This window comes from Nycticebus coucang, chromosome 4 (genome assembly GCF_027406575.1).
Source record: "Nycticebus coucang isolate mNycCou1 chromosome 4, mNycCou1.pri, whole genome shotgun sequence".
NCBI lineage: Eukaryota > Metazoa > Chordata > Mammalia > Primates > Lorisidae > Nycticebus > Nycticebus coucang.
The window spans coordinates 109,066,700-109,138,788 of record NC_069783.1 but is presented as its reverse complement, the minus strand read 5'-3'; positions in this window follow the sequence as shown (position 1 = coordinate 109,138,788).

Genomic DNA, 72,089 nt, shown 5'->3' with positions numbered 1-72,089 from the left:
GTTGTAACATGTATTTTTCATTTGACAAATTATCCATTTAAAAATATACCTAAATCTATTACAATTAGTATCTAAAGGCTATGCTTTGCTAAATTATCATAATGCACAGTACTTCTAATGTGCTGCCCCAGCACTTATGACAAATATTCCAAGAAATCAGATACATGTGAAGGAAACCACTAGATAGAAATCTATTTTTGTCTTCACAGCTATGATATCGAATCCAACCTCATCATTTTCTTGCCTGAAGATTTCAGCACATAACTGGGCTTATTTCTCAAAACTGACCTTTATCTTGTTAGAAAACAAAACCAAAGAAATCTCTTGGATGTTTCCTTTATTTATAGAAAAGCTCAATCTTTCTTATTCTCCATCAATTCTCTCAATGTATTGGGAAAACTAGGGTTTTTTAAATTTGTTTTCCATTTTTACAACAAATACAAATTGCAACATAATCTGTCATCCTTTTCCTTATTCACTTTCCTGAATAATATTTATAAGCTTATAAACCTTGCAAGAACTTGAAGGTTTCATTTTGAAGAGTCAGTCCAGGAAACAGTATTTGGCCATTTCACAGGCCGTGGAGAGTGTTAACTTCGCTGTTCCAACAGGTGATTCTGTCCGATCCAGTGCTGTCAATGGCACCCTCCTCTCTGAGACATGCTGCCGTCTAGGAAGTAGGTCTAAGGGATGGAGGACCAAGGCAGCTGATTTATGACATCCCTCTGTGGCCAAGTATGGATAAATGATGACAAAATGGTATGGATGCCAGGGTGGACAGTATTTCTGCCAGCTTATGAGAAAGGAAACGTAAGAATATTTATGGTTATGTGGGAGTAGGGAGCTGATTGCAGCTCAGCACAAGCCCACTTCCTCACACAAGCCTTCCCTGACCCCCTATCTGCAATCGTTCAGCCCACCCCAACCCAGCCCTCTCTCTACTTCATACCCAATCTTTCCTTCATGACGTCTGTCTCCCTCTTTATCAAACTTGCCACATTGATCTTTCTGCCAGATTACCTGTCTCCTCCTCCTCTTCAGCTCTGTGAGGATCATCTCCCTCTGGCTCACCATCATGTCCCCAGTACTTAGAGGAGGGTCTGACACTCAGCAGACACACTGCAAAGATTGGTTAAATGTACCTATTCAGGAACTAATGTGATGGTTGAATAAGTGTTCAGTAAGTGGTAATAGTTGTTATACATAATAGTATTACTTTAATTTTCCCCAGAGGTTTTAGCCGTGGTATCACATACAAGGACCCATTCGGGTGGAACGGTTCCCACTTACCTGCAGCGTCCCTGCAGGAATGGGCGGCTTTGGCCCATACTTGAGGAGTTAGCATTACGCCCACTAAGCTAAGCTCCATCTTGGAATTGAGCCACCTGAACAGCTTTTCCTGAGATCAGCCTGTGTGTGCCAGAGGCACTTGGGGGCTTGGGCCTTCTGCATCCTGTAGCCTCAGGACACAGACAGTCCCACAAGTCTCATGACCCCTTTGCCCTGCAGCTGACAACTGCCTTTACCAAGGTTCCCTTAGACTAGCTCCATCCTGGGCACAGAGCAAGTGCCCGCGTCCACCCTGCAGAGGGCCTGTGCAGACCTCCCAAGTGCATCACCGGACTCTGATGAGGGCCGCACTCTCTAACCAGCTCCCTGTGCTTAGGGTGGTTAATTTCAAAGCCAGGAATGCTGCTAGCTTCCTTATTTAAAAACAAACAAAACCCCTCAAAACAGATCCAAGCTTTTGGCTTTGGGCATCATTTTTCATTTTGAGTCCTGAGAAACTGAAACAGTGACCAGCCTTTGTCCTGACAGGACTGAACTATTAGGATTTGGAAACATGTAATATTCACGGCATGAGTAGATGTTATTCTCCCGTGGTTGAATGAACCTACCAAGGCATTCTTGTTCCCACTCATGTAAACTTGCACTGCTGTAAAGGAGCCTGCCTTCTTTCTCAAGCTGTCAGTCCTCACTCCTGCGTCCCCCTATCTTGCTCCATATTAGGACATGCAAGCCAACAGGAAAGCCTGTGCTGTCTGTGTCTCTGTGCTGGCAGGGAATTTGAATCAGGTATTTCTAGCCACACAAGGGAGCCCTCCCCTGACCACCCTACCACCCAAGCAGGTCCCTGTCCCTGCTCACTCAGGACATCCCATGCAGCTGCTTATGAGCCTGCCCTGATCTCCACAGAGCACCCTGTATGCGGTAAACCTTGTCGTTCCTTGTGTCTGTGTGTGTGTTAGGGGAGGGGTGTAACTAACATCGCTATCTTAATTCTAGGAAAGTGATAAGTCTCTCACTCTCATTCTGGTCAAAGGGCTATTATTTCTGTATTGAAAAGGGAGACTGGATAATGTTAGAGAGTTGTTAAAATCACAGGAGAATCAAAGTGATACTCTGTTCTTGACCTAATTTGAAAGGTTGAAAGAAAATTAAAATTTTAAAATTTAAATTTTAAATTAATATTAAAATTAAAATTTTTAAATTAAAATTTAATTTTTTTTTTCTCTGATTCACTCAGAGATCATACACTAGGTAAACTTACTATACCCTCTGGGGCAAGTCTTCTGTACCCCAGGGAAGCCTCAGCACTACCCTACCAGAACTACCCACCTCACCGGGTGCCATGGTCCTCCTCAACCTTCAGAGCCCCTCTGAGCCTGCAGACCTACTCGGACCTGACTCTAGGCTCTTGTGACATCCAGGACTCGCCCATGGAGCACCTGCTGCAGCTGTGATCACATGACCCTGTGTGTCCTTGGCTGCCTCGCTCAGCCTTCCCTGTGGGATGCGGGGAGGAGGCTTTGTGGCTCCTGCTCTCCACCGCATCCCTTGGGCCAGCCCTGGGACTGGAGTCTAATAGGTGCTCATTCAACATTTGTTAAAAGTTGGTGAGCAAATTACTGCTCTGGGCTACAGCGTGAAATATTTCATTTCCCACTGCAGAAATCTATCCTTAGTCCATAAAGAGCTATGCAAATTAGAAAATGGTGCCTCTTCCACTTCTCACAAAACTGTCACATACACCAATTGGGGTAGAGTGAGACAGTGTCTTGCCATCTTTTGTGCAGATGTCCTACTGAATTCCCAAATCTCTGATGTATAAGCCACGAGTGACACTGTCATAAACACGCCTGTGGGCAGAGCACAACCTGCACACCCTTGCCTTGCAGTCCTGAGTGTGTTCAGACACACCTAGGCTGGAAGGGAGCAGAGTCTGACTGGGTGCAGTGAGGCTGGACTGCGCTATGCCCCGCTCCTGACCCCAGGCACGAGTGCCCACCCATCCAGAGGCAATACCTGACTGCCTCTACCTACTGGTATGTCTGAAGTGCCAAAGCCATAAATGAAATTTCAAATGAAATTATGCAATGAAGCGACCACATCATCAGGATAAACCATCGCCCCCAAAGCAGACACAACTTATCTTACAGAGAAAAGCGAGCTAAGAAAATGGAGGGGCCCCTCCTGATGAGTGTGGGGCCCAGATGACCTTTGATTTTCTTTCAATGGGATTGTATCATATGATGACTCCCTGGGGATGCAGGACACTACTTGATCTAGCTCACAGCTCCAAATCATTCTGCCACCTTGAAGCAGTTGGAAAATAGAGCAAGGCTAAGGCAACTGCACTCTGCCCTGCCCTAGCATCAGACCACAGGGCACCTGCTCTCTGTCTCTGCGGAGGAAATGCCAGTCATTTGGGGTGACTGGTGAACCTCCAGGGACCCAGCAAACTACATTAGTTCGGAAGCACAGATACACACACTCACACACTCATACACATACACACACGCTCACACATATACACACACACTCACACTCACACACATACACACACACTCACACACATACACACACGCTCACACATATACACATGTGCACATTCGCACACATATACACACACTCACACACACGCTCACACATATACACACTCACACTCACACATACACACTCACATATACATATACACACACTGCACACACGCACACATATACACACACATACACACTCACACATTCACACTCACACACACACATACACACACTCACACACACTCACTGGCTGACGTTCTCCATCTGCATTTCACTAGGACTTCAGAGGCAGTTCCAAATACCTACATGTCATCAGCTAATGTGGTCATTATTTATTTTCTCATTTTTACCCGAACAGAATATTACACAGGTTATTTTATCAGACGAAGTTTTAAATGAGCTTGACTATTAATATATAATGCAAAGTGACAGAGGCTATTGCTGCAAGAAACTGAAAAGAAAATTGGAACGTTACTTCTTTTTCTATCAGAGGGACGTGGGGACCCACAGGGGAAAAGAAGGACTCATTTGTCCTCTTGACAGAGACAGCTTTTCTGTCATTTCAGGACATAAATCTTATGGTCACAATCTGAACCGTGGCTTTCCATTAAAAAAAGTCATATATAGACATGCAAGATTTGATTGTGATTTTTAATATGAATTTTAATGGAAGAAATGCTTCTACCATGCCATAAGCAACATTGTTACTAAATTTTTACACATAATATATTCTTGAATTTTATAAATGGCTTCAATGACATTATTTGTGAAATATGAAATCACTCAGATCATAAATAAGTATCATTCAGTCCTGCAGACCGGGCATTTAAAAGGAACCAATAGTAAATACAACAGAACCTCTGTCAGTTAACTACCCAGGAAACAGAAGGAGGTGTTTACCACAGGGAACTAAAGCCTACTGCATTGAAAGTATATGTGGGGCATGCCTGGTCTATGAAAATTAGGTGAACTTGAGGAGGTGGTCAGTGGAGGGAGGTGGTCACCTAGAGAGCCTCAGCTGCATTTTATTTAGTAAATATCTTGGCAGGCCATAGATTGTTGCATTGTTCAACTCTGCTGGTGTAGCTCAAAAGCAGCCTAGTCAATAGAAGAGCAAACAGGCATGGCTGCAGTCCATTAAACTTTATTTACAGAAACAGACAGTGGGGCCATATTTGACCCATGAGGCTTAGCTTGCTGACCTCAGCAATATGTGACTGTCTCTACACCCTGCCCACATCAAGTCTGCTGTAAGATTTCTGGTCTCAATTAATTGCAAGTCTGTCCCTTCTGTTTCTCAAAGCAGAACACCTTGGCCTCATCCCTGCTTTCTCATTCTTTCACACATCATATATTATCAGCAAATGTTCTCTGAGCTCCCTGTATATATCAAGAATCTAACTACATTTCACCAACTCCGCTTCTCGGCCCAAACCATTAGCAGCCTCAGTTACAGCAGGGCACTCCCATGTAGCCCTTCCTTGTTACATGTCAGCCTTTGCTGGCCGTGGCCATCAGAGCAACTCCATTAAAATAGATGCCAGACATTATTCTCCTCAAACCCCACCCCATAAAAAGACAAAGCCTTCCCGGAACTGGAGTCTACAGTTTGTTCTATGACACCTAACATAGTCTCTCCCTCGCCAAGACTCCCTGGCCTTATTTCCTCTTTTTCCTCTTGGCCTCCCTGCTCTTCTTACTGTTGAACACACCAGACACATTCCTACCCCAGGACCTCGGCCCCCGTAAGCCCTTGCCCTGAAATGCTCATTCTCCAGTTATTTGCAGGGCTCTTTTAATCATGTCTTGGGATTTTTTACATTCTCGGGGCAACTCTCCAGAAAACCATACATCCCCATGTCAAAATATTATGTCTTTCTTCCTTGCTTTATTCTTTTTTCTTAGCAATTTGTCTGCCTATTAGACTACACGCTTAATTCTTATGGACAAGAAGAGCTAAAATTTGCTTTTGAGGTGGCAACTACTTGCATATTTTTCATCTTTCATTTGTAAGAAAGGAGGGACACATGTTATCACTTCCTTCCAATGATACAATAAATAAGCATCTTCATGAAATTCTCCCCAACACACATGACACTTTCTGAAAAGGTAGGTAGTTGTAGAGACTTCAGTATGCAGCGTTACTAAGGAGCATTAGTCTCAATTAGTAACAGAGATTAAACTGAAAGATGCTTGGCAGCTGTTCCAACATGTTTTTTGTTATCACAACAAAATACTTTACTCACATACTTTATCTCCATAGTGATCAACAATATGTAACAACAGTTATCAAAGTTGGTGAGTCACTGTTTTACGGTGTGACATTCACATATGTAGTTGATATTAAATGTTTCATTTTTGGAAACATCTTTGGGCCTAATTATTCTTGTTGTCTAATGGGAAGTGTAAAGGAAATCTTGAGTAACAGTGATTTTAACCAGTCTTAATGCTTTATTTCTATTTTTTTTTTTTTTTTTTTTTTTGTAGAGACAGAGTCTCACTTCACTGCCCTTGGTAGAGTGCCGTGGTGTCACATGGCTCACAGCACCTCCAGCTCTTGGGCTTACATGATTCTCTTGCCTCAGCCTCCCGAGCAGCTGGGACTACAGGCGCCCGCCACAACGCCCGGCTATGCTTTATTTCTAATTAACGATGCAATCCAGAGAACATAAATTGGGACTTGCAGAGAAACTAGAAGTCTAGGGGGAATTAACAAAAAAAAAAAAAAAAAAAAAAAGGGGAAGCCACAGAAAGCGTGAGCCATCAAATCCTACTACAAATTCTATTCCAGACCTTGTTCGGTGCTAAAATAAATAGGCATGGGGAGGCCCCTAAAAATCCAGGGGAAGAAAGCAGCAAAAATTGCTGCATATTTCACACTTTGAGTCTCAGCAGGTGAACTTCTAACTAGAACAAAGTAAAGAAACAAAATCAACAATCCACAAAACATAACATATTCCAGAGTTGCTACATTTTGTTGCCTTCAAAGCTCAATTTTCAATGAAAAAGTAGGAAACATATAAAGAAACGGAAAAGCCATAATCCAGAAAAACATAGTGTCAAAAAAAGACTGTGATTAATTTCGGGGGCTAAAATTAACAGATCTGGATTCACAGAAGGAATTACATACAAAGAATTAAAGAAAAAATATATTCAAAGAACTAAAGAAAAATGTTATTGATGAGAGAAGGCAATTGTAACAGAGGAATAGATAGTACAAAAAAATAGAAATTTTAGGTTTAAAAACATAATAGCCACAATGAAAAATTTACTAGATTGACCAATGTATACGCCAAAAACTACAAATGCTGACAACACAAAATGGATATTTAAGAAACTCACTAGTTATAAGTAACATCAGAAAATGCAAATTATCCCTAAATTTATCTGTAGAATTAATACCATTCATATTAAAATCTCGGTAGAATTTTGTATAGATATAGCAATTTATCTTAAAATTTATAAAGAAAAGCTATGGAATTACCATAGTTAAAACAAGTTGAAAAAGAAAAATGAAATTAGAAGAACTGTATTATCTGATGTTAAATCTCTCTATATGGCTACAAAGGATTTCTTACCCTGGACATTTTTGGTATTTGGGACCAGATAACTACCTATTGTCAAGGGCTCTTTTGTACACCATAAATTTTTTTTATTTAATCTTTATTTTCTTTTAGCCTTTATTAACAATATCACAGGCCTCTCCCTAATAGATGCCAGTAGCAATATTCCCTACAAATTCACATCAACTAAAAATGTCTACCGATATCACCGTCACCCATGAGAATAAGAATAATTAAGACATAATAATACTAGCAGAGAGATGGACATGTAGGTCATTGGAGTAGAATTGCAGCACCAGAAATATAACCACACAAATGCAGACAAACGAACATTTTTACATAAGTACAAAGGCAATTTGATGGAGAAAAGATAGTCTTTTTCAACAAACGGTCTTGAATAAGTAAATATCCACAGGCAAAAATATATAAGTAGAATGAAATAAAAACCTCAACTGGACAATTTAAGTCTTGCACCTTGAATGAAATCTACACCAAAAAGGATCATAGATATATCACTAAAAAGGAAAACTATAAAAATTTTTAGAAGAAAATTTTTATGGCCTTGAACTATATGAAACATTCTAATTCTTTGCTATAATGCCAAATGCATGATTCCTGAAAGAAAAATTTGGTAAATTAGGTTTTATAAAAATTAGAACCTTTTGCTCTTCAAAATAAATAGTAAAGAAAATGCAGATATAAACTAGAGACTGGAATAATGTATTTGCAAATTGGACATCCAACTAAGGCCTTACATTAGCATATTTAAGCAACTCATAAGCACAATAAAAAGCTATCAGACAATATGATTAAAAAATAGGCAAAAGACTTGGATAATTTGCCAAAGAAAGCATTCACGGAGCATGTAGCAAATGAAAAGACGTTCAACATCATTAGCCATTAAGAAAATGCAAATTAAAACCTCACTGATACACCCCTATGTACCTATTAGAATTGCATATTGCGTAGAGCTAAGTGCTTGTGGCAACATGGAGCAACTGGATCCCGAATATTGTTCATGGGAATGCAAAGTGATACAGCTATTCTGGAAACCAGTGAACAATTTCTTACTCAGTTAAACAGACATTCATCATATGGCCTATTAATTTAGCCCGTAGAAGTTAACAAAAAAGTATGCCCACCAAAACGTGTATACCAATATTCATACTTACAACAGGCAAAAACTCTAAACAGCTTAAATGTCTTTCAGTGGGTGAAAGTTGAACAAACTGTGTGACATCCATGAAATGGAATGTTTTTGATAAACCAAACAACTTGGATGATCTCAATGGCCATTATGCTGAGTGGGGGAACATTTCAAAATCTTATTTCCCACATGTTTTCATTGCTAGAACATTCTCAAAATAACAAATAGAGTATGAAGAACAGGCAAGTGGTTGCTAGGCATTAGGGTTTGCTGGAAGAAGTGACCGTAAGTACCTCCACCCTGAATCTGTACCTGACTATGGCGATGGTTGTCTGAATCAAACCAAACCCAACAAAATAAAACAAAAGCATGTAGTGAAAAAAAAAAAAAAACTCATGACATTAGAGAACTTCTATAATGAATCAATGCCCATTTCCTGGGCTTGAAAATTATGCTGTGGTTATATGAGTTGGGCGTCATCAGGATAAACCAGGTAAAGGATACATGAGACCATCTATACTATTTTTCAACTGAAATAGGATTTAATTTATTTAAAAATAAACGTTAAAAATTAATGAACAGATAAAAATTTAAACACAATTCATTACATCATGCAGAAACTCCTAGCTGTCCACGTAAGAGAAAATGAAACCATGTCAACACAAATCCCTGCACACTGATACTTACAGCAGCTTTAATTACAGAAGCACAAGGTAGGAAAAGACTGCAAACGTCCATCAACTGATGGATTGATGAGCACGTATAACACATACGCATGCTGGCATTATTACATAGCAATGAGAATGCTATGGCACCAGTGAACTTTAAAATCATTACATTAGGTGAGAGAAACTAGAGTGCGAAAGATCACGTATTACAAGATTCCATTTATATGAAATATCCAAAAATGACAAGTCTGCAGAGACAGAAATTAGATTAGTGGTTTCCTGGAGCTAGGGGTTGAAATAAGCAGTGACTACAAACAGGCCTAAGGGATCTTCTGGGGATGATGGAAATATTCTAAATTTGGATTGTGATGATGTTTTCACAATTCTGTAAATTTGCTATCATTTCATTGTACATGCAAAGGGGTAAATTGTTAGATTAGTGGACTGGCATGTGCAATGTCTAACGTCACCCAGGTGTGTCCACCAGGTGGCACCTATTTTCCTTGGCATCTTCAAAGCCACTATAAATACCTCTGTGGAGAAAGGATTAGACTCTTCACCATAAAGTAGTGGACATAACTCAGCATCCGAAGTTCCCCTCCCCTGCCGAGAGGGTGGAAATTTATAACCATCACCTGCCAAAGGCGGACATTTTCCAGAGTCAAAGTTGGTTCTGGAGAAAAGGGGAAAGGTGGGAAATTCTGATCCAAGGTCCACAGTGACCCTTGTCTACTTTAAATGTCCTCACTCACTCTTTGCCTGTCTCAGAAAAGAACACTCCTCAAGCTGACTCTAAATAAATAAAGACACAGTTACTCCAGCCAAGGATGTCAGAGTTTAAGCTTTGTCTTTAATTGTTGGATAGAATCCTTCCTTCATTAAAGAAATTTCACCAGAAAAGTAGAGTTCTGTTTCTGGACACAAAATCCTTGCCAACAATATTAATGCCAAGTACTGAGCACCTCTTATCTCATGCTGGCTCCCAGCCCGGTGCCGGCACACGGACCCTCAATCAAGGTGTGAAAAGAGTCATTGGCAAACACTCCCTTAAATCTCAACAGTATTTCACAGTTTAATATAATGGGACGACTGGGGGCTAACCGCTGGTTCATCTCATTTTTCTCTTGATCACATTAAAATGAGAATTAAAGGGACAAAAATGTTCTGATTCTACAACAAATAGGGCAGTCAGCAGATAAAAAACATGAGTCATTTCTGAGGATGACTCAGATTGCACGCCAGGAACTGATGAGGCAAGCAAGAGAAGCTTAGCCCAGAACTGGGACAGGGGAGAAATAACGGAAGGCAGGAATTAGGATTCATAAGAGGTTTCCAATGTCACCAACTTTGGCCAAGTAAAAACAACAAAACTAATAAATGTGCACATAGGAGAAGTGGGAAGAAATCTCAGAGTGCCATTTCTTCCACTTCCAAAGAAGAAAGTTAATCTTACCGGCTGAAATTGTCTTGAAGTAAATACAAGTTATAGTGGTGGAGGTGGTAGCGGTAGCAATAGCAGCGTTCATCATGACAGTAATAATGTTACAATAGTAACCACTGTCTATATGTCAATATACTTTTATTCAAGATTTCCTTTCTCAATAGTACCAGGGTATTTTAAAAATCAAAGCATATTGTCAGTTGGTTTTGTCAACATATTTTTGTTTGGTTTTTGTTTCATAATTTTATTGAGGTATAATCAACAAATAAAAATTATTCATATTCAAAGCGCAAATGGTGATGTTTGGATACACATTTACATTGTGAAATGGTTAAAATAATCAAGCTCATTAATACATCTGTCATCTCATATGGTGCCTTTGTCCTTTCTTTTGTGGTAATACATAAGATCTACTCTCTTAGTACATTTCAAATGTACAACACATTATTATTAACTAGTCACCATGTTATACATTAGGTCTCTAGAACTTAATTCATCTTATAACTGTAAGTCCATACCCCTTGTCCAACATTTCCCTTCTCCCCCTACCCCCAGTGACGACTGTTTTACTCTGTTTCTGTGAATCCAAGTTTTAAGATTTTCACGTTATCAGTTATCATTTTTAGCTATCATAATGTGATCCAGGTTTATCCACGTTGTCTCAAATGGCAGATATTTCTATCTTTCTTTAAAGCTGAATAATATAAATTGGTATGTCATTCCAATTTACACATTGGAAACAATACCCATTATGAAAACAGTATGGATGTTCCTCTAAAAATTAAAAATGGAATTAGCATATTAGCATCAATACTACTTCTGGGCACCAGTAGTATGTCCATAGGAAATAAAATCATTATTTCAAAAAGATACCTGCATTCACATATCCGTGGCTGCTTTATTCACAATAGTGGCGATGTGAAACTGACCTAAGTGCCCACTTAAGGATAAATGGAGGAGGAAATGTGATATGCACACAAGCACACATGCAATAGAATATTGTGTTTTTTTATGAAACAAACCAACTCTTCTTTTGATTCTTTATCTTCTTTTAACCATAAATTTAAAAAATGAATTTAGCACTTTTACAAACACAATACAACTTAGAGTAGGATTTCATTGTTATAAAGTAATGACTGTTATCTACTTATCTGTCCGGTCATCCTGCAGTAATATTTGAAGTTCCTGGAATTAGGAAATTTTTCTTCCTATGTTTAAAAATTTTATAATGAGCATGTGTTATTTTAAATAAAAGTAACAACAGATAAACAACTACACGCCCACATGAAAGAAAAACAACAAGAGTCTTTGTTAAGATTTTGGCTGGAGGAGAGGACCCCTTTCTAGGCTGACAGGTGCCCAGTGTCAGATGTCCTGCCTAACAAGAGGTGAGACTGCAGGAGGGAGCTTTCATACACTCACATTCAGGGGGAAACCAAGAATCCCTGGAAATCTAAGGTGTGAAGAAGTAGGGAGTTAACTGGAGAGAGGAGAGGGCGAGGGGCAGGTGTTCAGGGAGCTTTCTGGGGGAAAGGAAGAGAAGGTAGGGCAGGTGTGACCGCAGCATGGTCTGACGGCGCCATCTAGTGGGCATACGGGGGACTGTCAACAGTGACTCCCCTCGGAAAAGAAGTTGAAGCCCCTCAAAAACTCCATCATGGCCGTTTGCAATATTAAAGCTGTAGGGAAAGGTTTGCTGGGCTCTGCAAGGAGCTATGCAAAAAAATTTGCAATGGAACCTTGCATTTCCGTACTGTTTGTGTCAGACGAGGCTAATGTACAGCGGGTGTGCCCTGGAATGGGGGAACACCTGGGAGGGGCTGTGATTGCCTGATCTGCTCCAGTGGCCAGCGATGTCATGCCTTCCGTTAAATAATTTCAGTTTCAGCACTGCCCTTGAGCATCTCCTTTTTAAGCACACTGAAATACCAATAAAAATGTCTCTGTCATTTATCGTATTATTTGCATTGTAACGTGCGTATTGTGTATCATTTCCTCACTTGACTCACAAAGTCACCTCATGAGGTTCTAGTAGGGACTCTGTGCCTCCCTTTGCAGAAGAGAGAAGCCACGCCTCCAGAAGGGTAAAGAACACGTCTAAGATCTTAAGGCTAAAGGGTCTGGAAAGGTAGGATTTAAACTAAGAGATCCTGGCCTCACTTAACTACACTTATTTTCACTTTTCTCTTGCTGTGGAGAAGAGACTGTTCCTTTATTGAACAGTGCAGAGGTGGGGAAATACTTTGTAGACAAGCATTCAAGTTTGGCATTTCTAAGCAGAGTCTCAGGTTTAAAGGAGACTGGGGTGGAATTGGGGAGTGACTGGAGTTCTTTCAAGGCTCATAAACATTTGCATATGTATAACTATTGTGATGAATAGTTTAGTTCATGGATGGACAGTAAAGGTGACTTTTTAAAGAAAATTATTGTTTCAGAACACAGCATCCTGATTATTTTGCCACCTTTAAGGAGGTATGAAATAGCAGCATAAAACCCTTTATGTAATTGTCCTCAATTTTGTCATTCAGGGCTAGTCACTCAATAAAGCAGAACAATTCCAGAGCACAAGTCTTTGATGGATGTGCCACATGACGGTCATTTTTGGGAGACAGGTCATAAATATTAATGGTATTGACGGAGCCTTAAAAATGCATCATGTCACTTTTCCGCCATAGAAACATTCAGAATTCTAGCACTTTGTTCCTCTGACTGACAACCACTCATTTCTTCCCTGAACTTGCTTACCTGGGTCTACTTTTCCCTTTCACAATCAGGAAATAAACACTGACTAAGGTTTTCCCAAATAGACTCAAGTCAACTGAACCAAACATCTTAATGGGCTTCCCCCCTTTTTATTTTCTATTTACCTGACATCAGCCTGTATCTAGGGATCAATCCTTCTATATTTCTATATTTTTTATTGTGCTCTAGGAAATGGCACAACATCTCACCCCTGTTATGTGAACAGTTTGGTAATAGGCTCACTGAGAGCTTTGTGGTGCGCACATGCAATTATTATCTGTGAGTAGTTGAGTTGCATGGGGCCTGCCACATGTGGTAATTGCATATGTCAGCATTTACAAAGTGCATGGGTTTAATATCACCCAACAAAGGTAGTTATTGCTAGTCATTTGCACAGCATATTCCCTCAATGACTTCCCATGAGGCAGAGAGGAAAAGAAATGAACTTGCTAAGTGCAAGAGGACTTTCCATGTGGTGGATGGAATGAATCAAGTCACTGACCCAGCAGCCTGGGCGTCTAAAACTAGTTTGTAGATTAAAATCTGTATGACAACAGATCAAATAAAACCGCACTGCCCCCACCCACATGCCATTCTCTGCTCTCGTACACCATACATTTGTGATTTCTTCTTTTTTGACCCTTCCTGAGCTTTCTTGGTTTTCTAGGGAAACCAGTCTTATGCTTGTGTGCACACTGCATTTCTGAGACACGTAGAGCCTCATCATTACTTAAGGAATGTATTTCTTTTGCTAAAGTATTGAATTATAGATTTATTTCAAATACCCACTGCTGGAAGCTGGCAAGTTTATGGTCCAGTGGTGCTGTGAGTCATGGAGCCACCACTGAGAAAATGGCTCTGGAGTGACTCTAAGTTATTTGAACTATGGAATAAAATGAGACCAATGGTGGCAGTCTTTTAAAATTTTTTTAATTTATTGTCTAAGTTTTTTTTCATTTTAATTTTTAACTGACAATGATTATATTATATTTATGGAGTACAATGTGATATTTTGATATGTATATACCTTGTAGAATAATTACATAAAGGTATTTAACATAATAACCATTACCCCAGATCTGTATAAGTTTTGGTAGTCACAAAACATTTAAAATCTATTATTTTAGAAACTTTGAAATCCTCCACAAAATAGATAAGGAACATTAGGCCAAGTGAAATAAGCCAGACACAGAAAGATACATTTCATATTATCTCAATTTTATGTGGAGTCTGAAAAAGTTGAACTTATTTGATTTTTAGTTAGATCTTTTGACTCTCTCGAAATCCCATAAACTGCTGGAAGACAGTCCTGGGAGAATACTATCTACTGATCTTAGAATAATGTAGATTCCTTATACCTATATTAACTTTTACGTTTAAACATCTTATTCTTAAATAAGTATAGAACCACAGGAAGTTGCAAAAGAATCTTGTGTAGGCCTTACTTAGCTTCCCCCAGGGTGACAGCCTACCTGGCTATAGTACAACGTCAAAACCAGACTATGGACATTGATAACATTACTGTTAACTGTCACCAGCCTACAGACCTTACTCAAAGAAAATTCAATCTATGTTAACTTGTGTGCATGAGTACTTCTGTGTAATTTAACCTCACAAATAGATTTACACAATCCACAAAAATTAGATACAGATCTTTTCCATCATTACAGGCAATCTCTCATTCTCATACCCATTTACCTCACGGCGTTCTGCCCATTTCTCCTGAAAGCCACTAATCTGTCTGCTATCTCTAAGGTTTTGTCATTCCAAGAATATTATAGAAATGGAATCCTACAGCACGTAACATTGTTAGACTGGTATTTTTTTTTACATAAGCACACTATCCTTCATGTCCACCCAGATCTCTGTCACTTGCCATTCTTTTGCCTTGCTGAATAATATTATTTTCTGTGGATGTATCAACTGTTCAACCATTACCTATTCAACGAAATTTGGGTTGTTACCAGTATTTTGCCATTATAAATGAAGATATTATAAAATGTATGCTTAGTTTTTTATGTGACCATAAATTTTAATTTCTCTTGGATAAATGTCAAAAGTATAATGATTATTGGTCTGTGTGGTAAATAAATATTTTATTATATAAAAAAACTACAAAACTTTCTTAGAGTAGCTATACCATTTTGCATTCCCTCCAGCAAGGTAAGAGAGATCCCTTTTCCCTGAATCCTCTCTAGTGCTGGGTGACAGCCCTGGGTGATAGACTATTTTTTATTTTAGCCATTCTGCTAGGTGTGACTAGTATTGTGTTTTTAATCTGCATTTCTATAATTCCTAATGATGTTGAATATTTTTTCATGTGTTTATCATTCACCTGTCTTCCTTGATGAGACATCTGTTAATGCCTTTCTTTCATTTTACAATTGAATTTTTTTGCTGTACTGTTACATTTTTTGAGTTCTTTATATATTCTAAAAATAAAACATTAGTCATATATGTAGTTTACAAATATTTTCTCACAGCTTGTTGATTATCTTTTTATTCCCTTAACAAGGTCATCTTCAAGGAAAATTTTTTAATTTTGATAAATTTTTCAGGTCCTTTTCTGCCAAGCTGTGGCCTTTCCCATCACTGCTGATGGGGACAACCTCCTTCAACTTTATCCCAGAACTAGATGACTCTGGTAGCTTGGATTAAAGCATTGTATTCATTAATTCAACAACTATTAACTGAGCCAGGCACCATTCTAGGTGCTGGGAACACAGATGTGGAAAAAAGATGATCAAGACATCGGTCTCATTGATTTCCTCTTCTAATGAAGAACACTGATAATTAATCCTAAATCTCAGTCGTAGCCATGTAAAAAACATGAAACCAGGCAATGGGATGGAGAGAGGGTGGTAGACGATGGGGTATACGTGTGCTATATTTCTGCCAAGGTGGCCATGGAAGATCCCTTTACCAGTTGAGTTGAGTCCTGAATGAAGAGGAAGAGCCAGACAGGAGGAGATGTAGGAAAAGTGAGTTTCAGACAAAGAGAAGAGCCAAGTATTGTACAAAGAACCAGGGATGCAGCGTCTACTGTAAGACAAGGAGATTCCACTTTCAAAGATGTTGATTCCAGTATGTACCTTGAGTGTTAGGTGATCAAAACTCCCCTAGCTTGCTCCAGTGCTCTCACACTTTAGTCTCAGAAGGGAAAATCAAAGGAGCGCAGAATATATATAGGCACTTCCTCAATTTGGCAGAGAGAGTTAGGCACATGTCCCTGCTGAGCACACACAAGACAAGACCAAGGCAGAGACCCGCTTCAGCCGGGGATGACACAGTGAAGAGCTCTGATGTTTAGAAAGGAAGAGCAGCCCGAGGTGCCATCCCTCAGTGGTCCTTGTCCTACACAAGAACAGGCTGACACTGAGACACTGAAGTCTGATGACTGCAGACATGCCCTTGCTGAGGAGCAGGATGCAGCCAGCAGCTGGGTGGGTTTGCATCCTGCAGCTCTATTCTGGGGGGCCTGGATGGAAATCTCATACCTTACCTGGACCAGGAATGGGGTAAGACACTCCAGCCTGGCCGCCTCTCAGAGTTACAGGGGGAAAGTGGGAGATGGACTCAGAGCAGCTCTTCTGGAGGACCACACGGTGATCTGCCAGGACTCAGGTACAGCCAGGAGGCCAAAGTGGCCCTATACCTCTATGAATATCCCCATGGATTTATTATTCCCGTGACCTTCCCCATAAAGAACCATCCTTTTTAGGTTCCAGGACACTGACCTTGTTGCTGTGGTTAGATATGGCCCCTAATTCTGGTTATGAATTGAGTCAGAATAAAGTGATATAACCCAGTCCCCTGCCAGCCAATGAGACTGAAGCACAGTCAGTTCTGTGACGTCTGGGACTCTATTCAGACAAAGCAGGTCAGAGTTCCACACAGCTTTTCATGTTAAATTTGCCAGTCCGCTACTACCTTGGCACCCTCAGGACAAAGCCACTGACCAGGGGCTGGTTACTTGGCAGACAGAGCCATCATCCCCACCATGTAACCCTGATACATTTCAACAAAACCATCTTCACTCAGCACAGTGCTTGGTCCTCACGTGTGTGCAGATGGAGAAAATAAAAGACAAGCACCGCCCCCCAAACTACTCAGCAACATCCATAAATTTAAAGGGCCTTATACAGTGGACCCTAAATGATTCCCGAGGACCCATCATGAAAAATGAGTAAGCAAAATGTAACTCCACTGTACTTTCTTTGTTCAAACACATTTTCCAGATGCTTGGAAAATAGTACATTAAAATGCTTAATGTTTCTTTGACTATTAAAAACATTCCAAAAAACTTTGTGACACTTTTTCTGAAGCCCACCAAGGTTGTCTGGCTGATGAAGATCTGAGAGACAACCAACTCAGGCCTGGAGCGCTCAGCCTCATACCTCCCTTGCCAAGTAATTCACCGGACCCTAGGAAGACCACTTTTACTGCAAGATTCAATAGAAAGAACCATTTTTTTCTGGAAAAAGAACACATGTTAAAGTTCAGTTTAAAATCTAGAATTCAGAGGGCAGAGACAAGATGGCTGACTGAAGCCAGCTTTCCACAGAGGCTCCCATCCAGAAGGAGAGTTAAAGGACAGAAATTTAGCAAGTAACTTGGTGGATTAGAGCTGCACCAAGAGAGAAGGTTGAAGAATGCACATCAACCATGCTGAGGCAAGCTGCGACCCCAAGGATACAAACAAAAGGTACAAAATCCATCACCAAGCAGATGGGAGTCCCCCCGCCCCCATGAGAACCCCATGAGGAGTGCCTCACAAACAAATGAGCAGAGTTCAAAGGTCCTCACACAGGAGAGACTGTCTAAAAACTGGACTTACCACCCCTACTAGGGTGCCACGGTGCTCTCCTGCCAGGCATAAAACGATATAAAACTGTATATATTCTCTATCAGCAACTCTGAGCTCCAGCACTCCCCTCGACTCTCACTCTGAGGTCTGGAGGCCTGTCTCCCACGAGTCCAGATTCTTGGGTGATTTCTCAAGGGGTGTGGACAGGGCCTAGACTACAGCTGGTCAGTGCTGACTCTGCAGCACAGGAGTGAGGAGAGGACAGTTGGCTGAGAGGGAACCACACCAGAGCAGCAGTGCCCAATGGCGCAGAGCAGCAGCTGTCTTTTGGCAACAATAGGGCTCACTCCTGGATATTCCGAACCACACTCCATGTCTCCCTGGGCAACCACAGGAGGCCGGGCATCTACTCAGGTGGCAACCACCACGGAACAGATCTGGGACGGAAATGCAGGCCCCATGAGTAAAGGGTTTTCCTGAGGCAGTACTGCCCTGGGTAGAGCATGGGGACTAGAAATGCACACGCAGAGCCAGGAAGTTCCCAGGGTGGGGCTGACCCAGAGGATCGCTTTACTGAGCCTAAGACACACCCGGCCATCAGGGGATCATCAGCCTATAGACAAAGGAAGATAGGAAACTAGAACTGACAGCTAACTGAATACAAACCTGCAGGAGCAAAGACAGCGCCTGAGGCACAGGCTCTGGGAACTCAAAATAGCTTCTCTTCTGCAGTAGAATTTAGCAGGGACAGAAACAAATTCCCACAAAGTTGTTCTGTTCTGTTCTGTCAGTAACATCAATCAGGGGCGGGGCTGGAACTGAGTGAACACCCTCCAGCCTCCATCAAGCACCCAAGGTTGTCAGGCCTCACCTCCCCGTGATAGACAGAGGCAGAGTGCAGGGGCCTAGCTAAGCAGAAATAGATTTCCTTGTGATTCAGGCAGGTGCAACCCACTGGAGTATCTCTTCACTACAGGCAACTGGATCACAGCCCTGCGGGGCTATCAGTGACTGGGTGTGACAGAGTTGCAAGGTGGGGAAGGAGGCATCAACCTTCCCAGACTGATCTATTTGCTGGGTGAGTCCTCCTGACTCCACGGAGCACCGGAGCAAGTCATATCTGAGTAGTCACCAGACCCCTGTGATCCAGTTGCCAGAGACCTTTTAAACTCTCCCACCTGAGACAGGTGTTAACTGAGACAATTGATTTGGACTTTTTGAACTCAGCCAATCACCCGAGGACTATTCAGGTGGTCCCCTGGGTGTGTGGTTGTAGGAAGGTTTGATTTTCCTTTTCCAATTGTTGCCTGTGGGGGGCGTGGTGACTTAATTGCTTGTATTTCTCCACAGCTGAGACTTCAACCCAGAGTAACTGTTTCACTAGGGTTGGACAGAGACCAGCTGAAAACAAGACAGAACCACTTAGCCCCACCACACCAAACAGGTCCCCAGTTTCTCAGGCCATAGCACTGTATGGGTACTTGACTAAGCTCCAGGGGAAAAAATCAAACAGTGCAAAACAATCATGGGGCAGAATCAGTGGAAAAACTCTGGGAACATGAATAACCAGAATAGATCAACCTCCCCCCACCCCCACAAGGAAAGATATGGCAGATGTAACTGAAGATCCCATTCATAAACAGCTGGCCGAGATGTCAGAAATAGAATTCAGAATTTGGACTGCAAACAAGATTAATAGAATGGAGGAAAATTTAGAATTAGAAATTTGAGGAGAAATTCAAAAGTCAGAATTAGAAATTTGAACAGAAATTCAAAACCTGTCTCAAGAATTTAACAAATTTAAAGACAAAACCACCAAAGATTTTTGGACACACCGAAGCAAGAATTTGCAGCACTCAAATATAAGAAAAATATAGTAGAATCCCTCAGTAACAGAGTGGAGCAAGCAGAAGAAAGGATTTCTGACATTGAAGACAAAGCCTTTGAACACTCCCAAACTCTCAAAGAGGAAGAGAAATGGAGAGCAAAAATGGATCATTCTCTCAGAGAGCTCTGGGATAATGTGAAGAAGGCTAATATCCCCCGTATTGGAATCCCTGAAAGTGATGAAGTAACCTCCAAGGCACAGAGGCCCTTCTCCATGAAATTATGAAAGAGAATTTTCCAGACAAGCCAAGAGATTCTGAAATTCAGACAGCGGACAGTTTCAGAACCCCAGCACAACTCAATGTGAATAAGACATCCCCCGGGCATATCATAATTAACTTCACTAAAGTTAATATGAAGGAGAAAATTCTGAAAGCAGCCAGACATAAGAAATCCATTACCTACAAAGGAAAGAATATTAGATCTCTCTGCTGAAAACTTTCAAGCCAGAAGAGGGTGGTCATTGACTTTTAATATCCTAAAGAAAAATAACTTTCAAACCCCAGATCCTGTATTCAGCTAAACTGAGTTTCATTAATGATGGAGAAATTAAATACTTTAATGACATTCACATGTTGAAGAAATTTGCATAACCAAACCAGCTCTTCAGGATATTTTCAGATCTATCCTCCATAATGACCAGCCAATCATCTACCATAAAAGTAAACTCACTTGGAAACTTTTGATCAAACTCCAACTTCCACAGTGGAGAAAGGATTAAAAATGTCCACTGGACTTTTGAAAAACTCGATACCCCAAATTTTACCAGATTTATCAATATTCTTCATTAATGTGAATGGCTTAAACTGTCCTCTAAAGAGGCACAGGTTAGCTGACTAGACCCAAAAACTCAGGCCAGATATTTGCTGCATACAAGAATCACATCTTACCTTAAAAGATAACTATAGACTCAGGGTGAAAGGATGGTCATCCATATTCCAAGCAAATGGTAATCAGAAACAAGCAGGTGTTGCAATTCTATTTGCAGATACAATAGGCTTTAAACCAACAAAAGTAAGTAAGGATAAGAATGATAACTTCATATTTTTTAAGGGTAATACTCAATATGATGAGATTTCAATTATTAATATCTATGCACCCAACCAGAATGCACCTCAATTTATAAGAGAAACTCTAACAGACATGAGCAACTCGATTTCCTCCAGCTCCGTTACAGTCAGAGATTTCAACACTCCTTTGGCAGTGTTGGATCAATCCTCCAAGAAGAAGCTGAGCAAAGAAATTTTAGATTTAAACCTAACCATCCAACATTTGGATTTAGCACACATCTACAGAACATTTCATCCCCCCAAAAATGAATACGCATACTTCTCATCAGCCCATGGAACATACTCCAAAATCGATCACATCTTAGGTCACAAGTCTAACCTCAGTAAATTTAAAGGAATAGAAATTATTCCTTGCATCTTCTCTGACCACCATAGAATAAAAGTTGAACTCAGTAACACCAGGAATCTGCGTACTCATACAAAAACATGGAAGTTAAATAACCTTAGCTGGGTCAGAGATGAGATTAAGAAGAAAATTGCCAAATTTTTAGAACAAAACAACAATGAAGACACAAATTATGAGAACCTCTGGGATACTGCAAAGGCAGTCCTAAGAGGGAAATTTATAGCACTGCAAGCCTTCCTCAAGAGAACAGAAAGAGAGGAAGTTAACAACTTAATGGGACATCTCAACCAACTGGAAAAGAAAGAACATTGCAACCCCAAACACAGTAGAAGAAAAGAAATAACCAAAATTAGAGCAGAATTAAATGAAATTGAAAACAAAAGAATTATACAACAGATCAATAAATCAAAAAGTTGGTTTTTTGAAAAGGTCAATAAAATAGATAAACCTTTGGCCAACCTATTCAGGAAAAATAGAGTAAAATCTCTAATCTCATCAATCAGAAACGACAAAGATGAAATAACAACAGACTCCTCAGAAATTCAAAAAATCCTTAATGAATATTACAAGAAACTTTATTCTCAGAAATATGAAAATCTGAAGGAAATTGACCGATACTTGGAAGCACACAACCTTCCACGACTTAGCCAGAATCAAGTGGAAATGTTGAACAGGCCCATATCAAGTTCTGAAATAGCATCAACCATACAAAATATCCATAAAAGAAAAGTCCATGACCAGATGGCTTCAAGTCAGAATTCTACCAAACCTTTAAAGAGGAATTAGTACCTATATTACTCAACCTATTCCAAAATGTACAAAAAGAAGGAAGACTACCCAACATGTTCTATGCAGCAAAGATCACCCTGACCCCAAAACCAGGAATAGATCCAACAAGGAAAGAAAATTATAGACCAATATCACTATAGAATATAGATGCAAAAACATTCAACAAGATCCTAACAAACAGAATCCAGCAACACATCAAGCAAATTATACATCATGACCAAGTCTATTTTATCCCAGAGTCTCAAGGCTGGTTCAATATATGTAAATCTATAAGTATAATTCAGCACATAAAAAAATTAAAAAACAAAGACCATATGATTCTCTCAATTCATGAAGAAAAAGCTTTTAATAATATCCAGCATCCCTTCATGATCAGAACACTTAATAAAATTGGTATAGAAGGGACATTTCATAAACTGATAGAGGCCATCTACAGCAAACCCACAGCCAATATCCTATTGAATGGAATTAAATTGAAATCATTTTCACTCAGATCAGGAACTAGACAAGGCTGCCCATTGTCTTCATTGCTCTTTAACTTTGTAATGGAAGCTTTAGCCACCACAATTAGGGAAGAAAAGGCTATCAAGGGTATCCACATAGGGTCAGAAGAGATCAAACTTTCACTCTTCACAGATGATATGATTTTATATCTGGAAAACACCAGGGATTCTACTACAAAACTCTTAGAAGTGATCAAGGAATACAGCAGTGTCTCAGGTTACAAAATCAACATTCATAAATCAGTAGCCTTTATATATACCAACAATAGTCAAGCTGAAAAAAAAAGTTAAGGACTCTATTCCATTCACAGTAGTGCCAAAGAAGATGAAATATTTGGGAGTTTACCTAACAAAAGATGGGAAAGATCTCTATAAAGAGAACTATGAAACTCTAAGAAAAGAAATAGCTGAAAATATTAACAAATGGAAAAACATACCATGCTCATGGCTGGGAAGAATCAACATTGTTAAAATGTCCATACTACCCAAAGCAATATACAATTTTGATGCAATCCCTACTAAAGCTCCACTGTCTTACTTTAAAGATCTTGAAAAAACAATACTTCGTCTTATATGGAATCAGAAAAACCTCAAATAGCCAAGGCATTACTCAGAAATAAAAACAAAGCAGGAAGAATCACACTACCAGACCTCAGACTATACTACAAATCGATAGTGACCAAAGCAGCATGGTACTGGCACAAAAACAGAGAAGTAGATGTCTGCAACAGAATAGAGAACCAAGACATGAATCCAGCTACTTACTGTTATTTAATCTTTGACAGGCCAATTAAAAACATTCAGTGGGGAAATGATCCCCTATTTAACAAATGGTGCTGGTTGAACTGGCTGGCAACCTGTAGAAGACTGAAACTGGACCCACACCTTTCACCATTAACTAAGATAGACTCTCACTGGATTAAAGATTTAAACTTAAGATGTGAAACTGTAAAAATACTAGAAGAGAGTGCAGGGAAAACCCTTGAAGAAATCAGTCTGGGCGAGTATTTTATGAGGAGGACCCCCCCGGGCAATTGAAGCAGCTTCAAAAACCTGATCAAACTAAAAAGCTTCTGCACAGCCAAAAACACAGTCATTAATGCAAACAAACAGCCCTCAGAATGGAAAAAGATATTTGCAGGTTATGTCTCCGACAAAGGTTTAATAACCAGAATCCACAGACAACTCAAATGTATAAGCAAGAAAAGAACAAGTGATCGCATTGCAGGCTGGGCAAGGGACTTGAACAGAAACTTCTCTGAGGAAGACAGGTGCACGGCCTACAGACATATGAAACAATGCTAATCATCTTTAATCATCAGAGAAATGCAAATCAAAACTACATTGAGATCTCATCTAACTCCAGTAAGATTAGCCCACATCACAAAATCCCAAGACCAGAGATGTTGATGTGGATGTGGAGAAAAGGGAACACTTCTACACGGCTGGTGGGAATGCAAATTAATACATTCCTTTTGGAAATATGTTTGGAGAAGACTTAGAGATCTAAAAATAGATCTGCCATTCAATCCTATAATTCCTCTACTAGGTATATACCCAGAAGACCAAAAATCACTTTATAACAAAGATGTTTGTACCAGAATGTTTATTGCAGCCCTATTCATAATTGCTAAGTCATGGAAAAAGCCCAAGTGCCACGAATGGATTAATAAATTGTGGTATATGTACACCATGGAATATTATGCAGCCTTAAAGAAAGATGGAGACTTTACCTCTTTCATGTTTACATGGATGGAGCTGGAGCATATTCTTCTTAGTAAAGTATCTCAAGAATGGAAGAAAAAGTATCTAATGTACTCAGCCCTACTATGAAACTAATTTATGGCTTTCACATGAAAGCTATAACCCAGTTATAACCTAAAAATAGTGGGAAGGAGGAAAGGGAGGGGAGGGAGGTGGGAGGTGGGCAGAGGGAGGATGATTGGTGGGATTACACCTGCAGTGCATCTTACAAGGGTATATGTGAAACTTAGTAAATGTAGAATGTAATTGTCTTAACACAATAACTAAGAAAATGCCAGGAAGGCTATGTTAACCAGTGTGATAAAAATGTGTCAAACGGTCTATAAAACCAGTGTATGGTGCCCCATGATCACATTAATGTACACAGCTATGATTTAATAAAAAAAAAATAGAATTCAGCAGAATGCCAAGAATGCAATAAATTTCTGCATGCCTCTTTGTCACCCATGATAACGGTCACAAGCTTCAACAAAGGGCACAGCAACATAAGCATAGCTCAGTTCCCTGCCTGCCCATCAACAGGCCACACCTCAGAATGGCTGGAGTTTCCTCTCCAGGGCTCTGTTCTGTGGGGAGCAGGCTGCTCATTGAATGCACTTTCATCCCTAGTACATGGTGCACAGCTCTCTCCCTTCTCTGACCCAGGAATGCATGCGCTCCATCTGAGCTCTACACACCTTCACCATTACTCCAGTCATGGCATGCACTCTGGATTTTGGCTATTTCTGCTTCTGCTTAGCTGTATGTGCATGAGCCAGTGGTTCAAATGCTGAGTTTTAGAATGTAGGGAGAACAGTGAGGACCTCACAGGCTTGTTGAAGAACCAGGAGACCAAGAGCGAGAAAGGATTTGCACACTGCATGGTTTACTATGTAATCTATGGGCTGCATAAGAAGGTATTACACCTGATTCTTTATCAGCCTGAAATGGGATCAGATGTGATGTAAGAAAATCCCACCTGCCTTAATCCATGCAGTGACAACCTGCATTTGTGTTTCAGTGAGGGGAAGGCTGGTGCACTCTGTATAAGTGAAAAGAAAAACTGTTATTCTTAATATTTTTATACACAGGGGCTTGTTCATTATTGACAAGGACTTGTAAATTTGAGCATCACATTGACAGGAAAGTTAGTGAACACGGTTAAAAGAGAAAGCTTCAGCACAGGACGTGACTGACTCCTGTTCTGTGAGCCTCTTTCCATCACATGAATCCAGCTCCAAGAAAGATGACAGCAGAGCAACCGATTCGCAGATGCCCTAAGGCCGAAGTCACACACACCAGCTTGTTCCTTCTCTGCTGACCGGCCTGCCTGGACCAAAATAGGCTGAAAAGTCCCCTGCCTGACTCTGTGAGCCTGGGCATGGTCTGAGTCTGGAACCCCAACTCGCAACCAGTGAGAAAAGAGTTTTGAGGGAGAAAAGAAGAAATAAATCCCTGCTCCTTGGCCAGAGAATTATTCTACCTTGGACAGCTCCCTGGACCCTGAGGACAGCTCTGAGAACCAGGTGGGGAAACTGCAACCGCTTGCTTCCTTAAGCAATGAGCAGAAATCCATGTTCCTAGCCAATTCTGTAAGAGTTCTCTCCATTCATTTACTGACAAGTGGGACTCACTGTACCTCAACTAACTGTATAGTTTTTGCTGAACACCTGTTTTCCCCATAAGAGTCTAGAAGTGTGGAATATGCTAGGCAGAGAGTTCCTATGACCAGCCCCCATTAAAAACTCCAGGCACTGAATTTCTAAGGAGATTCCCAGTTAAGACAACATCCCCAGCCCACCTGGGTCCAGGCAGAGCCTGTTGGCAGGGAAGGAACAAGCTGGTGTGTGTGACTCAGGCCTAGGGGAACTTGGGAATAAGTTTTGATGTTACCTTCTTTGGGTCTGGGTAAAGCTAGATTCATAGCGATAAAAACAGGCTTATTGAACAGGAATCAGTCACAATCAAAACAGGCTTATGGAACAGGAATCGGTCACAGTCCTGTGCTGGATGGCTGCTTATTTTAACTCTCTGTTTAATAACTTCCCTGTCAATGCAGTAGCCTGTGATTTACAATCCATGCCAATGAGAGGCTCCTTGTATATTAAAAAAAAGTAAGGAACCATATCTCTTTTATTTATACAGAGTCCACCACCTTTCTTCTCCCAGTGTTCCAAACACACAGATAACATGTAACATTGAGCAAGAGGAGACAGAAGATGGGAATATAAATTATTTGAATATTTGAGGGAAGTAAGATCAGTCTTCACCCATGGTTGGATACGGACAAGCTGGCATCCCCTCATTCAGTCTCAGCATCCAGGTAATTCTTCTGGGCTTCCTTCCACAGTGTGTGTGAGCCTGAGCTATTTTGTAATGTATTGAAGATGCCTGTTGTGTAAACATTATGGTGCTCAACCGTCCAAATACTTTAAACACAGAAGAGTTGGTCGTGGGGGCTCCCTGGGGCACAGTGGGGATGTCAGGTGCTGGGTCTCTCCTGCTTGGTGGCTTCCTGGCCATGAGGGGCTCCCTGGGGCTCAGTGGGGAGGACAGGTGCTGGGTCTCTCCAGCTTGGTGGCTTCCTGGCCATGAGGGACTCCCTGAGGCTCAGTGGGGCTGACAGGTGCTGGGTCTCTCCAGCTTGGTGGCTTCCTGGCCATGAGAGGCTCCCTGAGGCTCAGTGGGGCTGACAGGTGCTGGGTCTCTCCAGCTTGGTGGCTTCCTGGCTGTGCGGGGCTCCCTGAGGCTCAGTGGGGCTGACAGGTGCTGGGTCTCTCCAGCTTGGTGGCTTCCTGGCCATGAGGGGCTCCCTGAGGCACAGTGGGGATGACAGGTGCTGGGTCTCTCCAGCTTGGTGGATTACTGAGTCAGTTTTCATGGATCAATTTTCTTCTAGGCTATTTTTTACTTTATTAGTCCAAAGTGGAGCATAGGAACCACCCAACACCCCACTAAAATGGAACTGCCCTATACAAAAACAAAACAAAATAAAAGCGCATCAGTTCTATTGAATCCAAGGATGAGAGGCTTACCTCCCCACTTCTTGGCACTTTCTTTATTTCTGAGGCACTGTCATATCTTATGAAGTCCCTGGGAAGAAAGTATGAGAACTATAGGCTGATCAGCCTTAAACTGAAACTTCTGATGCTGACTCCTTAAAAACCCTCTGATATAGGTCATTAACCAGTCTTTCTTTTCTCCTTAGCCTTTATGTTTCTTTATAACACCTTCTGGACCAATTAAGTCCACCTCTTAGGTAAGTAGTCCCAAAGCACCCTTAATTGCAATTCCAAAATAATAGTAACTCTTAAGACCAATCTGAATGAACTCTGGCTTTCTCCTGTAGATGACATCTCTGCGAGGGCAAAGTCATGCCTCTACCACTCACTCACTGTTCCATCTGTAGCTGCTGGCATGGTGCCCCCAAATTGCAGGAATCCAATCAGTATCAGTTTAATTAGCTGAATATACTCCAAGGCCTGAAAGGATATCTTGCAACATTCCAGAGATGTAATTTGCATTCTGGAAGAAGAGGAATGACTAGTCCATTGATTCAAGAAACCATGTTTTCATGCCTAGTTGTAAGTATATTTATATATACTTTGCTTTCCAGAATACACATCTGTCTCTTTTATTGAAACATTGATTCTCAACTGGGAGTAGTTTGGACCCTCAGAGAATATTTGGCAATGCCTGGAGATAAATTTGATTTCAATTTGTGGGGTGCAACTGATATACAGTGAGTAGAGACCAGAAATGCTGGTAAACATCCTATGACATGGGGCAGCCTTCCTCCCAATGCCTATGACAGTTTTCCAGACCAAAATGTTAGGAGTGTCATGCCTGATAAACTGCATTGGATTTTAAGTTTTTTATTCATGCCATGTAAAATTGGAACCTTAGTCACCCTGGCACATTTATTTAGGAAGTACTATTTATTGAGTACTTACCAAATGTCAAAAATGGGAATTCAGAGGGAAACAAAACAGATGAGACCCTTACCTTTTGTAGGTTAAAATAAAAATAATCCCAAGTTAAAAAAATGCTATAATCAACATGAAACAAAGGAGTATAATTAGTTTTGAAATGTTAAATAGCAAATTAAAACCACAATAAGATACCTCCAGAGACTTGTCATAATGGTTGAAGTCTTAAAAAATAATAATAACAACAAATGTTGGCAAAGAGGCCTGGAAAGTGGATCCCTTATAAACCTGTACATTAGAAACAAAACAAATGTTCCTTGGTATATGATTAAACAATCTGCAACACACCTGTACCAGGGAAGCTGAGAAGCAAAGAGAAACACACTAGTGGTATGATGAGTGGGGGGTGGGCAATCTCAAAAGATTATGTGATTCTTCTTAGATAGCCTTCTTTAAATGACACAAGTATAGGGATGGAGAATGGATTAGTTTTGTCAAGCATTGGGAAGGAATGTGGGAAGAAGAGGTGTGGCCATGGCTGTAAAATGATAAGAAAATGTTCTGAATCCTGAGTGTAGTGGCGATTACATGACACTCCGCATGTCCACAAAGGCACAGAGCTCAATAAGATATGCACACAAGCTCAATAAGATATGCAGGTCGACACAGCCAGTCCTGAATAAGGTCCTGGGATGAGGTCAACCTCAGTATCTCTACTGTAAGGTTGTCCTATAATTATGCAAGATGTTACCAATGCAAACTAGGTGACATGAACACAGGATTTCTCTGTACTACTTCTTACAAATGCAGGGGAACTGTCATTTCCTTGACATATAAAATTTTAAAAAGATAAATAAAATTTTAAATTTGATAATCATCATCCTGCCCTCTACTTCTATAAGCTTGACTTTTTTAGATTCTACACCCAATAATAATGTATCACATATTTCAAAATTACTAACAGAGTGTCAAATGTCTCACAGAGCAAGTAAATGAGACGATGCATGTTAATTAGCTTAATTTAATTGTTCCACATTTTATACATATATCAAAACATCACATTTTATTCCATAAATGTATATAATTAGGATATTTCAATTTAAATGATATTCATAAAAATATAATAAATTTGAATTTTAAAATAAAGATACCATTTTTAAAAATAATAAAGTAATATTAAAATGAGAATGAGTAGAAATCTGTCATATCCTCATTATTTATTGAATGAATAAGTATATCATAAGCAAAAAATAAAGGTGGTGGCTGACATCCCACCTCACCAGCATGAATGCAAAGTGCTAAATAAACAGTAAGAAGGAAACACCCTTTTCAAATATCACCATTTCAGTAACACCATCTGGGACCTTCCAATTTTACTTTGCATTCTCCAATTCTGCAATTCTGATTCGCTATAGACTTCGCACTATTTCTTTCTGTATCATTTAACTTCTAGCATATTAAGTTAGATATGGTTATGTTTGATGCCTCTATTCCTCTACTATAATGAAGTACCTTGAAGGCAGGGATTTTTACCTCAGCACTTAGAGTACTGCCTGGGACATAGAAGGTGGTCATTAAACACTTTCTGAATGACCCCTTCTCTCCTCTCCCAACATGCTTAGCACCCCTCCCCCGACCCCCACCAACACCACCTCCCAGAGAGGAACAGAGCAAATTCCTGCTCCTGGGTCCCTTCAATGGAGCAGGGCTCTTCTGTCCATCTCTGCCTCACACAAGACTTTTTCACCATAATCCAATGTCTGGCTCTCAGAACCTGGCATGAATAAATCATCTCCTTCTGCAATTTCATAAAATTCAGGCACTACCTCCTCATTTCTGTTTTGTCAATAGCAGCTCTGCTTCCTCTGCACTTGCTGTGAAAATAATATTTCAAGCTGACAGAAAAGGCGATCCTTGGCAATCAAAGGTCAAGAGCTATGCTGCCAATGAGGTGGGCACTGGTTGCGTGTAGATGTTGCATGCTCGGAATGCAACTAGTCTGAGTTGAGAGGTGCTGTGAAACACACAAAATACTGATGACTTAGTGTAAACGTAAGAACATAACAATCTAAAAAATGATTGTGTATTGAAATGGTAATATTTTGGCCATCTTGGATTGAATGAAATGTTTACTATGAATGTTCACTATGACCCTTCCTTGCTTGGGAGATGAGAATCAAATGAGCTGACATCTATGATCATACTAGTATCCCTTTGGAAGAGTTGTTATGCCACAGCTCAGGCAAAGGGACTCCAGAAGACATTGTACTGATGAGAGAGAGATGAAGGTACAGAAAAAGCCTCAGGTCTATTGATCAAAGAATGGAGTACTAAACCAGAGCATACCTCACCCTGAGAGAATTCTGGAGACCAGCAGAGGGTCCCTCTTGTGAATTTCATAGAGTCCTAATGAGCCCACACCTGAAGAACCCAGCTCACAGGAGAGAAAGGATCACTTGAACAATGAGAGGGAACAGACCTCGAACCACAAATAGTGACTTTGCCCATGAATCAGAGACAAAAAGTCCATTGCACTAGTTTTCAATTGCTCTCTAACAAGTTCTAGAAACATAGTTGGTTAAAGCAATCCACATTTATTATCTCTAGGAATTTTTAGATCAAGGATCTACTGCTTAGGATCTCCTGAGGCTGAGATAAAGGTATTGGCTGGGCCATGCTCCATCTGAAAGCTCAATTAGAGAAGACTCTTTCTAAGATCCCTCATGGTGTTGCCAGAATTTATTGCCTTGTGATTGTAGAATTAATGGCAGCTTGCCTCTTCTAAGTCAGAAACAGAAAGAAAGTGTCTCTACTGGTGAAAACCCTGTTTTAAAAGGTTAAGGCCAAATGGGATAATCTTCCTTTGGTTTAACTGAACACCAACTTATTAAGAGCTTTAATTACATCTGAAAAAATTCTCACGTTTGTTATTTAACATAAAATTCTTACATGACCTCTCATCACTTTTGTCATATTTTAATAGAAGCAAGCCACACACACATTGAGCCCACACTTGAGAGGAGAGGTTTATCCAGAAGGATGAATTATTGGGGGTCACATGAGGGTTTTTATGCCACAGACACATAGAATATTAAAAAAATTGTGACCTCGGCCAGGTGTGGTGACTCATGCCTGTAATCCTAGCACTCTGGGAGGCCGAGGCAGCTGGATTGCTTGAGCTAAGAAGTTTGAGATCAGCTTGAGGCAGAGCAAAACCCTGTCTCTAAAAATAGCCAGGCATTGTAGTAGGCACCAATAGTCCCAGCTATTCGAGAGGCTGAGGCAAGAGAATCACTTGAGCCCAAGAGTTTGAGTTGCTGTGAGCTTTGATAGCATGGTACTCTACTGAAGGTGACAAAGTGAAACTGTCTCAAAAAAAAAAAGTGACCTCACTAGTTGGAAAAATAAAACCCTTCTTCAAATATGGTACTGGTTCCACATGAGAAATCTTTAAAAAAAATTAACCAAAAGGATACATTTCCATCTACATAAATGTGTCCAAGAACGAAGTTCAAGAATATTTATTAGAATACAAAAGCATCAGTATTCACCAAGGTAAAATCCACAATATCTGACATCCAGAAATTCAAAGGAGGAGGAACATATGACCCATGAAAAGTAGAAAAAAATCAATGTAAGCAATGAAGAACATAAGAAGATTTGACACTGAACAGTTATGATTGAATTATACCAGTTCAAAATCCCGAACGTCAATTCGTAGATCACAGATGAAGACAGAAGAGATTATTTAAAGAAGTTATAAACAACTTCTAGGGATACAAACTACATATGTGAGATAAAAGGCACTGGATGACCTAACAGTCGATTAGACTTTTCAGAAATAACGTCTGGTGAACTTCAACATGGGCAACAGACACTATCTCAAATGAAACACACAGAGAAAACGCAGTCTCATGAAGAATAAACAGAGTCTCCGCGTTCTAAGGGACAAATTCAAGCAGAATTTGTAATATGTAATCAGAGCCTGTATGTAATCAGATTCTCCACGGAAATGGTTCAGAGATAGAAAAAGTATTTTAAGAAATAGTAGTCAAAGTTTTTCTACCAATTTGTGGATCACTATAAACTCATGTAATTCAAAATGCAACCGAATTGAAATCCCAGAGGGCCTCTTGATAGAGACTGACACGTTGATTCTAAACTTCAGGCAAAAAGACAATGTCTGAGAGTAAGAACGACTTTGGAGAACTAATTGCTAGAAGCTGCAGTAACAGAGCTGGTGTGGAGTTGCCGTCTAGATGAATGGACCACTCCAACAGAGATCTCAGAAGTAGATGCTCAGTGGAACTTCAGCAAAAGCTCAGAGCTCGTAGAGAAATAATCTTTTCAAGAAACAGTGACAGATATCCATCCAAAAAATCCTAGAATCAGTAAGAAAAGACAACCCAATAGAAAAGTGCTGCACAACACAAAGCTGCAATTCATTGCACAGAAAATTCAAACGTTCATCCAACATGTGGAAAGACACTCAAATTTATTAGTGATCAGGGAAATATAAGTTAAACAGTGAGAGACAAGTTAGCATACCAAATGCTGGCAAACAATTCAGAAATCTTACCATGACAGACATTTTGAAACAGATGTAGCCATACAGAAACTCTCATACACTGATGATGGGAATGTGAATAAACATAATTTTATCTAGAGAACAATTTAGCAATATCTTGCAAGGCTGAAGCTGTATTACTGTACAAACAAGCACTTTCACTTGTGTGTGTGAAAAAGAGAGAGAGAAGGAGAGATGCTCACCCACGATCTGCCATCTGCAAACTGGAGGCCCAGGAAGGCTACTAGTATCGTTCTGATCCAAATCTGAGAAACTGAAAAGGAAAAAGAACCGGGAAATCCAATGTGTAGGTTCTAGTGTGAGTCCAAAGCCTTAGAACTGGGAGAACAGATGTCTGAAGGCAAAGGGAGAGGGATGTCTCAGCCCATGCAGAGAACAAATTTATCCTTTTTTTTTTTTGACATATTCAGGGCTTCAAGAGGTTGGGTGCCGCCCACTTGCCTTGGTGAGAGTAAATCCTCTTTACTCATTCCAACAATTCAAATGCTAAACTTTTTAAGAAACACTTTCACAGATACACCCAGAAATAATCTTTTACCAACTGTCTGGGCATCCTCTAGCCCACAAGTTGATTTTAAGTTGACACATAAAATCAGCCATCACTCTCAGTGAGCAAAGAGAGAGAAGGAAGTCAAGAAAAGACATATAATTTTATCTGTAATAAATTTCAATTTTATCTGTAATATTTTCTTTTAAATGTCTAAAGGACAAGTTGAAATATTAAGAGTTGACAAAGCTGGGTGTAGGTGTTGGGTTAGTATGCATTTGTATATATTTGTTCTATAATTTTCTATAATCTGGTCTGTTTTCTTTTATTCTTTCTTTTTTTTTTTTGACACAGAATTTTCATTTTTTGCCCTCAGTAGAGTTCTGTACCATCACAGCTCACAGCAACCTCAAACTCTTGGGCTTAAGTGGTTCTCTTGCCTCAGCCTTCTAAGCAGCTGGGACTATAGGTGCCCGCCATAACACCCAGCCATTTTGTTGTTGTAGTTGTCATTGTTGTTTGGCAGGCCCAGGCCAGGTTCGAACCCACCACCTCCAGTGTCTGTGGCTGGCACCCTAGCTTCTGCGCTATAGGCACTGAGCCTCTAATCTGTCTTCTTAATTGAAAACTTGAATCTGTGGAAGAAGCCCAAGTGCCCATCCACCCACGAATGGACTAGCAAATTGTGGTACATGTATACCATGGAATATTATGCAGCCTTAAAGAAAGATGGAGACTTTACCTCTTTCATGCTTATATGGATGGAGCTGGAACATATTCTTCTTAGCAAAGTGTCTCAGGAATGGAAGAAAAAGTATCCAATGTACTCAGCCCTACTATGAAGCTAAATTATAGCTTTTACATGAAGGCTATAACCCAACTATAGCACAAGAATATGGGGAAAGGGCCAAGGGACGGGAAGGGAGGGGGGAGGTTAGGATGAAGGGAGGGTAATGGGTGGGGCCATACCTACAGTGCGTATTAGAATGGGTACAGGAGAAACTTACTAAATGCGGATTATGAATGTCTACATACAACAACTAAGAAAATGCCATGAAGGCTACATTAAACAGTTCGATGAGATTATTTCAGATTGTATGTGAAACCAGCACATTGTACCCCTTGACTGCACTAATGTACATAGCTATGATTTAACAATAAAAAAAAAAATGAAAGAAAAAATAAAATATTCTATCTCTGGGAAAAAAAAGAAAACTTGAATCCCTCAGTCTCTTATTTGGTCAATTGTGCTCTTTTTATTTTAATCTCAAATATGTATTTGCAGCATAAACACTCTAAGAAATCCCCTGCCTCTTTAATGAACTTCTAACAAATAACCTACGCCATTGCCCTACTTTCAAATTACAGGAGAGAGTAATCTTATATTCTCCTCATCTTTTTCCTTTTTCTTCTCATTTTATCACTTTTAGAGTAAAATCCTCCTTGCAGGCTGATAAAAATGACCTTATTTTGCTTAGCCAACACTTTCCCAGAACTGGAAACAATAAATCTTGGTAATGAGCAAAAACTTTAGGCACCTCCACTTTTGAAGCTGCCAAATCCACAACTATTTCTCAAGTTAACAACTCACACTCACTTCCAGCTTAGTTGATTTTTATCAGCATAATCCTGACAAGCCTGGACACAGCTAAGACAATTGTTGTAATTACTTTTTTCTTTGCTTCTATCTTTCTGACAATATCTATCTTTCCAAACCTTCCAGGAAACGATGACTCAGAAAGCATCTTAAACTAACTTCTTAAGTGGAAATTTTAAGAATTGTCCTTCTCTCTGTTTCTTTCTTAGTATCACCTTGGATAAAAACACACATTATTCAAAATAACTTACTGAATTATTTTCTTTTCTATTCCCCCTAAGTGAGAAAGACATCCTGGTTTGGGTGACTTAAAAATTCAGTGATATGTGCCGGCAAAACACATAGTAGAAGGGCTTTTGAGTCTGGTTAACGCTTGCTGTAGGCTCTGGGGTAAAGATTTTGGGATGAGTATTCACGGATCTGTGAGTTTGTCTGAGGATGCTGGTGGGAAGTTTGTGTTTTGATTTGTATAATATGATGCCAATTTTTAAAAATAAATAATACATTTCCTGGCTTAGAAATTGAAAAGTATAAAAGATAACCTAAAACTCTTCCTTCCATTGCTGCCTCCCAAATCCTAAGGCAAACAAAGTTGTCACTGGTTTCTTTATTAACCATCCAGAGTTACTCTGTGCATCCTCAGGTCTGCACAAGTGTGATCTGTGCCCTTAATTTTATACAAATGTTGTGCATTGTGGACTTTGGCATCTAGAACATTTGATTTCTGTGATAGGAGAGCTTTGGTCACTCTCTTCCAGGACAATGGAATGATCTGTCCTGGAGGTGATGTCATCATCAGTCACACCGTTCCATCTGATCACAGGGCCACAGGGTAGGTGGAGAGCAGTACTCAGCTCCAACACAAGGAAGCCTGGCTTCAGAAAGTCACATGGCGACCAAGTTACCATGTGTCTGACCCCAGATGACCCCAGCCTCCCTGCTGGAAAAGACTAAATGTAACACTTATTCTGTGCAACATTAACTATTTTAGAGACATTGAGATTCACTATTTTTAATGAGCCATATAATCTATAATCTAGGGACAATAAAATTCACCAATTTTAGGTGTACATTTCTTTTCTATTTTTCTCTTTCTTTTTTTTTTTAAATTTCAGATTAATATGAGAATACAGATGTTTAGGTTACATTGTTTTCATTTCTAAGGTAAAGTCCAAGTTGCAGTTGAGTCCTTCATGGAGGGAGAGTGCTGACACCCTCACATTGTGCACCTTAGGTGAGATCCCACCAATCACCCTCCTTCCCCCTTCCCATCTCTCTTCTCTCCCCTCCCCTTAGCTAGACTATACTTGTGTTTTTCTTTCATAGAAAAGAAGTGTATAGTTGTTTATATATTGGCTTAATAGTAGTAGTAAGTGTATTGAATGCTTTTCTTTCCATTATTGTGATACTTTACTAAGAAGAATGTGTTTTGACCCTATCCAGGTAAACACAAAAGATGTAAAGTCTCCATCTTTTCTTAATGCTGAATAGTTACCCCATGGTATACAGATGCCACAGTTTGTTAATCCATTCCTGGGGTGACGGGCCCTTGGGCTGCTTCCACATCTTGGCAATTGTGAAGTGAGCTGTGATAAACATTCCAGCGCAAATGGCCATATGGTAAAATGATTTTTTTCTTCTGGGTAGATATTAGGTATACATTTCAATGTAAGTAGACAAATGTATGCAGTCACTTTACATACATCATTATCAAGATATAGAATTTTCCAATTAGCCCCCACATTTGCCATTTCTCCGTTGGAGTTAATCTCCTCTCCACACCTCCCAATTTTCACCATCACTGACATGTTTTCTCTTTATTTCAAGAATTATATGCAAATGAAATCATGACATGTGTAGTCATTTGTCTGGCTTTTTCAATTAGCATAATTCTTTTGAGATTCAAATATGCACTATTCCTACTATATATATAGTGTTGAATGGTATTCCATAGCTATCTGAATAAATCACAAGTGGTTTGTCTATTTATCAGTTCATGAACATTTGGGTTGTTTCTCATTTTGGGCTATAATATATAAAACTGTCAAAACATTTGTATTCAATTTTTTGTGTGACCATAGTATTATAACATGCATACATATGTATATATATATATACATAGTTGAGACAAATATATATATAAATCAAATTATATATATATATATATATATTTGAGACAGAATCTCACTCTGTCACCCCAAGATAGAGTGCTGTGGAGTCATAGGAACCTCAAACTCTTGAGCTTAAGTGATCCTCTTTCCTCAGCCTCCTGAGTAACTGGTACTACAAGTGCCTGCCATGACACCTGGCTACTTTTCTATTTCTTAGTAGAGACAGGGTGTCACTCTTGAACCTGGTCTTGGACTTGAACTCCTGAGCTCAAGCAATGCCCACACCTTGGCCTCTCAGAGTTCTAGGATTACAGGTGTGAGCTACTACACCCGGCCTTATCACATACTTTTGGTCAAAACTTAGGAATAAAATTGTTGGATCATGTGCTGAGTGCAGGTTTAGCACATAAGAAACTGCCAAAGTGGCTGTACACATTTACATTTCCACCATAAAAGTTCCAGTTGCCCCAAATCCTAGCTAGCACTTGGTATTGTCAGTCTTTTAATTCTAGCCACCCTAATGGGTGTGTACCAGTATCTCATTGTGACTGTAATTCACATTCCACTAATGAGTAATTACAATGACCATCTTTTTATGTGCTTATGAGTTATTTCTGTGTCTTCTTTGTCATGGAATCTGTTCTAATACTTTAGCCATTTATAAAATGAATTGTTTATTTTTTATTTATTTTTTTTTTTATTGTTGGGGATTCATTGAGGGTACAATAAGCCAGGTTACACTGATTGCAATTGTTAGGTAACGTCCCTCTTGCAATCATGTCTTGCCCCCATAAAGTGTGACACACACCAAGGCCCCACCCACCTCCTTCCTTCCCTCTTTCTGTTCCCCCCCCCATAACCATAATTGTCATTAATTGTCCTCATATCAAAATTGAGTACATAGGATTCATGCTTCTCCATTCTTGTGATGCTTTACTAAGAATAATGTCTTCCACGTCCATCCAGGTTAATACGAAGGATGTAAAGTCTCCATTTTTTTTAATGGCTGAATAGTATTCCATGGTATACATATACCACAGCTTGTTAATCCATTCCTGGGTTGGTGGGCATTTAGGCTATTTCCACATTTTGGCGATTGTAAATTGAGCTTCAATAAACAGTCTAGTACAAGTATCCTTATGATAAAAGGATTTCTTTCCTTCTGGGTAGATGCCCAGTGATAGGATTGCAGGATCAAATGGGAGGTCTAGCTTGAGTGCTTTGAGGTTTCTCCATACTTCCTTCCAGAAAGGTTGTACTAGTTTGCAGTCCCACCAGCAGTGTAAAAGTGTTCCCTTCTCTCCACATCCACGCCAGCATCTGCAGTTTTGAGATTTTGTGATGTGGGCCATTCTCACTGGGGTTAGATGATATTTCAGGGTTGTTTTGATTTGCATCTCTCTAATATATAGAGATGATGAACATTTTTTCATGTGTTTGTTAGTCATTCGTCTGTCATCTTTAGAGAAGGTTCTATTCATGTGTCTTGCCCATTGATATAAGGGATTGTTGGCTTTTTTCATGTGGATTAATTTGAGTTCTCTATAGATCCTGGTTATCAAGCTTTTGTCTGATTCAAAATATGCAAATATCCTTTCCCATTGTGTAGGTTGTCTCTTTGCTTTGGTTATTGTCTCCTTAGCTGTACAGAAGCTTTTCAGTTTAATGAAGTCCCATTTGTTTATTTTTGTTGTTGTTGCAATTGCCATGGCAGTCTTCTTCATGAAGTCTTTCCCCAGGCCAATATCTTCCAGTGTTTTTCCTATGCTTTCTTTGAGGATTTTTATTGTTTCATGCCTTAAATTTAAGTCCTTTATCCATCTTGAATCAATTTTTGTGAGTGGGGAAAGATGTGGGTCCAGTTTCAGTCTTTTACATGTAGACATCCAGTTCCCCCAACACCATTTATTGAATAGGGAGTCTTCCCCCAAGGTATGTTCTTGTTTGGATTATCAAAGATTAGGTGGTTGTAAGATGTTAGTTTCATTTCTTGGTTTTCAATTCGATTCCAAGTGTCTATGTCTCTGTTTTTGTGCCAGTACCATGCTGTCTTGAGCACTATGGCTTTGTAGTACAGACTAAAATCTGGTATGCTGATGCCCCCTGCTTTATTTTTGTTACAGAGAACTGCCTTAGCTATACGGGGTTTTTTCCGGTTCCATACAAAATGCAGAATCATTTTTTCCAAATCTTGAAAGTACGATGTTGGTATTTTGATGAGAATGGCATTGAATAGGTAGATTGCTTTGGGAAGTATAGACATTTTAACAATGTTGATTCTTCCCATCCATGAGCAAGGTATGTTCTTCCATTTGTTAATATCCTCTGCTATTTCCTTTCTAAGGATTTCATAGTTTTCTTTATAGAGGTCCTTCACCTCCTTCGTTAGGTATACTCCTAGGTATTTCATTTTCTTTGAAACTATGGTGAAGGGAGTTGTGTCCTTAATTAGCTTCTCATCTCGACTGTTATTGGTGTACACAAAGGCTACTGACTTGTGGACATTGATTTTATATCCTGAAACATTACTGTATTTTTTGAGGACTTCTAGGAGTCTTGTGGTTGAGTCTTTGGGGTTCTCTAAGTATAAGATCATGTCATCAGCAAAGAGGGAGAGTTTGACCTCCTCTGCTCCCATTTGGATTCCCTTTATTTCCTTGTCTTGCCTAATTGTATTGGCTAGAACTTCCAGCACTACATTGAATAGTAAAGGTGACAGAGGACAACCTTGTCTGGTTCCAGTTCTAAGAGGAAAAGCTTTCAGTTTTACTCCATTCAGTAAAATATTGGCTGTGGATTTGTCATAGATAGCTTCAATCAGTTTTAGAAATGTGCCACCTATGCCTATACTCTTCAGTGTTCTAATTAGAAAAGGATGCTGGATTTTATCAAATGCTTTTTCTGAATCTATTGAGAGGATCATGTGATCTTTATTTTTGCCTCTGTTAATATGGTGGATAACGTTTATGGACTTGCGTATATTAAACCAGCCTTGTATCCCTGGGATGAAGCCTACTTGATCATGATGAATGACTTTTTTGATGATAAGCTGTAATCTATTGGCTAGGATTTTGTTGAGAATTTTTGCGTCTATATTCATGGGTGAGATGGGTCTGAAATTCTCCTTTTTGTTTGGGTCTTTTCCTGGTTTTGGTATCAGGGTGATGTTTGCTTCATAGAATGTGTTGGGGAAGATTCCTTCTTCCTCAATTTTTTGGAATAATTTCTGCAGTACAGGAATAAGCTCTTCCTTGAAGGTTTGATAGAATTCTGGAGTGAAGCCGTCTGGACCAGGGCATTTTTTGGTTGGAAGCTTTTTTATTGTTTCTTTGATCTCAGTGCTTGAAATTGGTCTGTTCAGGAGCTCTATTTCTTCCTGGCTGAGTCTAGAGAGAGGGTGTGATTCCAAATATTGATCCATTTCTTTCACATTGTCAAATTTCTGTGCATAGAGTTTCTGGTAGTATTCAGAGATGATCTCTTGTATCTCTGTGGGATCAGTTGTTATTTCCCCTTTATCATTTCTGATTGAGGTTACTAGAGATTTTACTTTTCTATTCCTCGTTAGTCTGGCCAGTGGTTTACCTATTTTATGTATTTTTTCAAAAAACCAACTCCTTGTTTCATTAATTTTCTGAACGATTCTTTTGTTTTCAATTTCATTGATCTCTGATTTGATTTTGGAGATTCCTTTTCTTCTACTGAGTTTAGGCTTAGATTGTTCTTCTTTTTCCAATTCCATAAGATCTCTTGTGAGATTGTTGATGTGCTCTCTTTCTGTTTTTCCAACGTAGGCATCTAAAGCGATGAATTTTCCTCTCAAAACTGCTTTTGCAGTATCCCACAGGTTTTGGTAGCTTGTGTCTTCATTGTTGTTATGCTCAAGGAAGTTAATGATTTCCTGTTTTATTTCTTCCTGCACCCATCAGTTATTCAACAGAAGATTTTTTAATTTCCATGACTTTGGGTGGGGTCGAGCATTTTTGTTAGAGTTGAGTTCCACCTTTAGTGCCTTATGGTCTGAGAAGATACAAGGTAAAATTTCAATTCTTTTGATTCTGTTGATATTTGTTTTGTGTCCCAGGATATGATCAATTTTGGAGAATGTGCCATGGGGTGATGAGAAGAATGTATATTCTTTATCTTTGGGATGGAGTGTTCTATATGCGTCTATCATGCACAGTTGTTCTAGGGTCTCATTTAAATCCCTTATATCCTTGTTTAATTTCTGTTTAGAGGATCCGTCCAGCTCTGTAAGAGGAGTGTGAAGGTCCCCTGTTATTATGGTATTATCAGATATCATATTGCTCAGACTGAGTAAGGTCTGTTTCAAGAATCTGGGAGCATTTAAATTGGGTGCATACATATTTAGAATTGAAATGTCTTCTTGTTGTATTTTTCCCTTGACCAATATAAAGTGACCATCTTTGTCTTTTTTGACTTTAGTTGCTTTCAATCCACATGTATCTGAAAATAAGATTGCAACTCCTCTTTTCTTCTGAATTCCATTTGCCTGAAAAATTGTCTTCCAACCCTTGACTCAGAGCTTTAATTTGTCTTTTGAAGCCAGGTGTGTTTCTTGCAGACAGCAAATGGATGGCTTGTGTTTTTTAATCCAGTCAACCAATCTATGTCTCTTCAGTGGGGAATTCAAGCCATTAACATTTATTGAGATAATTGATAAGTGTGGTAGTATTCTATTCGTCTTATTTTGTGAGAGTCCATTGCTTAGTTTTATCTTTTGCATCAGTGTGGAGGTTAGGTTCTGTCCTTCAATTTCTGAGTTCTTACTTTGCTGCTGATCCATTGTGGTGGTCAGTGTGCAGAAAAGGTTGAAGTATTTCCTGTAGAGCTGGTCTTGTTGTGGCGAATTTCCTCAATGTTTGTATATCCATAAATGATTTGATTTCTCCGTCAATTTTGAAGCTTAGCTTAGCAGGGTACAGAATTCTGGGCTGGAAATTGTTCTGTTTAAGTAGATTAAAGGTAGATGACCATTGTCTTCTTGCTTGGAAAGTTTCATTAGAGAAGTCTGCTGTCACTCTGATGGATTTGCCCCTGTAGGTCAACTGGCGCTTACTCCTGGCAGCTTGCAGAATCTTTTCTTTTGTCTTGACTTTGGACAGGTTCATCACAATGTGTCTTGGAGAAGCTCGGTTAGAGTTGAGGTGACCTGCGGTCCGATAGCCCTCTGAAAGCAGTGTGTCAGAATCTTTGGTGATATTTGGGAAATTTTCTTTTATAATATTCTCTAGTATGGCTTCCATTCCTCTGGGGCATTCTTCTTCCCCTTCTGGAATTCCTATAACTCGTATGTTGGAATGCTTCATAAAGTCCCATAATTCTGATAGTGAACGTTCTGCTTTCTCGCTCTTCTTTTCTGCCTCTTTTACTATCTGAGTTATCTCAAAAACTTTGTCTTCTACCTCTGAAATTCTTTCTTCTGCATGGTCTATCCTGTTGCTGATACTTTCCATTGCATCTTTAAGTTCCCTGATTGACTGTTTCATTTCCTTCAGCTCTGCTATATCATTTTTATATTCTTCATATCGTTCATCTCTTATTTGATTCTGTTTTTGGATTTCCTTTTGGTTATTTTCCACTTTATTAGCAGTTTCCTTCATTGTTTCCATCATTTCTTTCATTGTTTTCATCATGTGTATTCTAAATTCCCTTTTTTGTCATTCCTAACATTTCTGTATAGGTGGAATCCTCTGCAGTATCTACCTCATGGTCCCTTGGCGGGATTGTTCTGGACTGGTTCTTCATGTTGCCTGGAGTTTTCTGCTGATTCTTCCTCATGGGTGATTTCTATTATCTGTTTCCTTGCCCTAATTTTCCTTTCACTTCCTCTTGCTCTTTAAGTTCTTGTGCCTGTGGACTAAGGGTTACAGGACCAGAAGGGTGAGAAGGTTGACGTGTAAAAAGGGGATAAAAGAAAGGAGGACCGAGTGATAAGAAAAAAAAAAGAAAAATAAAGAAAGGAGAGGGGGTGGCTAAAAGGAATATTGACAAAAAGAAGAGAGGCACAGAAAGAGGGAGACAGAGCAATATAGGTGTACAGTAGGGTACTTTGATACAACCTTAAAAAAAAAAATCACCTTCTGGGGGTGCCCAGTTGGATGGTTCCCTTGAGGTCAGCAGCTCTTTGCTAACCTGATCAGACACAGTACCCCACCTCCCCCAAGTAGAGAGGAAAGACAAAAATGCTGTAAATCAAACCAAAGTAAGCAAACAGAAAACTTCACGGGATAAAATTGGCTGGAAAAAAAACAAATAATAGCGGTAGAAACACTAAGAAAAATGAAGTTCTAATTATTGAAATAGGCAGCAATGGGAGATTATAATTAAACTAGAAAAATTGAGAAAGAAAAAGGATCTGTATGGAAAAGGTTGAACTTAAAAAACAAAGCAACAATCAACAACATCAAAATAAACAAAAAAACTACCAAACCAAAAAAAAAAAAACACAACCAAAAACAAAGCAGTATGTATATGTTATTGAATATTGTCTGGGCAACACGTGGTCTTCTGGGGTATGAGATGTTAATCACAGTTCTGATACGACTGGAGGCTGCTAGTTTCTCAAACCCAGCAGGTAGACACCCTAAATCTCTCTTCAGCCTATTTAAAAGGCACTTTGAACTTGTTCACTTGCTGAGCAGAAGCTTTCCCAGGGAAGTGCTTGTCGCTGGACTCACTGCTGAAGTGGCTATCCACTTACCCTGTGTGCCAAAACTGGTCTCACTCTGCCCCCGAGGGTTAGGGCTGCAAGGCGGCTCAGACCCCGCCCTTAGGCTACTTGGTCGCTGGGTTACCAGCTCCCACCCAATTCCAGCTCTGCGACCCTGAGGGCAGAGCTTGCCGGGGCAAATCGCTCACACTGGCTGCCTGTGACCCAGAGCCAAACACTATTAGCTCCGTCTGGCTCAGCGGCTCAGACTGGGGCCCTAGACAAAGGCCAAAGTTCTCCGCACTCCCGCTCAGGCTCTCCCCAAGACAGTTCAGCTGAGTGCCAAAGACACCAAAACAGTTCACAGGTAAGGCCTTTCTGGTTTGCAGTCTCACTGCTACTGAACTTACAGTTGCGGGTGGGTTTAGACGGATTGAACACGTGCGACCACTTGCTGGTTTTCCACTGTTTTAGTCCTCCTCTTGGGGTCCAGAAGTCTCTCACTGACTCCCTGTATCCTCTCAGGGGTGATGATAGGCAGATCCCACCAGCCAGAGATGCCTGGAGTCCTATCTCCCCAGACTCACGGTGCCCAGATCGAATTGTTTATTTTCTTATTATGGCATTATAAATGCTTCTTGTGATTTAATTATTTAGTCTACATATATGTCTTTAACCAGTTTTAGATTTTGCAAATATTTTCTGCTCAACTTTAGCTTGTCACTGCCTTGAAAAATCCGTTCATTTCATATGTGTGAATATGTTTCTAGACTCTCAATTCTGTTCCATTAAACTATTAGTATATCCTTATGTCAACATCACACTTTTGCGATTACTATAGTTTCACTATCTGCTTTGTATTCAGTTTGCATAGTTCTGTGTTTTTGGTTCTTTTAATGTTCTCAAGGTTTGGTTTTGTTTATTATAAGTTCTTTGTAACTCCAACTATTGAGTCCAATCTTGTGTTCATGCTCCCCCGCCTTCAGGTAGTTGCTGTGGTTGTGTGTGAGGGATGATGTTTTTATACAGTTTTTCCAGGGATGCCTTCCTCTGAAAGCAGGTGCTCAGCCATTAGCAGAAGCAGTGCTAACACCTTGAAGGCAGCTGTTGTTACCACAGGCTCAGCAGTTACAAGGGCGAGGAAGATTCAAAATGACAGTGATTACCAGTTTTCTCCAGGAAGGTAAAAACTCTGCCTTTGAGTCAGTCTTCACCAATCCACACAGACACTTTAAAACACCATAGGTAATATAAGTAATTATTTTAAAACCATCAGAGCAGGGCACAACAAGAACAACAACAACCAGATCAGTGGAGACAGAAAGAAAGCATTAGCCAAGAGAAACACCATAAATATCGCATCAAAAATGCAGCTCCATGCACGTTCCTTGAACACCTACAATGTGAAAATACTCTGGAACGTTTTAAGACAAGCCCAAACAGGATCCCCATTCTCCAAAATCTTGAAATTCAGTAGAATTTTTCAGAGACATCCGAAAGTATATTGCCAGGCTGAATAGCAATTTAGTAAAAACTCAGATGTTATTCTTATAACTTTTCACTTATATGTTGGCTTTTTATTACTTCTCAGATGGGCAGAGATTCAGTGGAAAAAATAACTGTCACCCTATAAATATATTCAACTATTATGTGCCCATAATAATTAAAAATAAAAACTTTACAGAAAAATAGTATAGCACTTGAAATCCTCAAATGTGTGAATCTGTCTGACCGAGGAGCTTTTTTTCAGAGAATGTACATTTCCCTGAATCTAGGTGATTAAAATGCTATGATTCCATTGCATCCCCTACTTGGCCTGTTGTGTTAATCGCAAAGGTTACACAAGCTGTCTTGTCAGCCAATTACTCTGAAGTAGATCTCAAGTCAACCACAGGTGAAACGGATTGTGTACCTGCAACTTCTGGAACTTCTTCTTTGCTAATTATATCTACACAGGCACTCCCGAAATTCTTTTCATGGAAACGTGCTGTTATCTATAATGCATTGATTATAAGATTATTTTGTCTGGCTGAGCAAGTATAATATGAGCTGGATGTGGGATAAATTCCCACATGTGTGCCATTGAAGCAGGGAAGGACAAGTTGACATGATTTCTGCCATCACAGGGAGCAGAAGCTCTAGCTACCTTGGTCAGCATATACAGGGCCTGTGAAGTAGGAAGATAAAATTCCATTCACAGTGTCTCTGATCCTGTCATTAAGCCCAGCAAGGTCACAGGTTAAGAGCCTGCCTGCTGGAGACACAACTCAGAGGTTGACTATGTGGGAACACACTGTCTTAAACAGCTATATGGCTTCAAGCACTGTGGATAAACAGAATCATAAAGCTTGTCTCTTAGATCTCAATGGGCACATGAAAATCTTAAGTGTAATCTCCCCAAAAAATTTTCTGACTGATAGCTTTGTGTAACAGATAGCTGAAGCATGTCCATAGATAAAACATGATGGAATGTTTATTGTTGATGTATAGAATAGACATTGTTGATTTCTAGATTTGATATCCCCAAGTAGACTTAAAATTAGTTAAGAATTGGGCGGCACCTGTGGCTCAAGGAGTAGGGTGCTTGTCCCATATGCCGGAGGTGGTGGGTTCAAACCCAGCCCCGGCCAAAAACCACACAAAAAAATAAAAAATTACTTAAGAATTGTTTAGAAAGAAAATTCTTAGATTATAGATTAATAGTGTGTACGTGACTGCTTGACTTTATAAGGTGGCCGAGAATAAAGCTCATCACTACATGCCTCTCGGAGCTGTCATCTGCTTCTTGCCATCATAAAATTGCAGGAGCAAGCTTGCATTCGCGGCAAGGCTGCTGTTCCCTCGCGTCGTCCATCACCGCCACAGCTGGACTTGTGTGTGAAAAAATGGAAAACTGTATTTTTAAAAAATTATTTCTTTATCATCTTACAAAATGTGCTTATGTCCACATTAAGGGGATGTACGAGAGAATACAAGAATAAGAATTCTCTGGCCAGGGAGAGGCCACTGTGTGTATCCTGAGCAGTGATTCAGTGATTTCTCTAAGTTCCAGGAAAGGGAAGATGAATTCTTCAAGGTTCCTGGTGCCAGTTCTTGTGAACTTGCCTGACAATCAGCTCTTGGCTTCCACAGAACTGGTAAATTTTGGTTTAAGAAGTGGAACCATTAGTACATTCTAAAAGAATAAAAATGAAGTCTGGGCAATGATCAAATCTGGGTATGAGTAAGCACCAGGTCAGCCCCTGGACAAAATCCAATTAATGGCTTTTGTCCCTGTGAGGATAAAAGCCATTAATTGTCCTAAAACAATAAAACGAAAGGTGATACCTGCACCAACTTGATTCTCTCCACCTCACGCTAACAAGGGGTTCTGAGGCCAATCTGATGGACATTCACAGACACTCATCTTTAACATTATTACGGTGCCCCTACCACCGTCTGCCACTGAGGAGAGTTAGCGTGCTGGAACAGAGCAGGGCTGGTGGGGTTTTCAGTATCCAAACAAAGGCTGAATTTCAACTCAGCTCCCAACCTGCAAGATCAGTATCTGCAGCGCCAGTTCCTTTGAAGATTCTGTTTGGTCCTAAGGTGATAACCTGCCCCCTTCTCTTTGATCCAGTTCTGCTAGTTCACCCTAATTGGAGCTATTGGGAGACTAAGAAGTTTCTAAACGCAGATTTGAGACATGTGGTTTGCCACAGATAATCTCCTTGTAGAAAGAGAATATTCAAAGTCAGGAATCTTCCTGAAATGCAGTTTAGCACATCAGTAAAGATATAAGGGGAAACTATGACATATTAATCTGTAGAGCATCCCCAAATCTATAAAATATCACAAATTTATTCCCCTTCATTGGGTTCCCAAATTTGTGATGTAACTCATTCATTAAAACACTTCAATGTATATTTTTCTAGCACCTATCTTGTGCCAAGCCGTGTCCTCAGCAGTGCAGAGATGTTGATGAGCAGATCAGATGAGATTTCTGCTCTCCTGAAGCTGGTTTCCTAGTAAGAAGAGACAGCATGCAAACAAAAAATAACTAAGGCAGTTAGTAAGTAGTGGACATGGTAGCCATTAGTGCATCCCCCTAAATAATTACACTTTCTCAAGGTAATTATTTTGAGATATAGTGAGGAATACTCTGTTGCCTATGCTAGAGTGCCGTGGCATCACCCCAGCTCACTGCAACCTCAAACTCCTGGGCTCAATCAATCTCCCTGCCTCAGAGGTCCCTCATTCTTGCTCAGGCTGGTCTTGAACTTCTGAGCTCAAGAGATCCTCTCACTGCAGCCTCCCTGAATGCTGGAATTACAGGTGCGAGTCATCATGCTTGGCTTTATTTGGGGGGTTGGTTGGTTAGTTTGTTTTTGAGACAGGGTTCCACTCTGTCACCCGAGCTAGAGAATAATCGTGTCATCATAGTTCACTGCAACCTCCAACTCCTGGGCTAGAGTGATCTTCCTGCCATAGCTTCCCCTGGCTGTTTTTCTATTTTTAGTAGGGATGGAATCTTGCTTTTGCTCAGGCTGATGGCAAACTCCTGGCCTCAAGCACATCCTCCTGCCTAGGCCTCCTAGAGTATTAGCGTTACAGACTGTGGCTGGGAACTTCCTCTTACCCTTGGTCTCAACACATTCTGCCAGATCTGTTAACAGAGAGAACTCATAGCCAGGGAAGACTTAGCTTCATGAGGGCTAAAGTGCTTTCATATTTGGGGAAGGCTTTTCATGAGAAATAAGACAGGATGGGGCGTGGTGGCTCATACCTGAAATTCCAGCACTATTGTTTGTCTTCCCTCCATCCTCAGAATGTAAACTCCAGGAAAACAGACACCCTCCCTTCCTACTCACCTCTGCACCCTGGCAGTTAGGAGACAGATGCTCCACAGGATGGTCTGGAGTACCCCTCAGCCAACACTATGCATCTGCCCCGCCATTGGAGCAAAGTTTATGTCATTTGACATTGAATGTGGGTGTGGGCTTCTGGCCACTGGTATGTGAGAAAACATCAAAGTAAAAACTATGCCCATGTTAAACAGGCAAGGATAATTTTTTCCAAGAGCATTGCTATAGAGATAAGAAGTCAAAGCTCAATCTGAACTCCGTGCCACTGAAACAAAGAACTGCAGTGTTTTTAGGAGCTGTGGCAGGTGCTGCATGAGCCATCTACATTTGCTAAAGGGCAACTGGAATCTCTTCCAGTCTGTGGACTTCAGGAAGCTAGTGCCTGGGGCAATTAAACTCCTTCAGCCCACAGAGATGGGGCAAGGCCCTATCTTCTTTGTTGTTATATTTCTAGAGGGAAGCCCCCAGGGCCTTAAGAAAGACATTCCAGGTTTGTGGAGACTTTTGAAAAGATTTACATCTCAAAGGGGGAAAGAGGTAATTTACCAGGACACTGTTTGCTAAAGTAAATGCTCTGAGGCAGAGGATGTCATAGTCCTGGGGCAGGAAGAAGCATTTCTAAAGCTTAGTCGCTTGGAGAGAAATGGGAAGGCCTTGGTCAGAAGGTGTGGGGTCATCTTGCACAGCTGGGCTTGCTCTTTCACGCTTCTGCTGCTATCAAGAGGAGGACATGACAGGGCCAGTCCCACTTTCTGTGGATTTAAGAGAGTGACACCAGCCTTAAACCCAACCCCTAAGCAGCCAGAAGCCCAGCTCCCCCACGCGTGGTCCCCAGTGCAGAGGTGGAGCCACACATGAGAGCTAGAGAATGAACATTTGCCCTCGTCATCCAGTTTGAGCTGCTCTGTGTCATTTTTGTATGAAAAGGTGCCTGAGGCAGCGCTCAATAAACATTTGCAAAAAGACAAAATTACAGTTGTTCCTCTTAGGCATCTTCTTTGATCCAGTACAAAAGACAGGCCAGCCTTGTCTTTATTTTTGCCAACCCCCATCTCACTGTCTTTCATTTACTTGTTTACATGTGTGCCCAACCACAGAGCAGCAGCTTTCAACATATTGTCAGGGAAGATCTGTCTTTGAAGGTGGGTTGATTATGTGCCTGTAAGTGGTGAGCCAGGATGTGAAAAAATACCTCTGTCTGATACCCAGACAGTGTCCCACAACTGGTCTCTGAGATGCTTCCTAAAACCAGCTCATCACTGGCCTGTGTGATCCGGTGGCTGCGGCCCACCCTTCCCCAGGAACCCACCAGGATCAGTAATGATGGGACCAAACTCTAAAAGCCTTCTGGGTTGCGATTTCAGCAGTGGATTAAGTTGGGCGGCACAGGAGCACCAAGCAGGTTGTTTCTAGACACCAGGAAGATGAAGGAAGGCTTACACTTTCTTACAGAGTTGGTGCCTCATTTGCATCAGGCACTAATTATGGAGAAGCTGCTTTGTCCTAATCATCTGTAACCATTTCAATTATACAACACTAGTTACAATAACCACAATGATTTTTGTTTTTGTTTTAGATATCACTGAAAATAATAAGTGAATTAAAACCTTACCTTGCATATATTTCTAGTAACTGCCAGGGACTAGACAGGGCTGCTCCTACATTAGAATTTTACTTGATGGAAACAAAGTCATGGAGCAAAGGCTGGGTGGGAGATTATGTTTCATCAATAGGAAGGCACGGGGATAAAAGCTAAGCCTCTATAAAAACATAAAAATCAGAGGTGGGACCATCAATAACCTCAGATGACACAAGCTGCCCCAGAAGAACCACAGGGCACAGTTTGAAATGCCCAGTTCATGAATCTCTGACTTTCAGAGACACATGGTGTGTTGAGGGAGAGTGAGCGTTTGCCTATGCAGCCGTGTATTTGCTCTTTGCTCCTCCTGGAAAGTGCTCCTCCAAATTCTGCACACCTGGCTCTTTCTCTTCACTGGGCTCTCCATCCAAATTCCATCCTCAGAGCAGTTTTCCCAGATGTGTCTCCCACCATGCACACACCCACGCCCACTGTCTCCACTGGATTTTTGTTTGCATCCTAAACCTTTGCTCAATTAAATTATCTCACTTGTTTTGCTCACTAACATGCCCACCGTCTGCTTTTTCTATTAGAACATGAACTGGTGTTTAGAAATAAGCGACAATACTGTTTCTTGCTGTATAGCTAGTATCTTCAACAGTCCTTAGCTAACAGCAGGCATTCAAGTATCAGTTGAATAAAAAATAACCCTTTTGGGGCGGCGCCTGTGGCTCAGCGAGTGGGGTGCCGGCCCCATATGCCGAGGGTTGTGGGTTCAAACCCGGCCCCGGCCAAACTGCAACAACAACAAAAAAATAGCCAGACGTTGTGGCGGGCGCCTGTAGTCCCAGCTGCTCGGGAGGCTGAGGCAAGAGAATCGCGTAAGCCCAAGAGTTAAGAGGTTGCTGTGAGCCGTGTGACGCCACGGCACTCTACCCGAGGGCGGTACAGTGAGACTCTGTCTCTACAAAAAAATAAAATAAATAAAATAACCCTTTTACTTTATAGATTGTTAAGCTGAGGCCCAGAAATGTTAAGTAACTTGCTCAAAGCCACCTGGCTACCTAGCAGCAGAGCTAAAACTCAAGCCCTGACTGTCGGTGGGTTCAGCCTCTGAGACACCTGCAGAGAATCTGACACCGAGTTTCTTGCTGCTGGGTTCAAACCAAATGCTGGTGGCAATGGTGATATAGTTTTGGCAACTAAACCCAATGAGAGATTAACATTGAAGATTTTCTGAAGCACAGATATGTGACGTCCAGAAGAGCGTTTGAAAATGTTCTTTTTTGCCAATGATATTAGCAAATTAGAAAATATTTTCGCACCAAAGGGTATTACCTATGATGGCTGGTAAAAGTGGTAAAAGTGCTCAGACATTCGTGAGAGACACTGATGAAGAAGCATCACCATCTATTTTTTTTTTTTTTTTTATTGTTGGGGATTCATTGAGGGCACAACAAGCCAGCCACACCGATTGCAATTGTCAGGCAAAGTCCCTCCCGCAATCATGTCCTGCCCCCACAAAATGTGACACACACCAAGGCCTCACCCCCCTCCCTCCATCCCTCTTTCTGCTTCCCCCCCCAACCTTAATTGTCATTAATTGTCCTCATATCAAGATTGAGCACATAGGATTCATGCCTCTCCATTTTTGTGATGCTTTACTAAGAACAATGTCCTCCACCTCCATCCAGGTTAATACAAAGGATGTAAAGTCTCCATTTTTTTCAATGGCTGAATAGTATTCCATGGTATACATATACCATAGCTTGATAATCCATTCCTGGGTTGGTGGGCATTTAGGCTGTTTCCACATTTTGGCAACGGTAAATTGAGCTGCAATAAACAGTCTAGTACAAGTGTCCCTATGATAAAAGGATTTTTTTCCTTCTGGGTAGATGCCCAGCAATGGGACTGCAGGATCGAATGGGAGGTCTAGGTTGAGTGCTCTGAGGTCTCTCCATACTTCCTTCCAGAAAGGCTGCACCAGCTTGCAGTCCCACCAGCAGTGCAAAAGTGTTCCCCTCTCTCCACATCCACGCCAGCATCTGCAGTCTTGAGACTTTGTGATGTGGGCCATTCTCACTGGGGTTAGATGATATCTCAGGGTTGTTTTGATTTTCATTTCTCCAATATATAGAGATGATGAACATTTTTTCACGTGTTTGTTAGCCATTCGTCTGTGGTCTTTAGAGAAAGTTCTATTCATGTCTCTTGCCCACCATCTATTTTATAGCAAACTTTCTATAATTAAGCCAGAGTATCTTGGTGCTATGTAGCAAAATCATTACCCCACACCCTGGAGGCTGATTGCTAATCTGAGGCTGGAGTTGTGCGGTGGACCTCTGGCCACACGTGCAAATGATGCTGGTCTGTGCTTGGATTGGCTTTCATTAAGAAGTGCAGAAAATTACCATTTCAACAGCTACTGCACACCTGCTGAGTGCCAGGCCCTGTGGCTTATGCTGTGTGTACAAAGTTGACATGTCCCTGACCCGGGGAAGCCCACATAAGGACATTTGCTAAGAAGCACAGAATCAACTCTGGGCAGTGACAAGTCACAGTCTGTATACGTGAGGGCTTAAAACAGTTTTAATCTCTCAGATGTTAAAACCGGAGATAGAACACACAGGAAAGCTGTGGCTACTACCTGAGTGACCCCCAAATCAAAAGTCAAAGATGCACTTGACATTCTGGACCAAGTCACAGAAAAGCCTCCTCTTGTCTGGCAGCTGCTGGGGGCTCCGTGATGTCCTTCTCCAAGCAGACGTGCTCCTGGCTAAGAGGGCACTCAGCTGCTCTCAGGTTAATATTATTTACCATCAGCTTTGGGCAGCCTTTTAAATGGATGGGCATTAACAGCCTTTCCTAGAACAAGGAGAAAAGGGACAAATTGCCCTCGTTCACCATCCCTCTAATTCTCTTCCCCCAGCAAGAAGCCTGAGGTGGGTGGTGGCTCCAGAGCATCCCGTCAAACCAGGGAGATGAAGATTCCCAGGACTCTGCCACCAGTGACTGGGAATTTCCTGTGTTAATTTTCCTCCAAATGTGCAGTGATAAATTTCCCAAGACAATCAGTCCAGATGATTACAATTGTAAATAGAGAAAATGCAACAGAAATAAAATTCATCGTATACATCAAAAATGTGAAAAGTTATCAGTGCATGGAGGGGAAATTTATCAACAACCACAGAGTTCTGGGGGAGAAGGATGTGGCTCAGAAACACAAGTGCCACTGTGGACACACCCCGTCACCATCCATTTCTACTGAGGCACTAGAAGGCTGTGGCCGTTCAGACCACAGAGTGCATTCCATCCAGACTGGATGGCTGGTCAGCTAATGGAGCACCGTAAACATTGCACTTTAAAAATATCCTGCCACTAATGAAAACCCATTTGCCTCACAAGTAGGATTTGAGTAAAGTAGTCTGGGTCAGGAGAGGATCGAAAGCATCAAGTGGAAGCTTCATTTAGTGCAGGAAAAGTAGTTCAATTGCTTTTAGTGTACTTAATATTTGGAGATAAATTCTTACCCTGCAACCTTTAAGGCAGCTGGAAGTTTCAATTAGGGGACCAGTTAGCTTTCTGGCTTGTTGGGTCCGAAATTTCCTCTCTAAGATTAGCTCCTTAGCTCATCAGCATGTACCCTGGGGTCTTGGGCATGCAGCTTTGTACTGGCTCATGGAAAAAGGAAAAAACCTTCATAATCAGCATTGTAGGGAGCTGTATGAGTTGTTGGGTGTTGTGCTTCTGTCCCCTACAAATTCGTACATTGAAGCTGTCATCCCCAAGGCCTCTGAGGAGGTTATAAAGATGAAATGAGGTCATCAGGATGGGCCCTGATCTGACAGAACTGATGAGCTTGTAAGAAGAGGCAGCAGTTCAGACTCCTCTCTCGTAGATGACCTGAGGAAAGGCCCCCCTGGGAAGAGGCAGACACCCACGAGACAAAAATGACACCGATCCTGACAGCACCTCCTTGATCTTGAACTTCCCAGCCTCTGGAACGGTGAGAAATAAATAAAATAAATGATAAAATCCACAAAGCGTGGACCAGGTTTGCTGGTCCACAGGCCTTGAAGCTCCTGCCTTATGCCAATCTCTGAGGATGCAGAGACAGATATGGCACAGTCTCTCCCACAGGGAGCAGACCAACTGCAGGAGAGAGACACGCCAATAAACAAGATATGAAACAGCGTGATCGAGGAGGCCAAGACACGGGGATAGGAGACAGTGATGACCAGGCAGGTGCATAAACAAATAAAAACCTGCACCTCCATCTCCCCCGTGGGGCTGAGTCTCCACCGCAGACAGAGCCCTGCAGAGGGTGGAGGAAGGACTCACCCCCCACCCAGACAACAGCACCTGGAGGCCCCTGGGAAGAAGTGTCCTCTGCAGCCCTGCCCCTCAGATCCCTGACTCTTGACTCCTTCATGCGAGGAGACGTGTTTAGACCATTCCCTGGGAACAGTTTTGGAAGCATCAGAAAAGTGCAGAGTTATGAGCACACAGCTGGTGATCAATAAATGCAGGTTTAACTGTAGTGGTCTGGGGACTCATCCTGGCTGTCTTCCCAAGAAAGCTGCCTTGTTTTGAAAACCAGAAGCACATTTGGCTCCTTTTCACCTGATACCTATCAGATAAGTCAGGGTGTGCTGGGGAGCTAACCACCTCCAAACTCAGAGTGGCTTTGGAACAACAGAGAATTGTTTCTTTATTTTATTTTCAAAATGGTCTACATTTTTTTTTTCACATAGATCATGAATACATTTATGCATTTGTGAGGTACAGAGTTTCACTCTGTCACCCTGGGTAGAGTGCCATGGTGTAGTAGCTCATAGCAACCTCTTGGGCTCAAGTGATCCTCCTAAATGCCCAGCTATTTTTAGAGACAGGGTCTTGCTCTGGCTCAGGCTGGTCTCTAACTCCTGAGCTCAGACAATCCACCCGCCTTGGCCTCCCAGAGTGCTAGAATTACAGGCATGAGCCACTGCCCCTGGCCAACATTTATTTCCGACTTACATTGGATCCAGTGACAGTCAGGTCTTTGATTCTGCTCCTTGAATCTTTATTCTTAGACCAATCATATGGGGGAGAGTCCTGGAAAGCTCTGTCTGTGAAGCAAATGTCCAGGCATGAGAGTGACCCATGGCCTTTCTATTTATAGCTCCACCAACCACAAGAAGGACGAACGTACATCTAATTTTTAGTACCTGATGCAGGGATGGTGCGTATCTCAAGGAGTCTTCCACAGTCTCTAATATCTTATGTTTTAAAGAATTAAGTAAATTGTAAAAAAGCAGTCCATCCTGGAAGAACCATACACAAAAGTATTCTAATGTTTTCAGAAAACTCAGAGAATAAGAAAGAGAAAATTAAGATTCTGCACCCCCCCCCCACACACACACATAAACATCACTCACGTGTACATTTCCTTTTGTTGCTAAGAATTTTGGTCCTCTAAGCAGAAACGTATTTTTGCCAATTTCCCTCATCCCTTTAGGAAGGACTTCTGTGCCTTCTTGATCTGGGTAGGAAATTGAATTTTGTCACGGAGGGCAAGCTTGGGTCCGGTGTATATCTCTAAGTGACAGGCTTCATTCCTGTGGGCATTTTGTTCTCAACTGGACGCGTGTCCCTCAACTGTCCAGCTGGTGTTTGCCACATTTATTTTGTAATCCTCAATGTTCTACTTCCTTGGTCTACTCTCCCTTGTCTTTCCCCCAAGGCTGCCCTTATCATCTCTCCTGACACTTTCTCCCTTCCCCCCACCATTTCCTAAACCAAGTATGTGCAAAACTCACTCCACATTCCCTTCCACACTCCTGGTCCTCAATGGGAAGTCTCTCTGGAATTCCCGCAAAGCATCGACTAATTTTCTCCTGTGTTTAGTTACACTCAAGCCACTACTTTGTTCTTTTTACCCACAGAACATCTTTGATTTTATTCAACTGGTGTAAGAGTCTTGGAAAGTAAGTCGTGTTTTAAGTTTTAATGAACCCAACCCAGGGCACCTTTTTATAAAGCTTCCAAGCTCTTCAAGACAGATAAAGAGTCAATGCCTGGTACTTAAAATTTCACCTGTCATCCTAGAGATAGTTTTCAACTTCTTTCATGATTGATACGAGCATTAAATAAGACGTCACACCCACTACTACAAGAGAAGTACAGGAAAGGAAATCGGAACTTTCTCAAATAGAAATAAACGACTGAAAAGAACTTTAGTCAGATCACGCAGAAGGGACTGCCTTCTGTCTCCCCGAAATGCTCTTAATAGCATGTTTTCCTCAGAGGAAAATAAGCTTCTGGATGGCAGGAATGCTTTATCTTCTCATCTTTCAGCAATATAGCAGCCAGCATGATTTTGTTTCTCTGGTGCCTATATGGCAAAGTGTTAAGTAGCTGATGCACCAAGATGACCCAAGTAGTCACTCCTTTTATGTGTTTGTCTGTTATTCCCTCCAGATGGGGTTGAGGGGAGGCACTGCTGGCTGGGACGCTGCACAGGCCCAGTGCTCATCTGCCCCGCAGTGGAGAGGTTCATGTTGATAACGGTGGAGGAGGGCGCTGTCCAATTTCTCTCTGTATTGAGACCTCTAGGCTTTTAGCAACTAATAAGAAATATGTAAGGAGACACCTTAAGATCATGCAACAATCACAGTCCTTATAAAAATTCTCCCTGGATTTGCCATACATTGTTAAATGTTGCCTGCTCACATCCTACTTTGATAGCTGCAAGACGCTTATAAGCACTCTAGCAGCTTGGCACCTTTCCAGGTAGCAGCGTTTGACATTCTGCTGTAGGTGAGCATCTCTCTCTCCCCCCTCATCATCCAGCTATTATCTGTCTATCTATCATCTACCTATTTAGACTGGTGGAATCTTTTGTCCATATTTGTATAATCTGTTCTTCTGACTCTACCTTGTACCTACCCTGGCCCAGCCTGAAACCAGCTATTTCTCTGAGCTAATCAAATTCCTTTAAGAAGAAAATGCTATCCGAGACTAAATCTAGGCTGCTAAGTATGAGTGCTAATAAGTGTACAAATTGTAGGTATAAGGGATGTGGGTAGCATATGTAGGCACGTGTAACCAGTAATGATTCTTTCATTCTTTCAATGCAAGTTCAAAAAGGAATACACGGATAATGTTGCTTAAAATGTGTACACATTTTTTGGGCACCCTGTGTATTTTTGTTTTGACTTTATATGCCTTATATGCAATATCTAAAATTACAGTGCTTTACCATGTGGTTCTGACTCATTTTCCTAAGGAGGTTTCTTTTTATGGCAAGAACCCTGGCTCCTGATCATAACAATGCATTTACTCATTTGGTTAATTGTAATACTCCAAAATTATTTCAGAACATTAGAAAGAAAACAGCAGCATAGAAAAAAGCCTATGAAAGATTGTGAGAATACAGTAAAATACTATGTTCATAATTTATATAGACTAGTTACATTTTTTGTTTATTTCCATCAGCCTAGTTAGTATAGTCATTTGAAATACACTGGGCTTGTTCTCTTTACATTCAGTTTTATCATTTTTTTATTCCTTTCCCATTTTTATTGACTTATGGTTTTTGCTTCCAAATTATTTACTTCAAAAATTATTCAAGAAGGTATAAAAAGGTCTCGCTCCTCACATTCCACCTGTTCCAACCCTCTAACCTCACTGTTTTCAAGCAACCAGTTTCATTGTCACCTGATTCATTTTCCTGTGGGTTTTTCCCCCCTAGTAAAGATAAGTAGATGACTGCATTATTCTTTTTTTCATTTTCTATTCTTTCTTACCCCAAAGGTAGCATTCTTAACATGAAAAATATCTCCTGGACAAAAGTAATACAAAAAATATCTCCTGGTGTTGTGCCCAGATCTTGAAATCCCCCACAAAGACCACAGAGGAGCCAAAACTGATGCAAAAGCAAAAGAAGCCATTTTATTGCAAGTTTGAACTTGGACTCCCGGGGTCTCTGTTACAACGGATCCAAGCCAGGAGCCCAGAGTTGTGGAACAAGGGGTTTTTATGGTCCCGCGCAGCAGGTGGGCGTGCACAGCTTGAAACAAAGGGGGCGCTTCTGGATTGGTCAGGTGGGGGGTGGGGGGCAGTTGTCTCATGATTCCGGGGAATTGCCTGGGGTTGCCCTAGAAAGTGAAACTAAATGGCGGGGGATGGGGGGTGAAACTTAACTCCTAAGATGGCGCTGGTTTGGTTCTTTCACTGGAAACCATAGTTCCTAGGGCTCTTTTCCTTCTTGTTCACAGGGGTGCAGAGTCCCACTGTGTGACATGAGGTAAGCCATTCACACAACCACTGTCACGCGCTTGGAAACCATGGTCACCAGCCTCCCACTTGGCTTCCTTCAACCCCTGCATCACAGACCTTCTTCTCTCATGTTGCACCAGAATCTGTCTGTGCGACCAGTAGCAAAAGGCATAGAACATGATAAGGTGTCACTTCCACAATGAGGTTACCCAAAGGGCAGCTTCCATCCTGGGCTCTCCCATCCCTTGCCTCTGTCTGTCTCAGGCCACTTACTCTGGAGAGGTGCTGAGCACACACAGAGAGCAACCCAATAACTCAGGAAAAGGTTCAGGAAACATTTTCAGATAATTTGACATAAGGGTTGTTATTTCAAAATATTAAGGGGCCGCAAATGTTTTTGTTACATGGATTCCTTGTATAATCCTTAAGTCCAGGCTATTTGTGTGCTGATCACCAGTATAGGGCTCACCACACCTGACAGGTAAGATTTTACCCCTTACTTTCTTCCACTCTGCCCCCTTCTTGGTTTCCAACGTCCTTTGCATTAGTTTGTTATTTTTTCATTTGTTTCTATCCATGGCACAAAATCCTACAATCATTTAATAATGGAAGGCACGTATGCATTTCAGTGGGCACTATGAAGAATGAACCCCACAAAGATTTACAAGGTAAGCAGGGGGAGCCAGTAGGATGCATGGGGCTTCAAGTGAAAGGATACAACATTTTAAAAAATGTTTTCTAAATAATGGAGGAAGATATTATCTTTCATAACAGAAGCCTGAAGATACCATTCCTAGGACTCAAGGATGATATGAATGAATGCAATAAAGATTCTGAATGGAATTAGAATAAAAAAATTAAGTCATTATATACTCCATGTTTTTCAATTTTTCAACAATGGCCTTGTATTTCTTTACATATATACATTTTTTTCATTTTGAGATAATTATAGTTTTACATGCAGTTGTAAGAAAAATTGCAGAGAGATCCCACGTACCATGAACCAAATTTCCTCCAACAGTGCAATGCCGTATGACCAAGGTAAAATATCACAGGAGGTAGACACTGTTATGGCTGACACTGACGGCAGTGACATTATTCGAATGATGACAGTTTTATGTATTCATCTGTGTATCTTTGTGTCCTTAATTGTAGGTATTTGTCCACAGGTATCGATTTATGTGATCAGCACCACAAGCAAGAAAAACTTCATCACTGTGGGATGTCACCCCTTCAGAGCCTTGCCCATCCCTTTCCAACCCTCCCCACACTGCTCACACCTCATCTCTGGCAACTACTAATCTGTTTGCCATCTTTAAAATTTTCTCATGTAAAAAGTGTTTCATAAAAGGAATCGTAGAGAAGGGAATCTTGCGGGACTGGCAAAATTCTCTGAAGATTTACCTAATTTTTTTGTGCGTACAAATAATCAGTTCCTTTTTTTACTGAGTGGTATTCCCTGATATGGAGAACTGCTGGGGTGTTTCCAGTCTTTGGTATTTGCGAATAAAGCTGCTATGAGTGTTCATATGCAAATGTTGTGTGCATGTAAGTTTTTACTTTTCTGAAACAAATGACAAAGAGTACCATTGCTGAGTTATGGTGCTTTTAAAATTGTACAAGTGAAGTACATTTTTAAGAGGATTCCAAACACACAGCACATAGAAGGTGAGAATGCTGCTTCAATAATTGGAATGTGGTGTCCAGTTGCAGATCCCAAGACACTATATGCAAAGGAGGATAATTACCTAACTTCTTCTTTAAGGAAAAGAGGAAGAGTATTTATGGCAAACTATAAATAGCTCTTGGGCTCAGTGCCCATAGCTCAGTGGTTAGAGCTCTGGCCACATGCACTAGGACTGGTGGGTTCAAACCCAGCCCAGGACTGCTAAACAGCAATGACAACAACAACAATAACAACAACAAAAAATAGCCAGGCATTGTGGAGGGTGCTTATAGTCCCAGCTACTTGGGGGGTTGAGACGAGAATTGCTTGAGCCCTAGAATTTGAGGTTGCTGTGAGCTGTGATGCCATAGCACTCTACCAAGGGTGACAAAGTGAGACTCTGTCTCAAAAAAGAAAGATATCTCTTCAAACCAGCATACACCAAATATACAGAAAACTTTTCCCAACTGATCAAAAGGCAACTTCGATAAATTTCCCCAGGGTGGAAAAATGCTTTTTATTAACCCTGCTCTTCCCAATTCAGCTCAATTTCACAGTACATGACTGTCTTCTATTTTATTGCCACCTCAGCACCAGAGAAAACAAATGGAATAAATACAATCATTGTTAGTAGGTAATAGATGTTTTTCTTGCAGTTTTAGTGCTATATTAAACTTCAGAGGCATTTGTTCACTCTGAGAGATGTAACTACCTTAGTGAAAAATATGCTTTAATTGCAAATGTTTAGTTACCACTTGTTTGTTTTCATTTAAATGTAAAATAAATTCACTTTCCAGCTTAAGAAAGAAGTATTACCAAAACACAGAGTGGAAAAAAATACTTAAGAGAGGTGGTCATTACACAGCTCCCTTAAAGCTTCCTTAAATAGAGAATCAAATCAGCTCTTCACACCAGGGATCTCAAAACTGCCATTTAGGAGACTTTCTGGGACTGACATTTAATCACAGAAGAAATCAAATCAGCCTGCCACCCTGCTCCTCCCCATCCTCATGAAGTTCGGTGGCTCTGCCGGAGTTCACAGAGAAAGAGGCCATCTTGCAATCCCTCCCTGCACCAAATAAAGCTGACAGCCAGGGAAAGCCTCATAAAGGTTTTAACTGACAGAGCTAAAAATTATAACTGGTTCCTTTCTCCTCACATTAGTTGGACAATAATTGTTTTCTCTTGAACTACAAGGAATAGTCTTAAGTTGCACACCTGGGTCACCTGCTATACCTGAATAAAATGATGACCAACAAGAAACCACTTCACTATATCAAGAAGAAAAATAATAGAGGCACCTCGGGCTATGCCACTCGAGGCAGACGCATGTCCCTGCAATCTGCTTGGAGACTCCTTGTTTTCAGCGTGACTCTTTCATATGGCAAGGAAGTTCCCCTAAGAATCAAGGTATTGATTAGCAGGTAAGATAACCACAAATTGTAGTTATACATGAAGATCTGAATGTATCTTAGGTTCAGAAGAATTTGGAAGCCACATCTACCTGTTGGCCAGAGTTAAGCAAATTGCCAAGTTTAGACTCAAAAATCAAGTTTTAGGACCACACAGTCCTGCATAAGACTACCCAAATTTGTGATACCAGCTGTGCATTTGGGGAGTTCCCCAAAACATCCCAAGATTCAGTAATCTGCTTGAAGAACTGAAAACTCACTGAAACTTGTCTACTCGAGGTTTATTAAAGTTTATTAAACTTTAGCAAAAGAAGCAAAAGAAGAGATATATAGAACTGAGTCTATATATCTTGAAGGGCTCCTAACAAGCTTTCGTTGCCCACCTGTGGAGTGAGGACACTGTCCATGCATGACCATATGCATGGAGAATCACCAGCTGGAGAAGCTCACCCGAGCTTTAGTATTCACAGTGTTATTTGGGGGGGGGGGCCTCCATGATGTGTCATGATTTATTAAACTCAACCTCCATGTGTATCTATAGTATATGACCAAAGCCCCACCCTAAATTACATGACTGGCCTTTCTGCCCTGGACAGCCACAATCCTAGGACTTTGGTGTGCATCCAGCACCCCATAAGATCTGGAGTGTCAAGACACTGCCCTAAACAAAACACTCCTATCAGCTATTACATAGTCACCTTCTGGAAGCTGAGGACAAAGGACACACCTCTTTCTGGAAAGAGCGAATAGCTGAATTCTTTACTGCACAACCTATTTGTTGACAACATGCAGGAATTGTCCAGTGTCTTAAGAGTTGCCAAATGGAGACCAGAGGCTAACGGTGACTTCCTAATCTGCTTCATTGGCTCCACTCCTCATTTGTCAAAATTTACATTGCAAGACAGACTGATGTTGGCTATGATTATCAGAAGGTAGTGCGGAGAAGCCCCACCCCTGTGGTCTCTCAGCGGGGACAAAGTTCTCTATCAGATACCTGGTCATTGCTTGTAAACAGAACTTCCTTTTCATTTTATGTTGTTTTAAGAATGTTTACTGATGGTTTTCTCTGTTATAGTCTGGACCTCTGACAAATGTATTGTTTTTGCCTTGGGAGAAGGTAAAATAAGAACCCAAAGGGCTTTCTGGGAAGAAAAACAAAATACTATATGCAATTCTCTTTGAGGATCTATTTTAATTTACCTAATTGTGTGTTTTCTTTTTTAAAAAAATACTTTTGCTTTCACAAGTGAGGAAAAAATTAAAAACAAAATCAAAATGCTGCATTTGAAGTTAGGTCTTTTTAAAGTCTTTAAGGGTGGACTTCTGCTGGGAGAAGAAACTAGTAAGAACAATGTTTAGATTTGGCATCTAAGGGAGAACATGTGGTATTATTTTACTGTGGCTAGCTTATTTTGCTTAGTATATTTTCCTTGTTCATCCATGTTGTTACAAATGACAGAATTTCCCTCTTCTTTTAATGCCGAATAGCATTACATTGTGCACGAAAGGCACACATTCATTATCCATTCATCTACAGATGGACACTTAAGTTGATTCCATAATTTTGTTACAGCCAAGATCTTGGAAGAAGAGAGTTGAATGCAGCCAAGAGGCTGGGGAAGGGAGGCTTTCAGCGGGGTGGGGAATTGGTTAAAGGCTACAGTGTTTCAGATAAATGGGAGGAATATAACTGTACCGGTATTTGAGCTGATACATATGCTGATACATCATATACATATATCACAATGTCACCTTGTGCCCCATAAATATATACCATTATAATTTGCCAACATTTAATACTGTGGCTCAGTGAGTAGGGCGCAGGCTCCATATGACGAGGGTGGCGGGTCCAAACCCAGTCCCGGCCAAACTGCAACAAAAAAATAGCCGGGCGTTGTGGTGGGCGCCTGTAGTCCCAGCTGCTCGGGAAGCTGAGGCAAGAGAATCGCGTAAGCCCAAGAGTTAGAGGGTGCTGTGAGCCGTGTGATGCCACGGCACTCTACCTGAGGGCGGTACAGTGAGACTCTGTCTCTACAAAAAAAAAATAAATAAATAAAATTAAAAAATTAAAAAAGAACAATATTTACAAAAGCTGAATCGATTTTTATTTTTACTTCATTTAATCTTCTTGGTGAGGCTGCAATGAAATCCCCATTTCATCAAAGAGATTCAGAGAGAGTCTATTATCTGAGTAAATTCATACAAATGATCAGTGATGGAAAAGCCACTACTGATTCCAGTCCTCTGCCTTCAAATCCCAGGCTTACCTCTGCCTCTGAAAAAGCCCCTTTCCCTGGATCCTGGTCAGTTCTTTTCAGATCACACTGGACTTCTCTGCCACAGCGTTGGTGGGGGTGGGGGGGAGAACCCAAATTTTGGGAGAGACCAGCAGATGTGCTCAGTGAAGGAGACTGATCACAGTTACAACACAAACACCCACGGTCACAGGAAGAAGACTCAACTTATTTGCATTTAGAAGGAAACCCCATGGAAATACAAGACTATTTATCTGTGTATTCCATTTTCGTCATGTATTTTTTCTGTGTATGGATCACAGAGGACTAAGGTTCATTTCTAAATATTTTAAAATTTTAAAATTAAAATTTTATTATTTTAAAATTTTAAAATTAAAATTTTATTATTTTAAAATTTTAAAATTAAAATTTTATTATTTTAAAATTTTAAAATTAAAATTTTATTATTTTAAAATTTTCTTTCAACATGTAAGGCTTTTGTTTGGGTATTAATTGTAGAAAAAAATATTATTCTGTGTTACAAAGAAAAGCGCTTCTCATTTGCCTCAAACCATATCACTCTCTATTTTCCCCCACTTTTGGCATAAATGTGGTTAATAATAATTTGTGAGTCACTTTACAAAAGCTGAATTGACAGAGTTATGAACAGTTCTGGAGAACTGTGCCAGACACAGTTATGAACACTTTACACCCATGAAAATAGCTTAATCCTTACAATGACCCTGTTGGGCAGTGTGGTAGGCTGATAGCTGGTCCAGAGACATGCGTATATCCTAATCCCAGGAGTTGTGCAAATGTAACCTTCTTTGGAAATAGGGACTTTGCAGATAAAGTTAATTAACTGAAGTCTCTTGAGATGCCTTCATCCGGGTACCCAGGTGGGCCCTAAGTCCACAAAGCATCCCACAATGAGAGGAGACGGCCATGAGAAGGTGGAAGCAGAGACCCGAATGAGGCAGCCACAGAGAATTGTAGCAGGGAAGGGTCCTCCTTTAGAGCCTCAGCAGGAGCAAGGCCCTGCCGACACTTTGATTTTGGACCTCTGACCTCCAGAACTGAGAAAACAAATTAATTTAATTTTAAGCTTCCACGTTCGTAGTGAGTTGTGTGACAGCTATGGAAACTAATGCTGGCCCTAGATGACATCCCAGGTTTCCTTACCTGATAAGGGGAGGGACACCTGACACACAGAAGAGAAGGTGGCTGTGTGACCACTGAGGCAGACGGGAGAGATGGGGCCACAAGTCAGGTGCTAACAGCTTCTCCACCAGACCCTTGGAGGGAGCATGACCCTGACAACATCTTCATTTTGGTACAGGGAAACTGATTGTGAACTTGGGATTCCAAAACAATGAGAGATGAATTTTTATTATTTTAAGATGCTGAGTTTGTTATGCAACAGGTTATGGCCGCCACAGGAAAGTAAAAGAGATTTGTGTATTTCCCCTGTTTTAAAGATGAGGAAACTCAGGCACAATAGTTTAAGTAGCTTGTTCAGGAACACATAGCTAATAGGTGGTGATATAAAAAATAGATATACTGCCTATTTTTTAAATAGGATAGATATATATGCATATAAAAAAGCAACTATTTTTTTCCTATTAAAAAAAGAAAAAGCAACTCTGTGGACTTAGTATTAAATGCCAACTAACACCACACTGAAATTCCAGAGAGACAGTCGGGCATGGGAGATTTTGGCCACATTCAAAGTGTAGAGCCAGCCATATGACAGCACCAGAAGCCACGGCCATTCACATTCTCTATCCCAGATCTTTCACTTTCTCAAGAGTTGCCTGAAATATGTGCTTTTATTTCAGATCTCCTGATTTTGTGATGGTGGCCCAAGTTCAAAGACAATGGCAATGACAACCTTGACCAGAGCTGTCCAAACAGGTTCATGAGCTACTAATTTGCCCACCTGAATGTGAGAGGTTGCACGCCAACCATGCTAGTATATGGCTTTGCTAGGCTGCCATGGCAAAGTATCACAGGCTGCGTGGCTGAAACTAGGGAAACTTATTTTCTCACAGTTCCGGAGGCTAGAAGTCCAAATTCAAGGTTTTAGTCCCATCTTTTCTTCTGGGGTCTCTCTCCTTGGCCGTCCTCTTCCTCTGTGGGTGTGTGTTTCTGTGTCCTAATCCTCTTTTTATAATTGGACTAGTCATATTAGGTTAGGGCTACTCACGTGAACTCATTTCATCTTAAATTACCTCATTACAGGCCTTGTTTCTGAGTATAGTCACATTATAAGGTACTTGGGATTAGAACTCCAAAATATGATAGGAGGATTCAATTCAGCCCATCATTTTTAACTACCAATAGTTTATATATTTAAACAATTCAGCAGACCTGCCATGCTCTTGGAAGCAATGATTTTTCTCTGCTTTGCCCTTTTTTATTCCCTTTATTAACTGGAAAACAACAATTTGCTATAATGAGTCACTCAGTCAAGGAACACCAAATCTATCATCACTGTTTTTATTTTTTGCAAATGATTAAATATCACTTTCTTTCCATTTATAGCATAATCTAAGTGACAACCTATCCATCAGCTTATCTGCCGATGTTTAACTACAGCATTTTGCATTCATTACTCCCCTCTTACATCATTCTTCTAAAAAGAGGAATAACTTAATTCTGCCTCTCGACAGCAGAGGAATTAAATGGCGAGCCATAAAGATGAGTGTTTCTCTGGAAAAACAAAACACCAACTGCAGATCTATAAAATCAAGCCCGCAGTATGTCACCCCAAACCAAGATATACAAGGACAAGCTGCTGGAAAATCTCTCTCCTTTCACAAAGTTGAAAAATCTTCTAACCTCAAATACAATTTGCCAAATGGTACAATCACTTTGGGGGAGCAATTTGCCAAAAGTTAAAGACAAAAGGGATATAGGAATTCTACTGCCATGTTGATAGAGAGCTTTGATACCACATTTTCATCTGCAACTTACACTATTGAATGGGTTTTGCACGGCTTTCAGAACACACACCAGATTGCGCGCGCGCACACACACACACACACACAAATCTTTGTACCCACATGGGATGGATAGCGATGCCCACTGACAGTGTTGTCCTGGGGCTGGGTTAACACTCCCTGAAGTCCGCAGACATCTGGGCTTCCTGTTCATCACTGAATATCACATGTGTTCATTACACTGATGGTGTCATTTTCACTAGACAGAATGAGTGGGGCAGATGATGAACATCCTGGAGGCCTTGGAAAGACCCACATGCTCCAGAGTATGGAAAGATTCAGGGCCCTGCACTTGAGGTCACCAGCCAGCAGGACGTCCTCAGACTTCAGTGGCAACTTGCTTCATCCAGTACCACAAGGAAGGAAGCACATTGTCTGCTGGGCTTTGGAGAGTTTCAGAGGAAACGCATTTCAGACCCAGGAACACAGTACTGGCCCGCATACTGTGTGTCAGGCAAGGCTGCCGGCTTTGAGGGGGGCCAATCACAGGAGAGGACACCTTAACTGACGGCTGCTGCTGCTGCCCTTCTGGAGCTACCCCTGTGAGTCCAGACACAAGGCAGGTCCTGCTCCCAGATCACGAGTGAGAATGCCCCGGTGCTAACACAAGCCTCTTGCTGTGAGCAGTACAGTCCACAGCAGAGACGTGGGCTCTAGGATTCCTATTCCCCTGAGGGCTGAGATGGCCTCTGCCCCATCCCCTGTCCTGTGTCACCTCCTTCTGTAGATGCCAGCTCTCACCCCACTCTGAACACTTGCTCCATCCTCCGTGGCCCCACCCACTTACCCCTCACAGGAGTTTCTCCCTGTAGCTGTCTTGTAGTTCTTATCCTTGTGAGCCTCACTTTGAGGAAGAACCTAAACTAATACACCTGGTTTAAAACACACCTGGCTCACTCTGACATCTAAGTAAAAGGACAGTGATGATAGAAAGTTTATACTCAATTCATCTGGAACTTTGAAGTAAGGAGTATGTTTGTCTGCAAGATGCTCAGATCGATAATATTTTCTGAAATGTAACAAGCATTTGTTTGGGGGCTAGATGCTCTTTTAAGCACTTTTCATTATCATGTCATGCTAACATCTACTTTGTGAAATAGTAATCACAGCATCCCTCTTCTTACAGCATAAACCAAGGAGACATAAAGACAGTACAGGTATCCCTCCCCCATGGTACACGGGTAACAAAAGGAGAGCGGCAACAACAAATCTTTCTTGCTGCCGTTTTAACCTTATTGTAATAAAACGAATCCCATTTTATCCAAACCCAATTATAGCCTTTTGAACTTCTAGTAATAATTTCGAATGTTATACTTGGCTATCTGTTGGTTTCTCATTTTCTTTTCCTTCCCACCTCTGGAATCATCTTCAGTTCTTTTTGAGTCTAATTCTGACCTCTGCAAAGATTTTCCATGTCATCTGACCCACCAAATGCCATGCATGACCCCTTGTTACAGCCCCAATGGTATTTTAAAACACAGCCAACCAGCTCGGTGCCCACAGCACAGTGGTTATGGTGCCAGCCACATACACCAAGGGTGGTGGGTTCAAACGCGGCCCAGGCCAGCTAAAGAACTGCAACAAAAAAATAGCCGGGCATCGTGGCAGATGCCTGTAGTCCCAGCTACTTGGGAGGCTGAGGCAAGAGAATCACTTAAGCCCAAGAGTTTGAGGTTGCTGTGAGCTGTGACACCACAGCACTCTGCCCAGGGGGACATAGTGAGACTCTGTCTCAAAAAGAAAAAACACAGACAACTCTGGTGGGTGCTTATTACAAGTTGAAATAGCCCACCTATCAGTATACTCACGTCAGTGCAAAGATATGATGTCTATTCTGTTTCTTCTCTGAGTCTGAATACCTGGCAGTTGTAGCAAAGCTTTTAGATACTTTATAACATTTTTTTCCCCCTGTGATTCACATTCCTGCAATGCCAGATGTCTCACAAAGAGGGACTGAGAGCTCCAGAAATGAAGCATTTGGGGGGAGTTTTCTGCCCTCCCCTGGGATCTTCCCTGCTCACAAGTGGTGTCCTCATATGACATGCAGCACCTGAATGCATCCTTCGCCCCCTGTGATCACCGGCATCGCCTGATCGGTACGATGCTTTGCAGCTTTGTTGTATCTGTGCTCCTGAAATGGATAAGCTGCCCTCAAATTCCATCTCACTTGGAATTCAGCTAAAATATATCTGCATACAGATAGATTTCATCATTATAAAACAATCCATCACGTATTTATTTCTCTTACAAGCCAGGCATCTCCCTCCACATGTGACTTCAGAAGGGCTTCACGTTTAACTGAGTTGTCGTATTTCCAAACTTGGGTTATACGTTGATGATGGCTATTTGTACAGTGTTAATTTGTTAAGATGCAAAAACATTTTCCTGTGATTTCCAGGCAAGCGTTAGTCAGCAGAGGCATTCATGCAGGGTTCTTACACACAGTGAAGGGGAAGAAAGCTGCTAGGCTCTGAAGTTCCTCGTGACACACAGAGAACTGGTTTCCAGCATGTCCTCACGGTGTGGACCGTGTGCCCAGGCTGTCATCCTACGGCTGGCCCTACTGGCCACCAGCAGCCCCAGACGCACCACCACGTACTGAGCTGCCCCTCTACAGAGAAGTAACTGTTCTTCATAGACTTTTCTGCTGCCTTTTCTTTTTGTCCCACTCTGGCAGCTGCGTGACTGGCTTCCCAGATTCCTTCAAAGCCTTCACCTTGTCCACCTGGAAGCTGCTTTGCCCTGCTGCACAGCCTAACGCCTCCAGAGGCCTGGCTAGTGACCTTTCTCTGACTTTCTGACTTTCCTTTCCATTCCATTAATTATCAGCTTCATTCATACTTGTAAAGTCTGACCCTTATGATAACTTCTCTTAAATTTGCAACTTTCACTTTGTGGCCTTACCTGAAATATATCTCAGGTATTTGAATAGGCCCCTACCACCCTTATTAAAAACCTGGATGATAGGTACCTAACCCAGGGCTTATCTGTGACACCATCCAGCATCTACTTAGTAACAATGACTATCTCATTAAAAGGAGAAGTGTATTATGGCAATGTGTAGTGCCTAGGTAATCACCGGAGAGGTAAGCCTAGATCATCTTCAAGAAACTAAGGTAGAAGTAAGAAAGTATAATGGATTTAAATCCCTATGGTTATACATACACTAGATTTTATATTATAGGGACCCTACAATCCCTAGTGCATTATATTACAATAACTAATACTCTCTTCCCAAGTTTTAGAGGATTAAAGCAGACACACAAAAACAGTTTGATTTTGTCTTGTGTTAATGCCCCTTGTTCATTTTGAGTATTGAGAGGGCCTCTGCTCCATGAAGTCACTTGGGGACATAGCAGAATGCAGGAGCCACTGTCTTTAATGTGTCTAGAGGGCGGCGCCTGTGGCTCAGTCGGTAAGGCCCCGGCCCCATATACCGAGGGTGGCGGGTTCAAGCCCGGCCCCGGCCAAACTGCAACCAAAAAATAGCCGGGCGTTGTGGCGGGCGCCTGTAGTCCCAGCTATTCGAAGGCTGAGGCAAGAGAATCGCTTAAGCCCAGGAGTTGGAGGTTGCTGTGAGCTGTGTGAGGCCACGGCACTCTACCGAGGGCCATAAAGTGAGACTCTGTCTCTACAAAAAAGAAAAAAAAAAAAAGAATGTGTCTAGTCACTTTGAAGAGAAAAAAGACACCTCTGGATGTCCAATAAATGCTCAGTAAGTAGCATTTCTAATATTACGGGATGGAACACAGCCGGGGAGCAACTGGTCCCACCCACTGCTTCACTATCAACCTCAGCCAGGCTGTGAGAGTTTAGTCTTCAGCTCCATGGAATTCTGATCTAGAGTCCTCATTTGGCCCTGCCGCTGACAGCACACTATTCTAAGCCAAGAGGGAAGAAAGATTGGGGCAGGGGTAGGAGAGGTAGACATCAGAGCCTTCAAAGAGTAGGGGCTGCAGGGAATATTGGGGGGTGAGTGGCAGGTGAGACAGTCTCCGATTTTTCAGCCAGAAATAAGAAGTCATGTCCTGTTTCTCAGTCAACTCAGAACTTAAACAAAACATTTAAACATGGTAAATTTATTCCTCAGTCATGTTGGTGCTTCAAAAAGTGGCTGGCGGAGAAAGGAGGCGGTGCCACCTTCCAGCACCTGCAGCCCCAGTGGGGAGAAGGCGTCTTTTGCCGGGGAGGGCTCTTCAAATTGCCCCCTCTCATTCCACACTTGGTCATGTTTCTCTAGTACATCCAGGCTTGGGTAACAAAATAAATGGATTCACAGTTGTTCCGGGTGTCTCTGTTGTTTCTTGTCATCGGTTCCTTTATTTTGTTGTAGTTTGCTTTGCTTCCTTTAAGGCAGTGGGCCTCAGGACACCTCTAGTGGTTCTTTAGTCACCAGGAATGACGGTGACACCAAGAAAGGCAGGTTTCCTGTGTTCTGTTGCACCAGGACAGTACAGGTGAGGAGGAGCTGCCCGAGAAGGACCCACCTGAGCCCTGCGCTGAGGAAGGGACACACCTGGGCGACTGCCAGGCACTGCCGATTCGGGAGGGGCTGAAGGCAGAGTCTGAAACTTTCCCTGGGAGGGAGGTTTCTGGTTTCCCATGTGCGGGCTTTTTTACCTGTAACATTCTGGAAAGGGCAATAGAATCCTGGTTTCAGGAGGCTCAGACTTTGCCTGGGCCCATGAGGGAGTCAGTAGCCGCCACCTGCAGTTGTGCAGACGTAGGACAGGGCAGAGCTGGACCAGACGTAGGACAGGGCAGAGCTGGACAAACCAGGGGGAGAGACTGGGGCACAGGGGAGGAGGGCAGACCCCCACACCGGATTCAGCACAAAAGGTTCTAGAACAGAGACAGCTCTACGGGGGACTCACGTTTGTTTTGAGTAGAAAACACAGCACATTGAGGAAAGAAAGCAAACTGCAAAGAAAGAACCTGGATTGAAAGATTCTCACGTGGTCCCAGCAAAGGAGTCAAAAGAGGGGTGCGGGGATCGAAGAGAGCTGAGCTTTCGCCCCCGCTGGGCCCCGGGAGGGCAGAAGAGCCACCTCTGTCTCCTCATCTCCGGGAATCTGTCTGAAATTTTAGGGCTGAGACGCCCGCCGAGCGCCAAGAAAGCGGCTTGCTACCAAGGAGTTGGAGAAAAGCGAATTTGGAGATACTGTCTCTGCCCCA